The sequence below is a fragment of the Phragmites australis genome, chromosome 3 (assembly GCF_958298935.1).
Source record: "Phragmites australis chromosome 3, lpPhrAust1.1, whole genome shotgun sequence".
Taxonomy (NCBI): domain Eukaryota; kingdom Viridiplantae; phylum Streptophyta; class Magnoliopsida; order Poales; family Poaceae; genus Phragmites; species Phragmites australis.
The window spans coordinates 8226584-8286770 of record NC_084923.1 but is presented as its reverse complement, the minus strand read 5'-3'; the positions used below and the strand labels follow the sequence as shown (position 1 = coordinate 8286770).

The 60187-nt window shown below is 44.0% G+C and overlaps 4 protein-coding genes across 11 annotated transcripts; 3 read left to right on the top strand and 1 right to left on the bottom strand.

Moving 5' to 3' along the window:
- The first annotated feature begins 5327 nt into the window (after nucleotides 1-5327).
- On the top strand, nucleotides 5328-15188 carry LOC133911943 (peroxisomal nicotinamide adenine dinucleotide carrier-like). 2 transcript variants are annotated; one of them, XM_062354443.1, is made up of 14 exons: nucleotides 5328-5534; nucleotides 5569-5599; nucleotides 5675-5765; nucleotides 5868-5960; nucleotides 6046-6120; nucleotides 6204-6334; nucleotides 6630-6684; nucleotides 7592-7747; nucleotides 8240-8308; nucleotides 8381-8488; nucleotides 9587-9655; nucleotides 10192-10246; nucleotides 10456-10698; nucleotides 15083-15188. In XM_062354443.1, exons 3-13 carry the CDS (start codon nucleotides 5685-5687, stop codon nucleotides 10650-10652), a joined length of 1089 nt encoding a protein of 362 aa, XP_062210427.1. In that variant the 5' UTR covers nucleotides 5328-5534; nucleotides 5569-5599; nucleotides 5675-5684; the 3' UTR covers nucleotides 10653-10698; nucleotides 15083-15188. The 2 variants fall into 2 exon arrangements, with proteins under 2 accessions (XP_062210427.1, XP_062210426.1); XM_062354442.1 differs by having other exon boundaries at nucleotides 5329-5599.
- Nucleotides 15189-28552: 13364 nt separating this feature from the next.
- Nucleotides 28553-37397, top strand: LOC133911942 (cyclin-SDS-like). Of its 2 annotated transcripts, XM_062354441.1 has the most exons (9): nucleotides 30087-30369; nucleotides 30722-30938; nucleotides 31117-32267; nucleotides 32381-32551; nucleotides 33901-34067; nucleotides 34939-35067; nucleotides 35162-35342; nucleotides 35707-35751; nucleotides 35889-37397. In XM_062354441.1, the coding sequence occupies exons 3-9, from the start codon at nucleotides 31614-31616 to the stop codon at nucleotides 35919-35921; spliced, it is 1380 nt and encodes a 459-aa protein (XP_062210425.1). In that variant the 5' UTR covers nucleotides 30087-30369; nucleotides 30722-30938; nucleotides 31117-31613; the 3' UTR covers nucleotides 35922-37397. The 2 variants fall into 2 exon arrangements, 1 of the variants encoding a protein (XP_062210425.1); XR_009908740.1 differs by lacking the exons at nucleotides 32381-32551; nucleotides 33901-34067; nucleotides 34939-35067; ... (1 more) ...; nucleotides 35707-35751; nucleotides 35889-37397 and having other exon boundaries at nucleotides 28553-30369; nucleotides 31117-31606.
- An 11141-nt stretch (nucleotides 37398-48538) lies between these two features.
- Nucleotides 48539-49907, top strand: LOC133911941 (mitogen-activated protein kinase kinase 9-like). Its single transcript, XM_062354440.1, has one exon. The coding sequence runs from the start codon at nucleotides 48709-48711 to the stop codon at nucleotides 49708-49710; it is 1002 nt and encodes a 333-aa protein (XP_062210424.1). The 5' UTR covers nucleotides 48539-48708; the 3' UTR covers nucleotides 49711-49907.
- Nucleotides 49908-56037: 6130 nt separating this feature from the next.
- LOC133911940 (heat stress transcription factor A-9-like) lies at nucleotides 56038-59812 on the bottom strand. 6 transcript variants are annotated; one of them, XR_009908737.1, is made up of 4 exons: nucleotides 59292-59812; nucleotides 57494-58395; nucleotides 56724-56786; nucleotides 56038-56413 (listed from the first exon to the last, which is right to left on the bottom strand). XR_009908737.1 is itself a non-coding variant. In XM_062354437.1 (4 exons), exons 1-3 carry the CDS (start codon nucleotides 59607-59609, stop codon nucleotides 56764-56766), a joined length of 1227 nt encoding a protein of 408 aa, XP_062210421.1. In that variant the 5' UTR covers nucleotides 59610-59812; the 3' UTR covers nucleotides 56038-56413; nucleotides 56724-56763. The 6 variants fall into 6 exon arrangements, 3 of the variants coding, with proteins under 3 accessions (XP_062210421.1, XP_062210423.1, XP_062210420.1); XR_009908739.1 differs by having other exon boundaries at nucleotides 56038-56354; XR_009908738.1 differs by having other exon boundaries at nucleotides 56038-56345.
- Between the last annotated feature and the right edge of the window lie 375 nt (nucleotides 59813-60187).

Below are 60187 nucleotides of genomic sequence, written 5' to 3'. Positions count from 1 at the left end.
AATTATTGTAATTTATCTAAAAACTAAATTTAAACTCGAATCAACGGGGACTTTGAACAGAAATACTCGTCAACTTTGAACTGCAAAATAGATTTGGACTAAAAAGATCAATTTGTAAGTATGACATTTAAAAACAATATTTTCCAACTTTGAAATGTTAAATTACTGAGATTTTTTTCCTTTTCCGTGCTTCTATGGCTTCAGGGTAGGAAGGCAAGGGAGAAAACAAAGGTGTTGTTTGATACAGCTTAATTCTGCAGAGTTTTTATGAGAAGCTGACTTTTTTTAAAAGCTGCTGCCTCGAGAAGCTGCTGTCTGGAAAAGCTACTATTTGGCTTCCTAATTCTTTGTAGAGAGATTGTATGTGCTAAGTGTAAAATAACATATATGTCTTTAAAGCTGATAATGACTTGTTTTTTTTCCTGAATAAGCGTAGAAGATAGTTTTTGAATTGATTTTTGACAGTTTAAGATGTATCATGAGAATATGTAATAAGTGGAAACCATGAAAATGTTGTAATAACTGGAAACAAATTGCCGCATTAATAATTCACAAATTGAAGAACTAACGAAAGGTGTGCGCATGAGTGGCTCGAGATGGTTCCCCCCTCAACGATAAGAAAATCATTCAAGATCAGAAAATCCTTGTGCCTAACAGGTATGGTTTATATACAACTTCTATAATAGCATTTAGAAATAAAATATGGTCAATAATCAATCAGACTAGCAACACACCCGAGTATCACTTCTTTGTATACAGCATAACGAATCTTTTTTATCAACATTTCTTTCCTTTCGCTTTTTCACTGAACCTGATGAGTGAAGCAACCCTTTTTCCAGGAATGTCTCTCCTTCGAAATATACCATCATGACCCTATAGAAATGCTAATAACAAATTATAAAAGAATAACTGGTTACTAATATAGTGATTGTGAGAAGTGAGAACAGAAACACAAATTCTGATGCTTACAAGCCACAATCATAATAGCAGCCATCACCATTAATCAGAAAACAAGTCAACCTGCTCATTAGAGTTCAAGCCATTGCACTAACAAGCTCAGCAGGCATCACCGGCAGGGTATATGCAATTACGTACATTCCAAAGTGGCATAAAGAAACATAAAATACTTGTCACGTGTACAAACAATAGTTATGCTACCAAAGCGACAGCAATAGAATTACGTAAAGCACCCATATCAGTTTCATCTCCTAAAGCACTCCCATCATCTATGGTAGCTTGGGTACCATGAGCTCCATCGTCATGAACGTAGTTTTCAAAATCAGCATCATATATGGCACTATCTCGAATGAAATTGTGAAGAGCCATTACTGCAATTATGATTTTAGATTGCTTCTCTATTGGATAGCTAGGCAAGTTTAAAAGAATACGTCACTTCATCTTTAAAACTCCAAAGCAACACTCGATCATATTTCAAAGGGATGAATGTGCATAGTTAAAGACTTCCTTGGATCCCACAGGGTAGCAACCATGTTGCCAATCAGAAACATGATACCTTTGTCTCTTGTAAGATGCTAGAAATCCTTTTTTGTTAGGATATCCTGAATCAACGAGATAATGTTTTCCTGTTTAACAAAGTGTTAATTCAATGCATGATATACAAGTGTTCATAAGAACAGATCCCGGTAAGTAATATACCTTCTCGGGGATATGGAAATTGTTGCTTGTATGTTACCAAAGTATCCAGTAATATACGAGTGTCATGAATATATCCTGGTCAACCGGTGACAATAAATGTGAACCTCATATCAAAGTCACAAACCGTCATGACATTTTGCAAAGCATATCCATGTCGGCCAAAGTATTTAGGTTGTTCACTTAAGGGCACAGTCACAAGTTTATGTTTTCCATCAATTGCACCAAAACAATCCTTCAAATGAGGCCAAAACCTAGGTTCTCGGAGCCTAGAATGCACTATTGCGAACTGAGGATCTTTAGGCTTTATTATGTTAACAACCATTCGATTGATACTATCTAGTACATCAGCAAACTTTCTACTGACAGTTTTCAATGAATGCACAAACTTGTTCTTTACTTGTTTAAACGATTCAGGTGCACTACATGCCCATAAAAGCATTCCTAAGGCTTCCTTGCTACAAAGTTCTCTACTAGATTGCAAGCCATAGTTATTTACCAATGTACCATTTGTACAACTAATAGCTTCAAACATTATCCTTAACTCTTCCTCATACTCAAGTGGTGCAGTATTAAAAGTGATATAGACTGGCATTGCCTAAAAATGCAGAGTACAATATAAATTTCAACATGGAAAAACATATTACTTATAGAGATAACATATTCATCAACTGACCTCATTTTGCTCAGCCCACCACTCGTCACTAGCTGTAATGCATCATGTCACAGGATCTCTCCCCCAAACTAGTGGTTCTATTGTTTAAAGTCTTTCATTGGGTATAAGTTTTCTTTAAGGCATCTCACCTATTCTTCATTTGCCCTTAGGTATATGACCTCTTGGTTCATTCCTGAAACTTCCTTATAAGGTTTGCATACCCTAAAATATTCAAACAATGTTGAGGCCTATTGTGTACATTCACTTATTCTACACAAATTTTATTGAACACCTTGGCAGCAAATGGATCCCACTTAGTAATGCACTTCGCAGGCTTTCCTATCTATGATTTGCATTTGAACATTACATCACGAATAACTTATGAGCCACATGAGTATCAATTTCATTCATTCCATTAGTAGCAATGCAAAAAATAGCAAAAATGGGTAAATGAGTATCAATTTCATTCATTCCATCAATCAATCCATACAACAACAATAGCTAAATTGAACTTCCATACAGTAGCTAAATCGAACTTCCATACACAAATCAAGCATTTTTTATAAGCAAAGGGGGAAAGGAGGAATGGAGTACTTTGAGTGCGGTGGCGATGGTTCTGACGAAGCTCGTAGGGGAGGTGCTTGGCTGTGGATAGGGGCAGAGACAGGCTGTGGATAGGGGCGGCAGCCGGATGTGGATAAGGGCGGCGGCTTGGCTATGGACAGGGGTGGCGGATGCCTATGGATAGGAGTTGGCTCCTTGGACGGAAGGGGCGGCGACATCTGCTCCGGACGGCGCGCTCGCTGGATCGATGGCAAAGCAGGTGAAGGGTACTGGATGGTCGTGCGCCCATGCGGATGAGAGGTGGCGGTGCAATCCAGGCTGGCAGCATAGTCTGATGTGGCGGTGCTCTAACCCTATAAATCGTCCAGGTGAGAGCGACAGAGGAGAGCTCAGGAGAGGGGCGAGCACAAGCAAAGAAGTTGGGGAAAGGCTATTTATGCCGTGGCAGTTGGTGGGTAATTTTTTGCCAACTTTAGGGGTAATTTTATAACCCCAGCCATCTCCCCGCTTCTGCATTTTAGTGCAATTGAGGGTGGCTGTGAGAATCATGTCCACTAGCAACCACAGAGAATTGGCCTGTTTGGGACCACTCACTGCTTTTTTTGTCGAGAATCGCCTCATAAGTGGCCCCAAACAGGGCCAAAACCGGATCAACTTGCATTTGCACATATTCGTTTTTTTGTGTGGGGGGAGGGGGTTGGGGGCTGGTTGCAAGGTAAAGACGAAATATGTTGAGGTGGCATAAATCAGGATGTTTCTCTAAGCTCTACACAGTAGGAGTCACGTGTGATTGTCCAGTAGAAAACTTTTGCAATGAGTATTCAAACATCAATAATTTTGCTCAAATTTTGACTAAGATCCATAAGTTTTTTCTTTACAAGCAATCGACACATTAAGCATAAGAAAACGTAGAAACACTAAAATAAAAGATTGATTCATCAGTGGTGAGGGCTTGTCGTATGAGGAAAAGATGAGAAGTGGGGGAACAAATGAGGATGCATTCTCGACTCTACATAATGGGAGTCACGTGCAGGCGCTCACTGGAAAACTTTGTAAAGTATCCAAAAATGAATTGTTTTGCTCAAATTTTGATCGAGACTTGTAAAGTTTTTCTTTTGCAATCAATACGTTAAGCACAAGCAAAAAACGCCTGAACAAAAGATTGATCTATTAGTTCATGATTGTTGAAAGATGATATTGTTGTCAACAACACATCTTGAAGGCTATTTAGTCCTCCTAAGACACGCCATTTTTTATTTTTTCTATTTCTTGTCATTTCAAAATAAAAACACATGTACGACATAATAAATTACATGATTGGAAAGTCAGGGACGCTTTGTTAAAAACTTGAGACGCTTTGTGAAAAAACTCGAGAGGGATTTGAAACTCAACACGTGAGTGGATAAACCAACTCTCCAAGTACAATTTAAGGATTAGTTGTTTTTTTATTGTGATTCTAATAATCTAGATTATGATTCTTATAATCTAGAATCTAAATTGTATAATATAAAATAAACAACACTAGGTTATTATAATCTCCCACCTCCTGTCCTCAGTTCCTCATCTCCCTTCTCTCTCTCAGTCACCCTGTATCCTTTCTGAGGCATCTTATGTGTGGCGACGTAACCACCTTCTCGTCACCTTGTGCACCTTCTCGTCACCTACGTCGACGTCATACAAGTGGGCAACTACTCAACCGCGAACTTGATCGAGGCGCACGCGATCCTCGCCACAATCTCGACCACGACTGGGATCGGTCGCGTCTCCTCCGTATCATCTGCGTCGTCCTCTTTGAACTCGCCGTCACGCCTCCTCTACATCCTTCCTACCCTTGTCCCTCTCCTCCCTCACCTTCTCTCCTCTACCCTCTCCACCGCCTCCCTCTTCTCCCGCCTCGCCGTCGCGGGCCTCATCGCGTCCTCGTTGATTGCCATGCTCGCCGCATCACTCCACGCACATGTTCCCACCCACCGTTATCTACCTTCGCCTCCTCCTTGCCCCAACCTCTCTGCTCCTCACCCTCTTCTCCCCGCTTCTCTTCCTCTCCTTCCTCCTCGCCCTCTGCAAGGTTGCGTCTACCGCGGCGCACGACATCGCCAACCCTAACCCCAGTTTTGATGCCGGCAACCCCTGCAAGCACAAGAACCAACATGAGCACCAGCTAGCCACCCCGTGAGCTGCGTCATGCGATGGCTTGGGAAGCATCAGCAGGAAGGGAGAGAGCGAAATATTATGTTTATAATAGCAATGATGGTTAAATATACGTCATAATTCATAATTTAGAAGTAACATTTTGTTATATTATGAATTATGATATAATCTATCTTCAAATTGTAAAATCTAAATTGTAGAATCGCTATATATTTTCAATTCTAATTTTAAAATTAAAATGCTAAAATTATAATAAAAAACAAACAGCCCCTGCACCTGCCATTTTCCTCCCCTAATCCCGCGAAGGAAAGGGAAACGTGAAAAATCGCGGAACTCACACCCTGCTCCACCCACTAGGGAGTAGGGACTGCACGAGCAACCCTCCTCCCTCTTGTTCGGCGGCTCCCAGTTCGATCCCTCCTACCTCCCTCCGGCCAGCAGTCCAACTCCGCACGACGAGCACAGGCGGCCCCGCCTCGGCACCGTGTCCCTCTCGCACCGGCGGCGCGGCGCGCGCCTCCGCCGCCTGGGCTGCCCTGCCCGGCTCAACCGAACGAAGTCGTAGCAACTAACAAGGTGACTGGCTCGATTGGCTTGTGCTCGTGGTAGCAATTCGACACTTGCTGCTTGTTAATGACGTTGGGTTGTCAGGCGGGGGAGCATGTCGAGCGCGGTAGTGAACGGCCTGGCCGGCGCCGGCGGCGGCATCATCGCCCAGATCATCACCTACCCCCTACAAACCGTACCGCCCTCTCCTCTCCGCCGCCCCTCTCGCTCTAATTAACTCCAGTCTTCCACAATTTGGCAAACACTTGCGCTGCCTGATGACTGATGGCTCAAACAGGTGAACACCCGGCAGCAGACGGAGAGGTCGGCGAAGAAGAGGAAGCCCGGGAGCGGCGCCACCGACATCTCCACCCTCTTCCAGATGCTCCAGGTGATTCCCCGCGGGCTTGTGGTCTGTTCGATGTAGCAGCTGCTAGTGCCCCCTAATGACCATGTGTGGAGTCAAGTTACTGTAGCTGATCCAAACGGAAGGATGGGGTGGGTTGTACAGCGGCCTGAAGCCCTCTCTCATCGGCACTGCTGCGTCGCAGGTCAACTCCAGGAGTCTCTAATCTAAGTGAGTTTCGGTAACTACAGAACAGTTTCTTTAGACGTATCCTTCTTATGCTTGCAGGGAATCTATTACTACTTCTACCAGCTTCTCAAGAATAAGGTGGAAGATGTAGCAGTTGCTCGTGGTAAGAAGGGCCTTGGGGATGGTACTGTTGGGATGCTCTCCTGGCTTGGTATTGCAGCTGTTGCTGGGTAAGTCATCTACTCGCACTGCAATCACTTGTTGCATTAAATGTTGGAACAAAAGGAAATGGATGCATGGGCTGGTCAATTATCTTATGTGTGGACCTGGGATGTCACTGGACGACCAAACTAATAGGGTTTGTTAAAGTGTGTAATTTTGTGATAATATATGTGCAGGGTTTGTATATTTTATGAGAAGGACCAAAAAGTGTAATTTTTTATAGTTTATACCATTTAAGTGTAGTTCTCTGAAATTTACTCTTGATCTTGAGGCATGCTCATGCTCACTTTTCCTTCGCTGCAGGTCAATCAATGTTCTTCTTACCAATCCAATATGGGTTCTTGTGACACGGATGCAGGTAAACTAGGTTAATTAATTTCTTGTTTTCGAAAATAACAGAACTGCTAAAGTTAACTAAAGAAGAGAATTATAAACAAGGTTAGTGAGTTCTACTGTCTGAAAACCACCATCATTGATTCTGTCAGGGAATGCTTAGATTAGTGTTATGGTTACATCCTACTATACTTGCGCAATGTTGTGTTGCCATCTGCTGTTTAGAGATGAAGTTGTATGAGCGACCAGGCAAAGAACTTACATTTCATTGTCTCCAAAAGTTTCCATGATATTTTTATGGGTGAGGAGAATTGAGGAACTGAAATGGTCTTCTCTATTAGGCAGCCTCAGGAATATTTCTGAAGTTTTTACGCAGGACCCATATTGCAAAACTTTGATAAGATGAGCTTACAATATTGTTTGCATACTTTTATATATGCTACAATCTCATTTTACTATCAGGCTTCAAGCCTTAAACTACTCCACTGAATAAGATCCTTACTAAGTCATAATTATTATTTTTAGAGAAAAAACTAAGTTACTAGTCCTTATGACCTAGCTAGATGGTTGCTATTCCTTCTGTTTACATCTTCCCAAAGTATTTCCATACTTCCTAGTTCCTACAGCGGGCCCCATGTACCATATGGATTATGGAAAGGCTTTTGATTTGCCTGTGACTATAACTGCTACATTTGCATGGCTCAGCGTCCCATTGTCTTGCAATCAGAGAACTATGGTACATTGGTACGTGATGCGAAAGCGGTGTTAACTGATAGATAAATATTACTTGTATATTTGTTGAAACATCATGTGGCTTGTTGTTACGAGGCTTGTACCAAAAATGCAAGGGCTAAATAAACTGCAATATGCTTCTACATTACTCATAATAAAAATTGCAGCAAATCAGTAAATTACCTTTGGCTTTCTTTCAGACACATACACAAGCAGAAAGGAAGATCTTGGAGTCTAAGAGGGAGCTTTTGCTGAGAGAAGTATCTAGGGCAAATTCATTGGAGGTTTCAATTCTGAAGGATAGGTTGGTTAAATTGGAGTCTGAAAAACCTCGTCCATATGGTACACTTCAAGCGGTTAGCACTCATTACTTTCCTCAAGTTGCCAATCCTTTATTCTTAACTTTTATGTTAAATTTTCATATTGAAAATTATTGATAAAGAAATGAAAAGGGCAGTGGCTGAATGGTTCAGATCTTTCTTTTTTTTTCCCTAAAAAAAAGAACTGAGAAGTACACATGCCAGTGTCACAGTTGTTTGCCTTAATCTTCAAATGACTTAACTATTAGGTCAAGAAATATTATATAAGTTTGTTTGCTTAATAATTAGGCTATAGAGAATACAAATATTCGTGTTCCTGAACTGGAGTATCTTCTCAAATTCTTATTGGTAGGGTTAATTCGTTAACCCTACAAAATTATAATCTTCATTTGCAAATAATTGCATGTAAATATACTGAACAGTAACTGTAACTGGCGTCAGAAGTTCTGATTTTTTTTCTAATTTGCTTTTAACTTCACAAATAAAGTTATCACACATATTTTACTGATTTTTATCGGTATTAGACAGATCGGGGAGGTCTATCGTGAATCAGGCATAAGAGGATTTTGGAAAGGACTTGTTCCAACATTAATCATGGTTAGTTATTTGTTTTTGAAATTTATCGATATGTACGCAAGTCCACAGCTACTGAAACATGTAAATTCTCAGGTATGTAATCCATCAATTCAGTTTATGATCTATGAAACATTGGCAAAGCGTCTCCAGTCAAAGCGTTCTGGAAAGCAACTACCTAAAAAGAACCTCACTGCTATGGAGGTATAATTTTTTCACATTTAGGTCCTGTAATAAGCTTTTCTTTCTAAAATGATGCATTTGCCTGCCTTTGTGAACGTATGATTGTTTGTACTCTTTGATCACCTTACATGTTTATCTTCCAGAAACTTCATTGTTCTATGTTGTTATAATGCTATATTATTCAAGTGTTTTGAAGCAGGTGCTGGAGGTGGGTGTAAAATTTGTCAATCAATAGTTCAACATTAGATGTTTCACGCAAAACTAGTTGTTGTTACCTTCAGACCAGTTGACTGCAATCGTTTTATTGTTTTTGATGGGTTGTCACAATCTGCTATTGCAATTGATTATGTTTTGGGTTGTTCTTCAGTGGTCCTTTTTATGAAAAGTTTGCGAATCTTAATCTTGAAGAGGAGTAGTTAATTGTAGCAAGGGCAAATTTATCTACATGATACAGTTAGTTTGTTACCCAAAATGTCTCTTCCATCTCTTCCGATCCACATGATTCTGTTTGACCTGAAGAAAAGAACGTATATCGTCTGTGGAAGATCTGGCTGTTACAGAAAACGCCTGGGTTTAGCACTGTAGGATGCGTCAATACGATATTTTGTTTGGCGGCAGCGCCAGCGGCCAGCTAACAGAGACCATCGAGATTTAATTACTACATTAATGGAGAGCATGATGTGCTTACTCAGTACCGCTGCTCTTAATTACGACGAATACTAATTTCTTTATATGATCATACACCATGTACTTGCAACAAGCAATACGAATTCACTGCAATTATAGCCTTTGATATACTTGTCAAGTTATACCAATTAATATACGAAAATGCAGATTTACCCATAGTTATTAGTAACAACTTTTGCTTTAAGATTCACAAACTTTTGTATAAGAGAACTACTGGAGCAAGCCACGTTCTTTCTGTACATTTCTACAAACACAAGAAAGAAAAAAAATCAACTTCATGACTTATCTATCCCATTCCGCTGTCCAGATCTTATATTTGCTTTGTTAGTACTCCAGATTCAAAGTTTAAATAGGAATATGAATGTACAAGCTCATGGTAATTTTCATACATATATTTATATGGCCCTTCTCAGAACTTTCCTCCTTGAGCAGGTTTTCTTATTGGGTGCAATAGCAAAACTGGGAGCTACTGTTGTCACTTATCCATTGCTAGTTGTGAAGGTACATTTTATTGAGGGATTGGTTATAACTTTGACCCCTTATTCTGTTCAAAGTTTTTACTCCAGACTACTATCGTACTTTATGTTTAAACGCATTGTTCCGAAAATGAGGTATGAAGTAGCCTATTCAAAGCTCAGAAAAAACCTTATGCACATGCCATTTGTGAAATTCCCATAACAGATTTCATTCGATTGTACTATTACTGTTAAGTAGTCTGATGCAATACTTTTATTCATAAAAAATTCTTTAAAACTGATGCTTCCACCAAAGGAACTATTAAGTCTCCTGCGCCAAAAGTTCTACTTTATCTTTGGATTCTTATCTAATGATCCAGGACAATTGCAACCTTCCAAATAGGAACTAGCCAATCCATGGGGTAATCATACTTTCACTCAAATGGACTGGTATTAGATCTGCTTTAGATGCACCTAGTTACATGCATTAATGGCACAAATCCATCACCCTGGGTGAAGGGTTTAATTTTGCAACAACTGTGATGCCTTTTTTGTTTGATCATTACATCTTAACTATTGCAGTCTAGGTTGCAAGCAAAACAAGAAATTGGCAGGAATGTGATGTCCAGATACACAGGTATCTTTCTCCACTATGCAACTAAACTAGTAACAAATTGTTGATATATTTTCTTCAAGAACAAATTGTTGATATCCTTTTGTCGAGACGAATTGTTGATATTTTCTGAGCCATTGTGCTTTGATAATATATGCGATATCTTGCTTCCTCATTTTGTCACATATATCTAATCATGTTGCTGATAACGTTACACTGACTATGTTTGTTAGGTACAATAGATGCGATAATAAAGATGGTGCGCTACGAAGGATTGCAAGGATTTTACAAAGGAATGGGTACAAAGATTGTACAAAGTGTCTTTGCCGCCTCAGTTCTCTTTATGGTAAAAGAGGAGTTGGTTAAGTTAGCAGTGCTTTTAGTTGCCAGGAGTAGGACTATGCTTATTACTACGTCCAAGAAACCGTAGGTGCAATCCACGACCAATTATTTTTGCTTCAATTTGTAATATATATGTTATGATCGGAAATACTTATAGTAGGCGCAGACGGGAGGCGGCAGGAAATCAAAGTAGTATCTAAGTTATCATATTTATATTTAAATAAATAAGCATAGTTAGATTGAGAGAAGGCAATATAATCAGATAAGGTAGGATTAGTTGAGATTGAGTTAGGAGATTGAATTGTAATAGGATTAGAATATGTTCAGCTAAGACTCTATCTAATGAGCAGCCAATATATGAAAGAGGCAAGGAATAGATTAATCTAATTCTCACCTCAAGTTCTCTGCTATCTCATTTCTGTTCCCAATCAGCCGACGCCTTGGCGTCTTCATCTTCTTCATCACGCGCAGGAAGTCGGCAAGAGACAGACCGGCCACCTCTCACTCATATCCTCTTCGGTCGCTGTCGCAAGGACGTGACAACTTGGTATCAGAGACACCACCATCCATGGACTTCGGGGCCGATCACGATCAGTTCAAGAAACTCCTTGCCGAACAGTAGGAGCTGATGCGCAATGAGTTTCAAACAAGCGTCACCAACATCCAGTCCACCCTGACCGATGTCACCACGGCATTAACAGGTGTGATGAACCGGCTGACGCGATTGGAACAGGTGAAGGGCGTGGAAGTATCAGGCATCGCGGACGAGTTAGCCAATGGCTCCCGATTAGATGGCACCGAACCACCAACGATCATGAGGAGGCAGCAGACGAACCACGCATCTCCCTTTACGCCGTGGCGGGTGTCCAGTCCGTAGGCACCGTCCGTCTACGGGTCACTTTGGGCGGTCAAGCGCTGCTGGCACTGGTGGATTCAGGATCTTCTCACAACTTTATATGCGATAAGGTGACAATACGTCTGGGGCTGCATCTCCAAATTGTGCGCACGGGATTGTGCATGACCGTGGCCAACAGTGATCAGCTCTGTGCCACAGGTGTTTGCCAATCCCTATCAATTGGCATTGGACAGGAGGTGTTTCAGCTGGATTGTTTTGTAGTGCCTCTTGGAGGCTATGATTTGATCCTTGGAACACGTTGGTTGCGCTCCCTTGGGCCAATATTGTGGGATTTCAACAAGCTAACAATATCTTGCGTTCTCAACGGTCAGCGGGTAACTTGGCGAGGGGTGCCCGGAACGAAGCCTACTATTTTCACTATTCATCAGGAGGGCAGTATTATGGAGCATTTACTTACAGAGTTCGCAACTTTGTTCAATGAACCATCTGGTTTACCGCCGGCGCGCATACATGATCACCGCATTCACCTCTACGATGGAGCAATGCCGGTTGCGGTGCGACCATATAGATACCCTCAGCTCCAGAAGGATGAGCTGGAACGCCAGTGTGCCGATATGCTCGGTCAAGGCCTTATACGCCTCAGTACTTCGGCCTTTTCTTCACCAGTTCTTTTGGTTAAGAAACGCGATGGTTCATGGCGTTTTTGTGTCGATTATAGGGCCCTCAATGCCATAACAATCAAGGATAAATTTCCTATCCCAGTGGTTGAGGAATTGTTGGACGAACTTCGTGGAGCATGTAATTTCACCAAATTGGATCTTCGCAGTGGCTATCATCAAGTTCGCATGCATGTAGCTGATGTGGAAAAGACAGCATTCCGAACTCATCAAGGTCATTACGAATTTTTGGTAATGCTGTTTGGTCTAACGAACGCACCGGCAACATTTCAAGCACTCATAAATGACATCCTTTGCCGGTATCTTCGTCGGTTTGTTCTTGTCTTTTTTGACGATATCTTAATTTATAGCTGTTCATGGGCTGATCATTTGCGCCATGTCCGAGTGGTCCTGGAGACATTGCGCCAACACAATCTGTTTCTCAAGAAATCTAAGTGCCTTTTTGGGGTTTCATCGGTTTCTTATTTGGGGCATGTCGTGACTGTGGACGGCGTAGCTATGGAAAGTCAGAAGGTTCATGCCGTGAAAGAATGGCCCGAACCAAAGTCGATCCGTGCGCTCCGTGGTTTTTTGGGCCTGGCCGGTTATTATCGACGTTTTATTCAGAATTACGGCAACATTGTAGCTCCTCTTACGCAACTTCTGAAGAAAGACCGGTTTGCTTGGACAGAGGTAGCCTCTAAGGCGTTTATCGCGCTAAAAAGTGCGCTGTCTTCAGCCCTAGTACTACAATTACCAGATTTCCGTCGCACTTTTATAGTTGAATGCGATGCTTCAGGTTCCGGCATTGGTGCCGTATTACATCAAGCATCTGGCCCAGTGGCGTTTTTCAGCAATGCTTTGATGCCACGACACGCAGGATTAGCAGCTTATGAGCGTGAACTCATCGGGTTGGCACATGCTATCAGACATTGGCGACCTTATCTTTGGGGTCGACACTTTATAGTAAAAACAGATCATTATAGTTTGAAATTCCTTCTTGATCAGCGGCTTTCGACAATCCCTCAACATCGTTGGATAAGTAAATTGTTGGGATTTGATTTTGAGGTGGAATATAAACTTGGTGCTACCAATACAGTGGCTGATGCATTTTCTCGCCGTGATGCTGAAACTCTGGTGGCAAATGCTATATCATCACCTACATTCGTATTATGGGATGATCTTCGGCAAGAATTAGAGGCTGACACAGAATTACATCATCTCCGTGAAGATGTTCTTGCTGGCAAGAAAGGACCGGCTTGGGAAGTCTGTGATGGATTGGTCACCATTGGTCGTCGTATTTTTGTACCGGCTCACTCTTCCTTAATTTTGCAACTGTTGGAACAAGCTCATTCTATAGGCCATGAAGGCGTTCAGCGGACTCTTCATCGTCTTCGTGCGGATTTTCAGATTCCAGGGGACAAGAATCTAGTGCAAAATTTTGTAAGGGATTGTCCAGTGTGTCAAAGAAACAAAACTGATCATCTTCATCCAGCTGGATTACTGCAGTCCTTGCCGGTTCCATCACAGATATGGAGTGATATAGCCATGGACTTCGTGGAAGGACTGCTGAAGATCAACAACAAATCTGTTATTCTTACGGTGATTGATCGGTTTTCCAAATACGCTCATTTTATTTCATTGGGTCATCCTTACACAACAATTTCAGTGGCTAAGGCATTCTTTGATGAGGTAGTACGCTTGCATGGGTTTCTGGAGTCGATTGTTAGTGATCGTGATCCTATTGTCACAAGCAATTTGTGGAAAGAGCTCTTTCGTCTCTCAGGTACTCGTTTACATATGAGCTCTGCATTTCATCCGCAGAGTGACGGTCAATCAGAAGCTGCAAATAAAGTAATCATCATGTATCTTCACTGTTTGACGGGGGATCGGCCAAAACAATGGCTTTGATGGTTGCCTTAGGCTGAGTATTGTTACAATACAGCATATCATTGCAGCCTTCATGACACTCCATTTCAAATTGTGTATGGTCATTCTCCTACTCTCCGTGCATATGATAAGGGCGAAGCTAGAGTACCGGCTGTGGAGCAATCCTTACTGGAATGGGATGAGTTCCTGGCTGATGTTAGGGAACGGCTTCTCCAGGCACAAGAGCATGCTAAACAATATTATGATGCCAAACACACAGATGTAGCATTTGGTGTTGGAGATTGGGTATGGTTGAAGCTTCTTCATCGGCCTGCTGCTTTAATACAGGCGTCAAAAGGAAAGCTTACCCCACGTTTCTATGGTCCCTTTCAGGTATTAGCTCGTATTGGTGATGTGGCCTATCGCATTCGACTGCCAGAAGGAGCAAAAATCCATGATATGTTTCATGTGGGCGTCCTTAAAAAATTTTATGGCCAACCACCGCAAGACGTCCCTCAGTTGCCACCAATACTTAATGGTCGAGCATTGCCTACACCAGCTCTAATTGTTCGCAGTTGCCTTGCTAGAGGAATTTGGAAGGTTTTGGTCCGATGGCAAGGTCAGGATGCTTCCAATGCAACTTGGGAAGATGTGGAGTCGTTTAAGCAGCGCTATCCAAATTTTCAGCTCGAGGACGAGCTGTTTCCGAAGGAGGGGAGAGATGTTATGATCGGAAATACTTATAGTAGGCGCAGACAGCAGGCGGCAGGAAATCAAAGTAGTATCTAAGTTACCATATTTATATTTAAATAAATAAGCATAGTTATATTGAGAGAAGACAATATAATCAGATAAGGTAGGATTAGTTGAGATTGAGTTAGGAGACCGAATTGTAATAGGATTAGAATATGTTCGGCTGGGACTCTATTTAATGAGCAGCCAAGACATGAAAGAGGCAAGGAATAGATTAATCTAATTCTCACATCAAGTTCTTTGCTATCTCATCTATGCTTCCAATCAGCCGATGCCTTGGCGTCTTCATCTTCTTCACCACTGGCAGGAAGCCGGCAAGCGACAGACCGGCCACCTCTCACTCATATCCTCTTCGGTCGCTGTCGCAAGGACGTGACAATATAGGATCCCATTATTCATATCTTGTTCGAAATCAATCTTACCCCTTTTTTTTCTTTGCATCAACTTGTAAATCTACGGGATCCCATTATCCATATCCTGTCCGCTATCAGTCTTATATTCTTTACTAGAAAACCCCCTAAATTCTCTAAAAAATTACTATCTCCCCTCTTGTCGGTAGCCTCCTTTCCCCTCCATAAATCTGTAGTCCAGATTCCTAGTCCTGCCAGAACAAATGCGAAGTCAGCGCTACCTTATAGAGATCTATTGACACCAGAGTTTGTTCACTCATAGTTGCTATCAGTACCACTCGTTGATTAGTTTCTTCTTTGTTATACCCTATCCATAGCTGAATAATTTTATGTGAATCAGGGAGAAATAATATGGAAGTTATTACATGTGGGTTTAATTGGCAGTGCTCTATTTGTTTTAGAGCCTCTGCAAGTTATGGAAATAATTTAATGTTGAATGTACTGTGTGTATTGCACCTGCCAACTGAGTGAATTACGAGTCTGGAAAAAACGAAGCACAATGGCAATAGTTTATTATCTTTTTTCTGCAAGGCTCGGGAGGAACGTTAACTGCTGGTGCATTCCTTCGAAAATTCTCAAGAGAATTCAGAGCATTCACGAACAGTAGGAATTTTTTGTAATAAAAACACAAGCTCTAGTTTTTACCTTTTTTATTTTTCACAACCCTATATGTACGTTTTGCTTAAAAAATACTGTGTGTATGAGAAATAAAATCTTAAAAGCTAACAGCTCATGCATAAATGGAACTTCTTAAAGCGGATGTAAGCAATACCGATTGTTCAAATGCATCCACCATATAACATTACTCTAGAAAGAGAAGGCAAGTGAAACCATAATCCCAAATAAGTAACCTTTCTTTATCTAGGACCATATGTTTAGCGCCTTAACGCATCCCGGCACTTCTACCGTCTTTCTCTATGACTTTGATTTGTAAAGAAACTTGTACTGCTCATTCTGTCTAGTAATTGCTTATAGCAGACCAAAGACCGGATTACTTAAATTTACAGATCTAGGCACGGCAACTGGTGAAAACCGGCAGGTTATCAGTATTATTTCGGTCTATTCAATTTAGCAATTATTATTTTGTTGTTCAGACACATTGTTTCTTCAAAATATTATGTTTGTTTGGTATTTCGTAAGCAATAACAATAAGAAAGCATCAAAATAGTTATGCAAATCAGCCAATACCAGCTTGTAACATGTTTACCGGCCAGTACGATTGGTAACCGGCCGGTTACCACCTTTTATTTCATTCTCTGCTCTCAGATACTATAGTTACAACTCAGTTAGTACTAGTATATAACATATCAATTTTTAACATGGGCTACACAAAAACATTGTAAAACTGAACTTTTCCTGAATAGGCCACTAGTTTTTAGTCCTAGTGCCCGAGACATTTCTTGCACAACCACATTATCAAACAAATAGCACATGAAAATCGTAGCAATAGGTTCACCTAAATCGATATCAGTTCACACTACAACAAGTTCAATAATAACAATAACAAAAGGCAGTACAACCATAGTGTTGGGTCAAACCTGGCCATCATGGCTAGATTTAGCAACTCCCTGATTCAAGCCTAATTATTCAGCTCTCTTGAGCAACACATTAGAAGAACAGCAACCTCAGTGGCCCTCCACCTGCTTGCGCACCAGCCTGCGAAACGAGCCATATTCTGAAGGCTGTCGATTCACCACCGACAGTGCGTCAGATGACTCCGGGGGGTTTCCATGGTCAGTTGTAGGTACATGGTGCTGATCAGCCGCCGATGCTGCATCTGCCAACATATTTGCTTGAATGCTCCTATATTGACACTTAACCTCAGGCCCTGAGAAGTAAGCCCGTGACACATTTACTTTGCCCTGAAAAGAAAGGGAAATTGAGAGCTATACCTATGAACATTCATACTACAACTACACAAGAGAGAACAATAGTATTTTCTCTTTACTCGCAAATATATTATTGTCGTTCTTTTAATGCAAAAGATGATGTAACAAGTTAAACTTTATTTAGATGGAACTCATGGAACATGCTAAAGTTGCAATTAAAGAGAAAACAAGGACTTGTGTATGATTCTAACTTGCAAATTAATTAAGTAAACTTAGATGATAATAACAATGCTAGCTAAGAATGAAGAGAGTAACCTTGCATATAAGTGAACATAATAGGTTGGATGCATTGCAAAGCCAACAGTGACAGGTCAAGTAACCAGGTGCCCTAGCTTGAGGTCTAAACAATGGGATCTTTTCATGGGCCTTAGATGCACTCTTTTTCAGCTATTGATAACATACGTCTGCATGTACAAGTGTAAATTTGGAAAGTACACTAAGTTTGACAAGCTTAAGGTGGACATACGTCCATATTCTATGATCATGTGACGCACACACATGTGGTATGCTTATGTCGTGGTATATATGATGTGACTATGTCGTGTATAAGATATGTGTTCTTGATTGTACTCTCAGTTACAACAAAAATATTGTCATGATCATTATTTATGCACATATACATGTACCCTTGTCACATCAATATTCAGTTCCTATATGTCCTTGGTAAGGATGACAGACCGGTAGACGTAGTGGCGGACCTTGAGGAGGCGGTGATCGGGCTCGTCGTGTGTGCAGTGGAGGCAGAAAACTTTGTAGCACTAGAGGCAGAACATGCAGTCCTCTCCGCCATGTTCTCATCTGTGTGCCCCTTGCACAGCTCCCAGAACCTGGTCCTCTGTAGCACCTGCAGCTATTCTGGGAGCTCCGCCGCCGCCACTGGGTCGTCCTCCAGCAGCGGCAGTAGGCACTCGCAATTGGCCGGCTCCCCAACCATGATTTCCTTTCCCTTGATCATTTACACCACAAAGATGAACGATTATCATAGGTTAGCTAGCTAGATTTAGAATCCAGAAGATTTCCTTTGTTAACTACTAGGTGACGGTTAATTTGGTATGATATGGAGTAACAACATCACAGTAGAATCAAGAGCCCATGTACAATTCTGTTGCAAGCGCTAGAGAAATGCATGGGTAACTGAATTGTGTACTTCGAAGCATATGAAGGCACATTGACTGAACTAAATCACATAGTTTACATATCTCTTTCAATCCACAAGCTTAAATAATGAATTGGCAAGCTGTCATGCTGCGAAGGATCATGGCCGTGGGCATATAAATTTACCTACCATGCAATAATCTAACGGCTATCCCATGCTAGGTTCCGTGTGCTCCTCCCACCAATGGCGAGAGAGTTGGTGAAGGAGCTAGGCTTATCTCGGCACAATACGTTGCCACCACTCTCTACTCATTGACACTATATTACAATACAATTGGTCATTCGTACCAGATCATCAATGCATGTAAGGTCAGAACTAGCATTGATGCGATTATCATTGTTGATTCGTAAGAAAATCAATATCAATGTTGATTTTAAAAAATAACAGGTATTGATAAGTTATTATCAGTATCGATTCATACTAAAAACCGATACTAATACTATCAGTGCTGGTTTTTAATTTGAACTGGTACTATTGAGAGAAGCGGATCCAAAAATTTTATTGAATCACTTTCTAGCTCACCTCACATCCACGGCTCGGTTCTGTCCACCTTATCTCCCCGCACATTCGATCTCGGCCCTCTCTGCCTCACCTCTTCCCCCCTCTCTCTACCTTATATCCTCCCTTATCGCCGTCCTCCTCCTCCTCCCCCCACTAGCCTCCTCCTATTCCCCCACCAGCCTTTCTCTCTCTCCCTCATCCCCTCACCGGCCTCCTCCTCACGGCCTCCCCCATCGACCAGCAACTCCGCCCCTTGCGAGATCCACGACGGCATCCATCGGATCCGGCCATGGATCTCGCTAGGGTTGGAGATCCACGACGGGATCCACAATGGTGAGTGGCAGGATCCATGATGGTGAGCGGCGGGATCCACGGTGGTGAGCGGTGGAATCCATGGTAGTGAGCATCGTGGATCCATAGCAGGGTCCACGAAGATCCTTCATACCCCGCTTGTGGTTTCTGTGGTGGCGGCAGCCTTCGTGCCTTGTGATTTCTTTGTGTAGGACAGAGCAAGGCTCCATCAGCGAGCTAAGCGGTCGCAACGGCGGCGGCAGACGATCTAGCTCAATCGAGCCAGCTCGTTTACTCCTTTTTTTTTCTCTCGAAAACTACTTTCAGTACTGGTTGTACAACTGGTAATGATTATAAGTAATTTTCAATACTGACCGATCTGCTGGTTGGAAAGCCGACACTGAATGACCCTTTTGAGCCGTCATTAAAAGACCTTTCTGTTGTAGTGTTGGGACCCATCTATATTGCTATTTTGGCAGTGCTAAACATTTTAAATGAGCTTCGGACAGCTCACAATGATGTAATGTGATTCTAGATAGCCTCTTATTGTTGAATCTACGGTTAAACAATTGCCCTACAGGATCTAAAACATTTGGATGAACATTTGTATCTCCCAAAACACAGATCTTGAACTAAACTCAACTTAAAATTTCGCAACAATAAATTGAATGGCTTATTCGAGATTTTGCTTAGAAAAGCCGTGTGGACAACTGGAAGCATCTATGTAACAGTTCTAACGTTTTTCGATTTGGAAATCCTTATTACCGAAAAGCCAAGCATGCACATACTCAAGAGTGTCCCCCACACACTAAATGACACAACATTTGGTAGCACACGGAACATATGCTTGATACAAACGCCGCCAAAAAGAATCAGGTCTTGAACTAAATTAATCTATCTTAAAATATGGCCACAATAAATCAGTTGGCTTAATCGAGAATTGGCTGAGAAAAACTACATGAAAAACTAGAAATACCTAAGTCGTAACAGTTTTCGGTTCAGAAACCCTCATCACTCGAAAGTGATGCATGCTCATACTCGGGAGTGCATAAGAAACTCTAAATAGCCCAAACATTTAGCGGCACAAATATGTACTCATGACTGACATGTATGCCCCTCAAAGAATCAGCTCTTGAACTAGACACAAGTTAAAATTTTAGCCATGATAAATCGGGAGATTTCCTAAAATTTGGATGGAAAAAGTCTCGCTTCGAGGAAGCACGAGCTAATTAACAGGTTTGAAAACCTTATTACGATAAAGCCATGCACGAACTTAAGAGTGCATAAGGAATATTCAAGTCCGATCTACTACCTACACTACAACAAACTACTTCATTTCAGATGGTTTCGTCTGCCGTAAAGTGTCTTAATAATCCTTTCAATGACTAATGGTTTCTTCACCATATGTGATTATGAATATCTTAGACAGTTAAATGAGCCGGTTAAAACCATATATGTGACGTCAGATATCACGGACAATTACTGTAAAAAGCCGTCGGTTTTATGTTCATATTGCATACGATTCTTCGCAAAAAACAGATGCTTTACATCATATATCACAAACTATTAACTCATTTTCACAGTCGATTCAAGTATAAAACCGACCAGCGACGTCGTGGTGAAGACTCTTTTCGACCAGAGAACCATCTTGGTCGGAGCCAACACTGGCCATAGTGTAGTGGTCGAAGCCTACCCTCCTTGTGTCTTCTTGCGAAGGAAGTTGAAGAATTTATCGAGATTAGAATCCAGAGAATCATGAATGGTATTGCGGGTTAATGGGGGAGTTGGTGGGATGTATGCTTTAAGATTTGAGCTGTCCATGGTCCAGTTTGATGAGCCTAGATATCTGTTCATAGGATTTTTCTTCCACCTCTTTGCTGTGTCAACGTTTTTTCCGCGTGCAGCTCGTATTTGTTGCTGAAGAAACTTTGTACGGGGAAGCCAAGACAGAACGTGCGGCTGAGGCGGCACCGCTGTCGCAGGCTTGATGTCTCGAGGTGGTGGAGAGATGTCTTATTATCCTCGTTAGAGGGGAATATGATATGCCCTGCATTAATGGTTTGAGTTGAAATAGGTTTTTTGAGCCGGGTTGGTAGCCAGGTTTGCTTTGTTTTAGATAGCAATTGAGTTGGATTGAGTTTATTAGGAAAGCAGGTTAGGTAGGATTAGAATGGGTTCTTTATTTGAATAAATTTCTTCTGTCACTAGAAATAAAAATTCATTTAATTTCTTGATGTGTCAATAACAGATGGATCTAATGATAAATAAGAAATTAGATGAATTTTCAATAGCAGATAAAAAATTCTCTCTCTATTTTTGTGTTCATACAGCTTGAACAAGGTTGAATGGGTCCATATTTGGATCGTCGTCCAATCCTTGTCCTATCTTACAGTCGCATGAGAAAGTAAATTTTATAGAATCTCATGAGATCCTATTTATGACATCTATCTTGTGATTTAATGGCTGGGCTGACGAATAGAGAGAATGGACACGTGTCATCATAGTGGAGAGGATCTTTCATAAGACAAGGTCTTATAGAATTTACTTCCGTCGCATGAGACAGCAGCGCTACCAGTAGGTAGCGCGACGCTGCCAAGGTCGAGCGGATTGGGGCGCTGCATCGCCGTTCGAGTCTTCTCCAACCTCTCCACCAAAAATAACTTTTCAACAAATCAAAATCATAGATTTTTAGAAAAGCCAAAATAAAAGGCTAACAAACATGCACTTAGGTAGTTGGGCTGGCATCCGGATTGAGCAGGAAATTGGAATCCATCCCTGAGGTTCAGTTTAGGTAGGTTCAAGTGGAAATATTTGGCGGGTTAGATTGGATTGGTTTCTTATTTATATATTTTATTTATTGGTGGGTTATATAGGTTTGGATTTATATATACATGAATGCTTAATAACCTGATTAAGGATTTTGGGCTGTCACAGCTCGGCAATATGTCTTTGCCTTTTTTTTCAAAGGGACACCTAGTTTTGCATTTTTTTTATTTTTGAAATATACAAATATAAAAATCAAAATGTAACTCCACATCTACTTGTGAAGTTTACCATTTGATTCTAGGTAGCTACGATAATTGAGTTGTGCAGGTGGCGACAGTGGTGGCATCAGCTTCATGGTCGGGTTGCACCAGCGGCAATGTTGATGCATATGGAGATCTCTCCGGAGCAGTCAATTACAAAGAAGCTCTATTTGCAATGTATGACAGAGTTCACAGAGCATTCTAGGTAGGTGTCAAACAACGTTCACACACTATTGACCCCGACCTGGTAGAACACAATCTTCATGGACCTCACGAGCATGGCCATGGCCACGCACTCTTGATCGTCGGTGTCAGGAAGCACAGAGAGCACAATCTCATTGAAGAACACATGCATCATCTTGTCTAGCATGATGGCACTTGCACCAACCACATTACCGTAGTCATCATCGGGATGGAGCACCCACCGGGTGTCCATTTTAGACACGTGTATCGAGGAGGACACCGTCGTGACATGCATGTCGCCCAACGAGAGGTCAATGCAGGTGCTAGTGAAGGAGTTCAGTATTGTCACGGACGCAGACTCGTCCCTCAGAGCCAACCACCCACACGACGAGCTGCACGACACCTTGCCGCACATGTCTAATAGTGATAAAGAGAACACCTCGTTCTTTGAGACATTGTAGAAGGTGACGATGTCAAAGTTAGGGTCGAGCGAAAGCAGTAGGAGTGGTGCGAAGATTGCAAATGGCACGACATCGTGCCACATAGCGCAGATGGATCAGAAGGAGGCCACGTTGTGGCCGAAGGAGAGATGCTCCCCTATGGGCTCGAGAAGCTCGATGGGAGGCTAGAGCTTCAATCCAGTCTCGATCTTCTCAAAGGATGTTGTTAAGCCATCATGGATTTCCAGTCAAGTTAATGATTGACCCCTACAAATTAGGAGCTCTAAATGAACGGGAAAAGTGCACATAAGTGGAAATATCACTATCACTATCAAATATAATACTATAGTCAGAATAAACCTCACTCAAATTTTATGTTTCAAGAAATCTCAGTTAATTTACCAAATAATCTGTTGATTTTCCATATATCAAACTATAGTAGGTTTAGATAATTACTTCAGTTGTCCTATGGACAACATAGAAATGGTAAAATAATCACATATATGTTATTTTACAAGTCATGCATAATATGAGATCATATATTAAAAGAATTGATTGCTAGTGGATGATTCACCAAAGCAACCATTGATGGTTGATACAATTTGTGATGTTCTCCCATGTAATGTATTATTAAAGTTCACATAAATATGTTTAACCAAAATAAAATTATCTGATCATAAAACTGGATTATGATCAATACGCCATATGCGAGTAATACACTGATCAATAGAAAGTATAGGTAAAATGGGTTACCTTCTCATTAAGAATTGTTATGTCAATTTTAATTTACATGGGTAAAAAAAAGTTTAGAAAAAACATTGCCAAGCAAAAAGTTCATGATATCATTATCTTTAAACCAATGAACCATATTTTTTAAAACAAACAGAAGACCACTCTATACAATTGAACCATAATGCTCCCCTAAATGGCATCATCAACCAAGAATTGGTGCACATGATGAGGATGTCGCATACCTTGCTTATTTGCAGAGCAAGTCGCTGCTAGCAATCGATCATGGGCCAAGGGATGGGGATGATTACGGTAGCACTGGCTCATACGATATATCAACATGTAAGTTGTTCCTTTCATGATAATATAGTTAACATCTAGGAATTGACCATTATCAAATAGCTTTATTTTTTAGCCCTAGGAAATGACAATTGCTTAATTTTGGATGCACCTGTCATTAAAATCGCCAATGTATCAATACTTCTATGCCACCAAGAATCTTCCTGGTAAAATGAATGCACATGTACAAGCATTACTAAAAGAAATTGGTGAAAAAATTCATAGAGCTTGGTTCTGTAAACAAAATTAAATAAACAACATTCAAGCATTCTGCCCAACACATTTCAACTAAAATATTAGCAAAGTGTCTATTTGTAAACAGATTGTACAACTTAATTAGCTAAACCTAATCATGAATTCAATTATCCATGAACCAAAGAGGGATGAATTAGAAATACACATGCTCTTGTCATTCAAGCATTATGTCGAACACGTTCTAGTCAATAAACACATATACATGTTTAGTTAGAGATGAGGACAAATTCTAGGTACATTGAGGCGAGCGTGATGTGGAACTTTGTTGCATCGACCAATTCAGATGAAGGGAGGGTGTGAGGAGCAGAGTGACCATGGACAACTGCAATCTCGCCATCGGTGCCAACGAACACATGCCCCTTGAGTTGTATTGTTCGGTAGCTATCGGCCGATGGTGGCAGGAACAGGAAGACAATGCGCCGCGTTGGGATGCCGCTCTAAGAGGGTGTAGCATCTAGACTCCTAGGTAAGTGGTAAGTGTTTTGATGATTAACGATAATCATACAATTGTGACTAACAAGTTTGTTTTGAAGGAAAATTAAAAAATTAGTTCACAATATTATTGGGTGATCTTGACCCCTTAAGTGAATGGTTAAGCGATCAAAGGATATGCACGTCAAAATTAAGGACCTTCTAGTTCTAAGTGCCATAAGGAGATGAAAGGCACTTAGAGTAGTATATGGTTTCTTTATTTGTTCTTTGATCTTACTATAAAGAGGGGCTAAGAGTAGTAGTTTGATCTAGTTGAGTCTAGATTTGGTTGGATGCACACTTATGAAATTCTAACACTAGGTAGCTCAGAGAAGCCCATGGATGAGTTGAAAAGAAGTTAGAACTTAAATAAGTTTGAATTGGATGAGTTTTGGAAAACTTCTATATGTTGGATGGTTGAGTGCTTGAAGAGTTGTACATGCTGAAAGATTTGTTCAGAAGCAGGACTTCAAGGTTGAACACGCCAGATGGTCTGACAGTGAGGTGTTGTACACACCAGAGTATTTTTCAGAAGAAGAAGTTCAAAGTTGTACATGCTGGATGGTCCAACATACACATTAGAGGCTAGGTCGGAGTAAAGCACAGAGGAATTTTTTGTTCACTAGAAAATAGACTTATACACATCGAATGGTCCGACACATATTGGAGGCGTTGCCGGAGTAAAGTTCGTTGGGATTTCCTTTGGTTAACTAGAAGATGAAAGCATACACGCCGGATGGTCCGACGCTTGTATCGGATAGGATAATTCACTGGAGGATTTAGTGGCAGTAACGACTAGTTTTGGGTGGACGATTCACATCGGATGGTACGGTGCTTGAAGCTTGTGCACATCAGATCATTCAACATTTATAAAAAATATGGGTGGTTAGGCAACAGCTAGTTTTGGACCTCTAGCCTATAAATACCCTCTCATTTCATCTCTTGGAGATAACCTTGCAGTGCAGAAGAGTAGAAACACTTAATGTGTGATCGAGAGGGAAGAGAGTGCACTAGAGTGATTTTCAAAGTTATTAATTGAAGATTAATGATATCATTAGTGCAATGAGAGTAGCAAGTGTGCATATAGCTGTAGTCTAGGCTTGATTTGGATCAAATAAAGCTATCGACTTGTTACTCTTGGTGGTTGATAACAACTAGCCAGTCTTGGTGATTAGAGGTGTCTTGTGAGTTTTTGGAGTTCTTATGGGAGTCCCAAGTGGAAGCCTTGTGCTTGATTTGAAGCCTACCAACCCGGAGACGGAGAAGTGGCTATCACTAGTGAACACTTGAGTCTTGATGAACTGAGAAGAGTCTTGGTAACTCAAGGAGAGTCTTAGTGACTCAAGGAGGAGTGATGTCCTTAGTGGATGCTCTAACGATGATTAGTAGGGAGTGCCAATTCCTCGATACCTTGGGAAAAGCCCAATTAACCCCCCTCTTGGGTCATTCGATCCTTTCAGAAGGGGAAGGAGCTGAGTGAGGCGATGATGGGTTGGTGTGGCCATGAAGAATGGTGTTCTGGGACCTTAAGGGACACACGTGACTATGCACACGTGACGATGCAGAGGAGGTCGCTCGTCGCTAGTTTGGATCAGGGGAGGGGAGGAGGTAGGTGTAAAGGGGATAAAAAGGTGTCCATAGTGATATGAGGAGGGTATGGTGCAGGTATGCGGGAACTAATTGATTCATTGACTGAAGTTTCCAAATTGACAATGCGTGCATGAAGAAATCTTGAAGAGTATGGTTTTCTAAATTGATGGACTAATTGATTAGGTGGGGAGATGATCATGTGTGATTCTAAATTATGTAATAGGAAATTGACCATGTCTAGAGGGGATTAGGGGAAAATATTGCAGGATCTTTTTTTGGAAGGAAATTAACAACCGGGATGAATGGGAGCAAATTTTAGGTAGCAAATCAATGATTTCTCAACTGAGTGAGGGAATGATGGAGGGACAATGTAATCTCAGCCATTGAATTTAGATATGAGGATTCAGATAGTACCATGGATGCTTGTTTGGGTGGACATAGGATTTCGAACGATTGATGACAACTCATTATTGGCTATTGGATTGAATGAAACACCATCAAACGAATCTTGACTGTTAGATTTGTTAGATGTTGACAGACCTGAGGGTGATGGTTGTTCCGTGGATATATTTTTAGGGTGTGCATATGATTATTTTAACCCGTGCTTTTATAGTTTAGATATGATTTCAAGAAGAAATATAGCTACCTACACTACCATATTTAGTGTTTTGCTACATTTTTTCAAGACCCGATTTTGTGTTGAGAAGACAAACTAATTTCCTTGCAAAAAAAAAGAGAGGCAACCTAATTTAATTAGCTATTAAAGACGTACACTTTAGAAATGGGGTAGTGACATTTAGAACGTTTTCTAAATACCCGTGCACAAGTTTAAAACTACAAACAACAAAGAGCGGAGGGAGAATCATTCTTGAAACTGTGAATGACACTATAACGCAGTGGCAAATCTCCAGGAAGGAGCCGAGCTGACTAGGGCTTGATCCCCCGTCCTGCATAAAAAAAGGCTTTGCTCAAGGGTGGAGTCAACTTATTTATGGCCTCCAATGAAAATCTAGATAGTGACAAAAATTAGGCCTTTTTTAAAAGAAATCATTCTTGAAACTGAGGCTAATCTGCTAGCCATGGTGGTGTAAAACCATAAGAAAAAAGTCCATTTTACCTCTCTCAACTATTGCCTGAGTCCATTTCCCCCCTCAATTACAAAACCAGATATTTTACTCCCCTCAACAATCAATAATGGTTCTAATTCCTCCCTAACCCCGATTTGGGGTGGTTTTGGCCGATGTGGACGAAGTGACGTGGCAAACTTACCATGTTAGCACTCAAATAAGATCCCCTCCATGCGTGCGGGTGAGGGCAAGTGCCACACACCCCCTCCATGCCCTTGCCTTCGAGCCGAGTCACACGAGCACTCAATCACCCTCCTACTAGCGCTTGTGAACCGTCATATCGCCATTGTCTCTCCGCTGTCGTGTTGCCCAGAGAAACCAAGTGCACCTAATTCATGGGCCGACGCCAAACCTTCTCCAAATAGCCCCTCACACTATCCATGCTACCCCCTTCTATTCTCCTCAAGAAACCAAGACGCAAGAGCTCGTGGTTCGCCCGGAATAGGAGCTTCTTCTCTGACGCAGGTGGGCTCACAACCGTGCCATTTCCTCCTTGGTGAGTCTCTGTCAAAACCGAGATGTCACCATGTTCCTTGTACCTCACCGATTCCACTTTGCCATTCATGCGAGGACTGGGACCAGACGTAAATCGACCACACCTTCTTCCTCGGCTCTAGCAGCCACCGCGTGAAGTAACCTAGCCACCTCAGTGAAGCTCCAGCCAATCCCTTGCACCAACACCATCTCCTACCCTCATCGAGCATTTCCCCTCTGCCAATCGCAGGAGACCGAGACTGGGAGACCACCGTCGCCATTGAGCTCTTTACACTGCCGCACCTTACCAAAGGTCCTCGGTCTCTCTCGTCTACAACCAAAGGTACGGTGAGAACACTAGAAGCTCGTAGATGCTCAAGTCGCCCTCATTCAGGGGAGATCGTTGTTCCCTATGCGCCGTTGCGAAGCCCTAGCCGCTGCCTCTGCCTTGCATGTCGTAGACTGCCCCCAAGCACCCTGCAGCAGCCCGAACCCCACAGACGGGACTGCACAGGCCCCGCACAGCTACCCTAGCTCTTGCCCGAGCAAGCCAAAGCGCCACCCGCCGCTAGCGAGGTCATGCGCGTGACGACCACGCCTTCCCCTGCCTCGGGTCGCTGATAGGTGGGCCCGGTTTTTTGGGTAGGGACTAATTTTTAAAAAAATCGAGTCTGAGGATTTTATTTGAGCGCCGACATGGCAAGTTGGCCACATCACAATGTCCACATTGGTCAAAACCAACTTGAATCGGTGTTAGAGATGAATTATAACTGGTATTGATTATTGATGAAGGTAAAATATCTTATTTATGATCGAGGAGAAAAATAGACCCGGACAATAGTTGAGAGAGGCTAAATGAATTTTTTTTCAAACCAGAAACCCTGCCAAAACAGGGCCGTAAAACTGATTCATTTTTGGTTGGCCTGTTTTCGTAAGTCGAGCTGGACTATTGATCTCAGTGGGCTGACTCCGTCCACTCAATGGAAATGCCGCTACACGGCAAGGCGGCAGCTAGCCCAAACCGGCCACCGCCTCTCCCCTTCTCCGCCGTCTCCGTCGGAATCACCACCGAATGCCACCACGCGCGTCGCTCCTCCTCCTCCGCCACCGCCTCTCCACCCACCCGCCCCACCGCGACCACCCCAAACTCGCCGCCCTTCTCGCCGTCCTCACCACGCCGCCTACGCCCTCCACGCCGCTCCCACACGCGCTCTCCCGCGCCTTCCCGTCCCCATCCGACGCCTTCCCGCTCCGCACGCTGCCCCACCTCCTCCCGCTGCTCCCCTCCCCACTCCTCTCCCTCCGCTTCCTCCTATGGCGCCTGTCGCTCTCCTCTCCGCTGCCCTCTCCGCATGCTCTCTCCTCACTGGCCACTTCGCTCCCCGACCTCCCTTCCTCCGTGCCCCTCCACCTCTCCTCCTCCCCACAACCCCTTCCCCTGCCGCAGTACGCCCTCCTCCTCAGCATCTCCGCTCACGCCGGCCTCTTCGCCGCGTCCCTCGCCGTCCTGCGCCACATGCGGTCCTTCGGCCTCGTCCCCGACGCTGCCTGCTTCCACCACGCCCTCCGCGCGGCGGGCTCCACCGGCGATGTCTCCACCGTTCTTGAGATCATGTCTGGTTCTGGCGCCTCTCCTACCGTCCCCCTAATCGTAACCGCGGTGCATAAGCTGGCGTCCGCGGGGGACTTCGAGGACGCCCGCCGGCTGATCGACAAAATGCCGGAGTTCGGGTGCGTGCCCAATGCGGTGGTTTACACGGCGATGCTAGACGGGATGTGCGGTTTCGGGGACGTTGATGCCGCCCTAAGGCTGGTGGAGGAGATGGAGAGCGTGAGGTTGGGTGCAAACTGTGTACCCAACGTGGTGACCTATACGTGTTTGGTGAAATGCCTCTGTTGGAAGGGGAGGCTGGGGGAGGCGCTTGGCGTGTTGGACAGGATGGCAGAGAGGTCGGTGACGCCGAACCGGGTTTTTGTGCGGACACTGGTTGAAGGGGTTTGCGCGGAGCGGAGGGTTGCCGACGCTTATGATGTTGTGGAGCGTGTGGTTGGTGATGGGAGCATCTCCAGCGGTCAGTGCTACAATGTTCTACTGGTTTGCCTGTGGAGGGTTGGCATGGCAGCGGAAGCTGAAGGACTGGCCCAGAGGATGATGAAGAAAGGTGTGCAGCTGACTCCTCTCGCCGGCAGTTCGATGGTGAGGGAGCTATGTCGGAGGAAGAGGTTGTTGGATGCTTGCTACTGGTTGGGAGTGATGGATGAGAATGGGGTGCTGTGCGACTCTGATGTCTATGGTGCTTTGTTGCTTGTGTTGTGTGAGGAAGGGCGTGTTCTTGAGGCCTCCACGTTCGGGAGGAAAGTTGTTGAGAGGGGGATACACATAGAAGCGTCTTGTGCTGACCGTTTGGTGGAGTTGCTGAAGCAATATGGCGATGAGGAGCTAGCATCACATATATTAGAATTGAGAAGGTGCCCTGAAGAGTTGTCGATTTAAGCAATAAGTGATTCCTCCCAACCCTCGTAGATGATGAAATCATGTTTAGTCGTGTGCCAATGGTGCTTCACTGTCTTGTTAGGAATTTGCTTGGGAACAGATTCAGCAAAATGGCTTTTGCAGTCAAAATGCTATATGTCAGTATAGATTATTGTTGAATACAGCATATGGAACGGTTTGTTCAATCAGAGTGCGGCTGAACTACTTGCTTCCTTCGATTGATTTTGCTGAAGAACATGGTTCTGATCCAGAGGAAACTTGATGTCATGTAAATTACCATGGTGATCACTTCTCAGGTACATCACCTTGTCTCCCAGGCTGGTATGCTTGGACAAGTGCTGTGCCTGTCAGTCGAACATCTTAGATTTGTTACATGTACTTGTAATCCTAGCGAATTCTGTACCATATCTATAAACTTTTACATGATACATGCCGATAAGTTGTCCAATAAGCACCTACTATGATCATATCACTCTGTTTTTGCCGCCCCCTTTTTTTTTCTGAAGAAACAGAACAGAGCGCATACTTCCTCCATTCCTTGTGATTTGTTTATATTAAGCAGTCTTCACAGAAATTTAGCTCAAATTATTTTTTAAGAACATTTGGTTGTTCATCTAAACTAACATTCTGCTGTTCTCGGTGCGAAAGAAGTATAGCTTAAATGGAGCGAGGAGGCGAAGCGGATAAGCCAGCTGATGCGTACGGGAGCGAGGAAGGCGGCGCCGGTCTGCAACTCGAGGCTTGCATTCAGGTGTCTGTTATGGTAGGCGAGCAACCAAGCATACAACAGGGTGGCTACTTACGGAGGTAGCGCCGCCACCGCGGTGAACGTCGGTGCCATATCAGTCACAACTCAATAGCAAAGGTAGTCGGTGAGGATCCGTGTTTGCAAGTTCAGTGTAACGTCGAGTATTCGAACTTCATAGGCTAGCGCTCAAAGTTCAGTACCATGCAGACTTGCAACTGGAATATACCTGTTGCTGTGATCTGTCGACGGCAACACATGTGGTCACCGACTCTAAAGAAGAGTGATGATGTTTCAGGAGATCTCTGTCAGAGCCACTGGGATCAGAGTTGCTTGCCTCTCGCAACTCGACTTCGAGCAGATCACAAGGCGAACCACGGCAGGAGGAGACAACCTGGCATCTGCTCAGCCTCTGCAACAGCCGGGTATTTGCAACGGAGGCAACCGCCCGCCCCGCCGGTCGCCTGACAGGCTGACGCGGCCGTTGCTCCGGGAAGGCAGTTCGCTTGTACAACGCAAATGTTCCTGCTCCGTCCGGGACCCGCAGAGATACACCACGAATCTATCCCCGCTGCAGGTGGGCCCACTGGAGTGGAGTAAGTACAACGGGTGTTACGAGCCCGTGGGAATTCAAAACAACGGATCCGCCTGGGCCACACTCTTCCGTCATCTTCTTCTCCAAGCCCTAACAGCCTCACTGCTATATAAGCAAGCCAACACCTAGCCGTAGCAACCCACACACGAACAGACACATTCCGCAGGCACGCGCACACGTACACACACACGGATCGCACCATGCCTCCCACCATGCTCGCGTCGGTGCCCACGAGGCCGCGCTCCAACCCCTTCCGCCGGCGGAGAGGGGTGGCTCCACCGCTCCCCAGTCAGATCGCGGCGGCGGGGGCGGGGAAGCGGCCCGCTGAGTCGTCGACCTCGGCCTCCTCCTGCTTCCACAGCGAGGTCATCTCCACCTCCTCCACCTCCCTCGCCGCAGCTCACCGCCCGGAGAAGAGGCCTCGGCGTCAGGACGCGGACGCGGACGCGGACGAGGCGCGGCCTGCCGGGTCCGAGTGCTCGGAGGTGATCGGCGGTGCGAGGGTGCGCCCCGCCGAGGTCAAGGCCTCCGGGTCATCGTGCCTCGGTTCCGTGCTCGAGTCCGACCTCGCCTGCCCCGAGCAGCTAGCCGACGAGGCCGAGGCGACCGAGTACTCCACGGCGTGCGACGAGCTGACGCCGGAGGAGCCCGAGGATGAGGTGCTCAGTGGTCCCTGCCGCTGCGCCGATTACTCCCTCAGCCCCCTGCTCGACTCCCCCTTGACCGACGACGATGACGAGGACGTCGCGCCCTCCGCGACCTTCTCCATCTTCCTCGCCTTCGCCAACCAGTTCGTCCCCTGCGTGCACCCCAAAGCGCGCGCCGTCACCGATGCCGCTCTCGACCTACTTCCGGTGAGCGGGTTTCATGAGATTTCTCTCAAATTTTCTGGGAATTGGGTTTGATTGCGTGGGTTGGTGTGGTGTATTTGATCTAGTAGATCGTTTGGTCGGAATGCTTGTGTCAGGAGAAGAGGTTCGAGGATTTGGACGACGAGGAGAGCTACGAGCGCTTCCGGCGGCGCGAGCGACGCGAGGCGGTTGCGCGCGACTACACTGAGGTATATAGCTCCATGCCTGGATGTTACGGCCGTCTCGTCGTGGAGCAACGTGTCGTCATGGTGAACTGGATCATCGAGGTAAGTGTATACTAGTACAACACTCTGTATTGTGCTCGTATAGTGCGAACACCACTTTGCCTGGGGTTATGCATCGCACGCGTAACCAAATTTGTTGCGTCGAAAGAGCCGTACGGGCTTATGCTTTATGAGTTGAAACTTGCATTATGCTGGTATTTTACTGATAACAGATGAATCTAGATTTTGGGTTTGTTGTCTGTCACGGAGAGCTCCTGATGTATGCATTGACCCACTTGTGGGCTGGACCGCGGGCCGTTGGTGGTGTCTAACCGTGTGACCAAGCAATACAAAAGGGAACAGATAGCAGCAGTGCTAGCCATGGACGAACAGAATAGGCAATGGCTTCATCTTCCTCCCCCGTGCTGCCTCCTCCCCAATCCTGATTCTTCTGATTCCCACCCTGTGCTTCTTCCCAGTCTAATGCTACTCCCATCCTTGATTCTGTTTCTCTCATTTGTATCCCCAACCCCAAGCACTTGTAGTTAGGATTGGAGTTGGAGTAACACTTGTGTGTTTGTGAGCTGATTTGTGGATTGGTAATCGGGTTTGTAACATTGCCTGACTTATTGGCCTAGAATGTGTACCAGTGCTCTGCAAACACTGTACCTGCTTGATTGCAAAGGAGCGGTGTATGATGAACTGATGGTCGTGCATTATGCGGGTATTGTACTGGTAACATTCGCTGATGAGTAGATTGCAGAATAGCAGTATTATTTACATAGCCCTCCTTGCTAGTACTTGCTTTGTGAGTTTGATCACTTATTTTGGCGACCAACTCATCCAAGTCCCAGAGATCAGTGATAGGATGTTTGAGTAGGTGTTTGTGTTGACATGGGTTGTTTGAAAACGAAGAGAGAAACAGCTTATTCAGTTGCACCGTAAAATTTATCTTTAGTTACCATTTGGTATCTGAAACACCGTTTCATTGGCACATTGCTTCCATCTGGAACCCCATTTCACTGGCAAATTGCTTCGATGTCTGGGACTAGCAATTAGGAGGATTTCATCATCATTTTCTATGTGCAATTTTCGGAGTGCATTATCTGTAGTTCTGTATATGCACTTTATTTCATATCCTTTCCCGGCAAATATAAGTTTTTCGATGCACTTGATAAATGTATTGATACCTCAGAGAACTACTGAAAAATACTGTCATCACTGTGTTTTCATCTGAAGGTTTCAATTGCCATAAAGCGTGTTAATCAAAAAGAAAATTACCGTGAAGTATTACAATGTTGTGGTCCTTGTACAAAACTAGAACAATCTTAGTACTGAAAAGCAGGACATGCACATTTTTTATCCTTCACTTCTAAATCTGCAAAGAATGACTCTTTCCCATGCAATGCTAGCATTCGCATGTGATGAAGCTGCAGCCGGCGACAGTGTTCATGGGGATTGGATTGATGGACCGCTTCTTGAGGCATGGCTACGTAAAGGGCATGAGGAACCTGCAGTTACTAGGCATTGCCTGCATCACCCTGGCCACCCGCATTGAAGAGAACCAACCCTACAATTGGTAATGTTCTCCGTTGTATGACAATTGTAGTGTGGAGACATTCTATTTCAGCATGCTTTGTGAATGGTTTGTTTCTTGCTGGGCCATATAGTTCCCTCTTATGCTCAATTTAAGTAAAAAATACTTATGTAAGCTGTTGATGTTCTATTGTCAGATTGTCTCAATTGAAATCTAGACTCTTAAAAACTTAGCAGCAACTGATGTATAATTAAATGGCATGGCACCCAAATGAGCTCCTACTTTTCATTTGTATTGGCCATGGACATTCCCTCGGATGATTGAAATACAAGCTGCAAGATTGATGTGTATGCTTTTCCATTTGCATCGCTACCTCGCTGAAATATGACTCGGGTCTTTGACAGGAGTTGGCATCGGTCAATCAGATGGTTCGAGTTGGTAGAAAAATTTCACCGTTTAACCATGTTATGATTCTCGAACATATGAACATGTTACAGTTATGGCATTTCTAGCTGTTGTTTGTCCGTTTCAATGCTTTTGTTGAAGGAAAGTCCCTTTCAATACTCAGCACTCTATTCATTACATTTAGAAGTGTTCACAGGGTGAGCATTTTAGGAATTGAGTTTCTTTTTTTAGGCAAATATTAAGTTTCCTGATTGTATTACCTATGGGAAAAGAATTAAGCATACTAGCTAGCATCTTTGACTTGAATTGAAAATAATCTTTGGATGGTTTGATATGCACTATAGCGACTTGCTTTTGCAAGACAAGTCAGAGAAGTATCTTGAGCTGAAATTGAACTGAAGTATGTTCTATGGGTTTGCCTGTGGGTCAACATTTGTTTTCTATTCCTTATTTCTGTTAAGCTTAATGTCCAACATTAATCTCGTTGTTTGATTTTGATCCCTTTCAGCGTCCTTCAGAAGAATTTTAGAGTTGGGTTCAATACTTACAGCCGAAGTGAGGTCGTTGCCATGGAGTGGCTGGTCCAGGAGGTCCTTAACTTTCAGTGCTTTGTCACAACAACACACCATTTCCTCTGGTACCGCGAATTTCCTGCTTTCTTATGTGTCTCAGGTTGTCAGCTGAACAAAGGGGATAGCAAGCTAACAGTTCAGTCTATTTCATTCTTGTAGGTTCTATCTGAAGGCTGCCAAAGCGGATGGCAAAGTAGAGGATATGGCAAAAAACCTGGCGTTGCTGTCACTTCTGGACCATAAGCAGCTCTCCTTCTGGCCCTCAACTGTTGCAGCCGCTGTGGTAGCCCTTGCTTGCCTTGCCACAGACAATGAGTCATCATGCCACTTGGTTATGGAGGTGAACACCTGGCTCCTCCATGTCTAGCTATGAATTTCCATTATGGCCCTGTTTGGCTCAGCCCAAAACCCAGCCCATTCACGTGGATGGGCTGGGATTTCGGCCGAGTTAAATGGACTCTACATCTGTTATTGTTTAAACGTCGATCGGTATAAACCAAAGTTTGAATGGTGGCCTTCATAAGCTCTGCTCAGTTAGTTCTAATTAGGTATAAACCATGCTGCTGCTCTCATCCTAGATTCTAGTCAGATAGCAAACGCCTGGAAATGCCAAACTAGCTCTCCGTATACTGATTCCAATTTTACATGTGCTGATTCTGGCTAGACTGGAAATGCCTAACGGCTAGCTCTTCACATATATGCAGACCCACATGAGGACGAAGGACGACGATCTGCCTGAATGCCTAATGGTTCGTTTTCTCCCTCACATCCTGATACCGGGGACCAGGAACCATTCTCGTCGTAGTTTGCAGCATTTGACAGAACTGAGCTTTTATCGCGCTATGACATCTAACATTCTCTACCCTGTGCAATCTTTCTCATGCAGAGTCTCGAGTGGCTGATCAGCTACACGTCGTGATACCCAGGTTCCAGGTGATGACATTGATCCAATTTTGCTGATTCCCAGTAAACACCGCCAAGTACAGTCGCTGAGGTATGTGGATATGTAGGCGATACGTGTATCTTAGCATTGACAGATTCTTTCTGCACATGCCATTATTTCGCCCAGCAGGGTAGATAAAAGCCAACTCAGCGTGAAACGTAGCTTGTGATTGTGCGACTTTCTAGTAAGGAGCAACACAGCCACGAAATTTTGGTATTGAGCTGTCGGCCTCAAGGGATAAACCATGCTGCTGAACTGTTGCAGTGGGCTTTCTTGTCTTTACATCGTTTCTTCTCTGTTTTAGGGAGAACCAAGGCTGGGTGCTGTTGCATTCTTCAGCTGATCCATTTGTTTAGCCGATGTCTTGTTGATACTTCGCTTCAAAAAAAAGAGTCTTGTTTATAACTGATGTACGGCTGAAATTTGTTCTCGATCTTGCGATCCTGGAAGATGCTCACCTATCAGGGTGGAGCAAAATGCTATCCTCAAAGCTGTCAGGTGTCTGCTAAACTGGAGATCACAAAGAATAAAGTTTCAGTAAACTGCAGATCCCAGAGGGCACCAACTCTCGTTGCTCAATCACAAGTTCACAACCCTGCACATTCGAATCCACAACTCTGATAATCTTTTCGCAAGTGGTACCACTACCAGGAAAGCAGCCCGGGTCTTTGTATGGGGGAAGGAAGTCTCTAGTCGAGTCGGATAACTCGGAAGGAAGCCGGAAGCGGTCGGTTTCACGTGTTGGTCCTGTGTCCTGTGTGACCTGTGGGGCTCGGGAGTCCGGACCCGGGATCGTTAAAGCTCCAACTTGCACGCCTTAAACGAGGAAAAGGAAAGGAAGGCATGTCATTTTCTGCCTTCATTCCATCAGGTTGTGCATTCATGCATGTGCCCCGGGTGTTTGGGGTGCTCAACGAAGCAAAAGGTATTAAGCGTACATCTACCCTTTCGCCCCACTTGCGTTTTTGGGAAGCCGTCTGCCTTTTTTAGCTCAGGATTGGAAATTATGACAATGGATATAGGGTTGGCTGTTGCCACCTTAGGGAAAAATGGCGAAAGGAGATGGTGACTATCGACCAACATGTGAGGAGTTCAGTTCCTCTGATATACTGCATCATTATTGCACATCTGCCGACACGTGTAAAGCTCCACATATTAGCGGAGGTATAATATGTCAGAGGATCTCATCCTTATGGAGGAGCTTGGCCTCAAATTTGGAAGGAGCCCCTTTTCTAAAGAAAAAAATTGGAAGGGGTCATCTATCGAAGATATATGAAGTGGGTGATTTATAGGTGGCTACTTTGACGTTTAAACAGTAAAATAACTTATGTATTAATATTGTGTCCTTTTTTCCTAGAGGATTGCACAATTGTAGATGGGGCACCTCACCCAATACCCTTGTTGGTGCCCAATTTGACCATGTATGATGAATGAGAAAAAATCTTGTTTGCTATCGAATGATAAGGTAATGTCCTCTATGTTATTGAAAAACTGTGTTCCCTTCACTGCACTACTTCAAATTTTGCATCACTTAAGCGCCATTGCCGTCCATTTAGCCCCAGATGCTGTAAAGTAGTAGTAGAAAGAGAGAATTCTTTGTGAGCCACTGAATATTAGTGGAATCCTTGATTTGCTACTCAAAAACTTCTCATCCCTTCCTTGCTACTGTTTATTTTTTTCCATCCCGTTTTTGCTACTTTCGTCACGTCTATTAGCTCGGAATGCCATTTGTGCAAGGAGACATGTCAACATTTTGAGAACATGGCTGTTTTTCCCTCAAGTTCTAGCGCATCTATTATTAATAATAAGATTTGGTATTTATAGTGGTCATTACAGTGATGATTGATTTAATGGGCGACCAGCAATTAGTACATCTAATGATGAACAGTGATCCGACTACTATGAATAGTGCTTTGACCACAGTGAACAGTACTCTAACCACAGTAAATAGCACTCGGTCAGATAAACAGTACTCCGACCTATGAATAGTACTCCGTGACCACGACCAGACTATGATCAGTGGTCACGACCAATGAGACGATCAATGACCACGATTTGTTTCAATAGTTGGTCTCCGGACAGCTGGAATAGCTAGTCGTATTCAAGTACATGGATACATCAAGCATGTAATCGAATCCAAGAAGGCTGAGCGGCAACAAAAGATACTTGGGTAGATATATGGGAGTTTACGTGGTCGATTAGAAAATATATGTTAGTTATAGAAAGTTAGGAGATTAAAAGGCATAGCCGAATCATATCTATAAGTCTTATTCGGTTTGAATTAGAAGTCCTGATCTCTTATGGCTAAAACCTGCCGCCCTTTTAAATATGAGAGGACTATGACCGATTGAAAAAATAAATCAATCGATCAAATCAATCTACTTTACCTTTTGTCTTTCACCTAGCTCCTATAGTCTCGTTCTCTTGTCCAGTCCATATTGCTACATGTTCTTGATCTCAATAAACAGGGACAAGTCGCCGACCATCCGCACTCCGACGGGGTCCCAACGACGTGGGTGACATGAAGGTCCAACGACGTAGTGCCATGACCGGGGTATCATGGGTTCATAGAATGTCCAAATGCATGAAATCGTTGAGCGGATCCGAGGTATAGGATATAGGCAAGGTGCTTTAAGGTGGTGCCAGGATGGATTGGATGGCGACGTGACTCATATGCGACGTGCAGAAGCCAGAAGAATCAATGGCAATAGCGCTACTCATATGCGACTCATATTTTAAATCATTAAAAATTGAAAATAAATATGCTCATAACTATAGGTAATTCATTAAAGATAAAAAAAAATAGTAATACATAGCAATAGTGCTAGCTTATGCTATTGCTAATTCATTATTAAAAAACAAAAATTAATATGCTCAATAATAAAAACATTTTCCACCATAAACTACAAATTGAAGCTTCCATAACAAAAGTGAGGTATAATTACATCTAAAATAAATTCATATATAATAATAAATACAATTTAGCTACTTTATCTTAACGATCCGCCCTTCATTATGCTCACGGTGTACATAGGGAGGTTCGTCGGTGCCTTCTATGGGACCTAGGTCAACGTCTTCTCTGAATGGAGGTAGTGTGTCGAATTGAATGTAGTCTTCCTCGTCAGCAATATTTTTCACTCTGATAATCCTTCTTTTTCCTTGAAGAACCACGTGACACTCCTCTTTGTTAGCTGAGTCTGGGTCCTTTACATAGAAGACTTACATAACATCATTCGCAAGTACGAATGGTTCTTCTCTGTATCCAATGAGTTTTTGGTAAACTATAGCCATACCGTACTTATCGATCTTCACACCCCCTAGGAGTCTGACTCATTAGCACCGAAAAAGAGGACCTTTAACACTCCATAGTTGAGCTCCTGGATCTCCTCTACGAATCCATAGTAGGTCTCCTTATTTTCATTGCAGTCGTAGGCATTTATATTGACACTGCTATTTTAGTTGACGCTCTTATTATCCTGAGCTCTCATATAAAATGTATAGCCATTTATGTTATATCCTTGGAATGTGAGGATTGTAGTTGACGGTCCGTGAGCCAACACAGTCAACTGAGCACACTCTATCTGCTTATATATCATCTATCTACGTAACAAGACGCCAAAATGATCTTGGTGCTCTCACGCGATCCAAACATCAGACTTCCCTAGGTTTTTGGTGCGTAGCATCTTCTGGTGTTCTTCGACATATGGATCTATTACAACTGATTGTTGCAGAACCGCGAAATATACTTGCGTGAATGAAACGGAGTCGTTTGTGTGGAATGAGTTTGTACCTATCGTCCTTTTCCCATATAGCCTACCCACATGGCAAGATACAGGCACACCCATTAATTTGAGATTCATGTAGTCGATACATAAATCAATGACCTCATCTATTCCTCTGCCCTCAGCCATGCAGCCCTTCAGCCGATTTCGGTTACGAACGTATTTATTCAGAACTGTCATGAACCTCTCAAAAGAGTACATCTAATGCAGAAACACGGGCTAAGAATCTGTATCTCTTTCACAATGTGAACAATGAGATACACCATGATATCAAAAAATGATGGAGGCAACAACGCCTCAAGTTGGGATAGAGTCTCGACCACGTCTTCCTATAGCTTATCTAACTTGATCGGATCGATGGCCTTCTGTAGTATCGCGTTGAAGAACGAACACAGTTTATGATTGGGTTTCGAACCTTCGATGGTATAATACCTCTAATTAAAATTGGAAGCATCTGTGTCATCATCACATGACAATCATGAGATTTTATGCCAGTTAATTTCAAATCTTTCATGTTTACTAGTCTCTTTATGTTGGCAGAGTGACCAAATGGAACTTTGATTTATACAAGCACTTGCATATTGCAATTTTCTCCGCCGAAGCTCAGATAGCTAGCGGGACTAAGATATTTTTTGCCTTGTTTCATAGCTTCGGGATATAGATCATGTCTTAGTTTCAAACATTTTAGGTCCTTTCATGCTTGGAGTGTATCTTTGTTTTTCCAGGTAGTCTAGTAACGTACCAATCAAGCTATCACACACATTCTTCTCTATATCCATGACATCGATTACGTGTCGAACCACCAAATCCGGCCAATAAGTTAAGTCATAAAAAATAGATTTCTTTTTGAACATAGGAGCTCTAAGATTACACTTTCGAACTGGTGTACTTCCGCGTCTGTCGGTGAATCAGGAACCGGGGGTCCCCGAATCCCGAGGCCAGGCCAGCAATCCGCCACGTGACGCCACCCCGCGGGGTCGCCTCTGCAAGGAAAAAAAGATTAAGTCCTGGGAGAGGGCGCTCGGGGCCACAGTCAGTGGTCTCCGAGTACCCAGGTTCCCCGATGATCTGCGAAGTCTAAGTGCCGGAAAGAAAGTGCTCGTGGAGGTATATGGTGACCCCTGAGCACCCGAGTCCCCCGACGACCAGGAAAGCTAAGTACCGGGAGAAGTGTGCCCGGGGCCACGAGCGGTGGCCCCCGGGCACCCAAGTATCCCGAGGACCCACTAAAGGAAGTTCCGGGAGAGAGTGCTCGGGGCTGCGTGCAGCGGCCCCCGAGCACTCGGTCCCCCGAGGATCCGTACAAGCATGCCCAGGAGAGAGTGCTCGGGGAGGTGAACAGTAGCCCCTGAGCACTCGGTTCCCCGAGGACCGAGGAAGGGCGTTCTCGGAAGAGAGTGCTCGGAGAGATGAACAGTGACCCCCGAGCACTCGATTTCCCGACGACCCAAGAAGCCCCTCCGTCAGTGGCCCCCACAGGGGCTACTAATGAGGTGTCAGCCAGTCAAAGGCCCGAGGCCGCATTTAAGAGCGCGCGTGGCCTGTCACCTCCAACTGCTCCCGCCACGCTCAGTGTCAGTTCCTGCCACATTCTGGCAGAACGGCGTGGGGATATTAAATGCACGGGTCCCATCCCGTGCCATCCGGCACGTCTCGGGATAACATCATGAGGGCCAAGGCGTTCCATCTGTCGCGCTGCTGTGGCAGGAGAACAAGACAGGGCGGGCACACCGGGCCGCTCTGCGGCTGCCCGGTGGGCCCTCTCTATGGCGCCCGTTGCTAGTGTATTTATGGTGACGGATGACCGGGCGCGGGGCACATTTTCCACCCCCGGTCACTTCGCACAGAGGCTATGATGACGCTCTTTCCATTTATGGTGCCTTGGAACTCGTGCCCTCCCATTCGGGGTACACTACTGCCGGCGGGTATTTAAGGCAGTCTGGCAGCACGGACAAAGACAGGTGGCTCTAGCTCAGGAAAAGCTGAAGCAGTTAAGGAAGTAGAGAAGATCGAGAAGCCCAAGAGCACCCAAAGCCAACAGATACACACAGACTGAAGAACAAGGAGCCCCAGACTCTATGATAGACAAACATTCTTGTAACCAGCAATATCCTTGAGGGACATTCTCAGGGCATTTATAGTATCCATACAGAAGTAGGGTGTTACGCCTCCGTGCTGTCCGAACCTGTCTAAACCCCAGTGCATTTACTTCGTTTCGCACTAGATCATTCCACCCCGCCAGCCATCGTATTTATACCCATTTATTTCTTCGGCAAACATATTCAGGATCATCCCCCTGTCGAATCTCTAAAAAGGGGTCCCTCAGGATCCCTGCGACAGGAGTTAACCCTCCGACAGCGTCCCTTTCCAGGGATAACCCTAAGTCATTTTACAATCTAATATACATGTCTCCTAGTGTGATTCTTAGGAGGTCATCGAGTCTCAACTTTCCCATCAAAATCTCTCATGTTACTGCGGTACGGGTGATCCTTGCGAAGAAATTTAAGATAACCTAGGTACATCATTTTTTGGCTATTCTTCAGCCACAAGCTCTCTGTTTCATCCAAACAATGCATGCATACACAATAGCCTTTGAAGTCTGGCCTGATAGGTTGCCAAGGGCTAGCCAATTCTGGATTGTTATGAATAGCATTACACGTAGGGTGAAGTTCTCTCGTTTATATGCATCACATACCTACACACCATTATTCTGCAGTATTACAAGATCTTCTATTAATGGTTTCAGGTAAACATTGATATCGTTGCTAGATTGGCTCGATCATGGTATCAGCAATGGCATCATAATTTACTTCCACTTCATACATAACCAAGAAGGAAGGTTGTAGATACATAGAGCCACATGCCAAGTACTATGACTATTGCACATGTTGTCGAATGGATTAATCCCATCCATACTCAATCAAGATCTTATATTCCTCACATATTCTGCAAAGAGCTCCTTGTATTTCCTATCAATATTTCTCCACTGCGTAAAATTAGTAGGGTACATTAAGAACTTTTCATACATGTGGAGTACTCATAAGGGGGAAGCAGAACCGAGTCAAGATGATATGGGTCGGTCCCTCTTCTTGCGCCAAAGATCTTGTCTCGGCATTCCATCGTCCTTGCGCTCCTCAGGTTTCCATCGCATCAGTTAGACATGACTTTTGTTCGCAAATAAATATTCCAAACGGGAGACTATAGGAAAATACCACATCACCTTGATGGGAGGCCTTTTATTCTTTCCTTCACCATTGATATCATCACGGTCAAGCTTGTAACGTGATGCACCACAGACGAGACACGCTTTCAAGTCTGCATGCTCTCTGTGATACAATATGCAAAAGTTTAGACATGCACGTATTTTCTGCACTTCTAACTCTAATGGATACATAACCTACTTGTCCTGGTACATGTTTTTTGGCCGCATATTTCTCTTTGGAAGCAATTTTTACAAGAACAATAACAACTCTATAAAACTTGTATCAGACCACTCATTACTTGTCTTCAATTGTAGCAGTGAAAACACGGTATGCAACTTTATGTACTCCTTCTCACAGCCCAAGAACAATGGTATTTTAGAGTCATCTACCATACATTAGAACTTTTGAGAGTCTCTTTTATTGGTGAAGTTCCCATCCCCATCACGCAACATCTGCTCCAAATCATCGGCGTCGGTCAACATCTCCTCTAGATCATTATTGACCAATGTATCTCCGGCAGGCGGTATATCGGGGTATTCGTCAGCCGACAAATCGGTTCACAAGTCTTCGTCTTCTCTGTCAATGTATTATCCTCAGTCCAACGAGTATAGTCAGGCATAAAGCCCCTGGCATCAAGTGAGATTGTATCTGTTGAGTGATAGAAAACTGCTTATTGTTCTCACAATCGAAGCATGGAGAACACATGTATTGAGACTGAGTATTTGACTTGTGTGCCGTAGCTTGTACCAGAAAACAATCCACGTTGTTCTGGTACTCTGTGCTCACACGGCTCGCATCGTACATACATCTTCTGTCCATCTACAATTATATCATTATTATAAATCTAAATTCATAATATCCAGAAGATTTTGCGATCACCAACAAATAAATTATCTCATCATCTCCTACCGGCAATTGGTCTCGGGTTGGAGGAGTCGCCTTTTGCATGCTTTTGCAGTCGCTTCCGATGACTCATTAAGAAACATGAAAAATAAATACGCTCATACATAAAGTTTCTATATTAGAGTTTACTAATTAAATAAAATATTAAAAATATAATTGGATCTTGCTACATACCTAAATATTATGGTGAAATTTTATAATTCATTAAAAACAAAATAAGGGATGAGATCAACTTTTGTTTTTAAGGTGACATTTTGAGTTAAAATGCTAAATAGGATTTAACTTGGGGATTTCAAATTACTTGAGTTTAAGAGGCTCCTGCAAGCTTACTCGTTGTTTGTGAAAAATCTAGGGTTCACTTGCCAAAAAATTAAGAAAAGATAAATGAGCAAATGGAGATGAAAGAAGGAATTTTATTTGGATAGCTAGAGAGAGCTCATCTAGACTTTCTTCTTGACTAAAAATGAGCTTGAGTGATTGGAAAATCAAAGGGGAGAAAGAATAAAGTGGGTGTTGCCATGTGAGAGTTTGTGAGGGGGAGAGAAAGTTCTGATCGAACTGTCTATTAGCTCGAGATTAGAGAAAGTAGGGAATGGGGTATCACTGTTGGCTTATTTAACTAGTTGGCGGTGCTGTTATGCTAGTTGGTGGATTAAGCAAGCAATGATGAGGGAGTAGGGCATCACTGCTGGCTCAATCTATCGATCGACAGTGATGACACTTATCACTGCTGGTTCGTAAACTATGATAACTAATTTTTCCCACGCGGTTTACAAACTGATAGTGATATTATATCACTATCGGTTCATTAGAACCGGTAGTAATAGATCGATATATAAACTTAATTTTATAATAGTGGGCTTTATTCAGAAAAAAAATAATGTGATCTACTCTGCAGCCACTTAAACATGATAAAAAAAATCACTCTATTGCCACAAGTCATGTCCATTTCTTCGTCAACTGTAGCAGCAAATTGCTTCCGTATTACAAAAGTAGCACATTTTAAGAAATTTTAGTTTGAATTTTACACAGTATTTTTAGGTGAATACAGTTAAAATGGGTTGATTATGAATTATAGAGCGTGCACAAAAATCGACATATTTTTTGTGTGACTTTTTTTAGCTCTCGGGTACTGTTCATAATGAGCTGAACAGTACAGCGGGGTAGTGTCGGAAGTCGATGACATATCAGTAACTAAAATATTTATTCAATGGTATAGAAGTAAATAGAATTTATTCGATAGTGAATTGTAGAATCGGTGATTATTGGACAGTGAATTGTAGAATTAAATCTGCGTTGCGGTAAGGTAGTGATAATCAGGCTGGCGTGCAACTGCAGTAAAGTCGGTTATAGTGCGGCGTGAAGGGGGAATGGGGAAAAGCTATTTAAGGCACAAAGTGACATTCCGTTTTAAAAAACAATTTGGTTTATAGGGTCCTTAAAAATTGGTTATGATTGTGTGACTGATACAGGGTCAAAAATGAAAAGGATAAGCAAAGAATGGAAGAATGTAGCTCGGTAGTTCTTGGACTGGACTTTGCCTCCGTGTTTGTGCGGCGGGCTAGATCAAAAGTCCAGCGAAATGGCGAGATTCTTCGAGTACGAACTCCGCAACCTGACAAGTGCATTCCATTTCGTACATTGTTTAGTTTGCGAATTTGCTAATCATTTGTATCTAATGGTCCTGATCCCTTAAACGCAATGCACTTTTTATATAGTTGGATCCCCTTTCAGCGGCTGCTGTGAGCTCAAGTAACCTCCAAAGTTGATACACCCAAATCTAATAGTAGCACAAGGGGATCATGACGTTAGCGTAGCTGACACCGTGGGTCTATGACTCCATTTCTAATGGCACGAGTCCAGAAAACCAACTCCAATGGGAAGATGGAATGCACTGCAACCCATAGCACTACGCCCGGGCCTGAAATGCTATTAATATCTTCATTTTTAAATAGATCTTATTTTAAAATTTTGATTTTGTTTTTAAATACATGTTGATTTAGGTTTTTAAAGGGTGTTTTACTAAATACATATATTAAAGATTATTGAAAAGTGAAGTTTAAATTAATAAGTGTGATAGATTAACGACTTATGTGCTATTGATTAAATATGAGAGAAATAAAAAAAATAAATATATAATGTATGAAGGAATTTGTTATAATATATTTTGTATGCCAACCGTTACAACAATATTTAAAAGAGAACAAAATTAATATCAAATAGGAGTACTCAGCACCAGCGAGCAGTGAGCACCGGAGCGACAGTTAACGCAGCTGCGCGCGCGCGAGCACGCACGCACGAGGAAGGCCGAAGCGAAGGCGGTAGGAACCTGGCGGCGGTTGGGGAAAATGAGAAGCGGGGGAGAAGAAGGATCCACCCAACCGCCTGCGTTGTCCCGTGCGGGCGGATTCCACTCCATCACGTGTTACCTCTCCTCCTCGATCGGGTTGGTTGAAGCACTTGGCAAGGTATCGTTTTTTCTATATTCCTCCGCAAAAAGGTTGAGCGAGATCGGGACAAGTGAAAAGTTGCGCCTAAAGTAAACCGGAGCCGAGAGGGACGTGCAACTTATCACGAACAAGGCGTGCGTCATGGGGATTTGTTTATGGGTATGGGCTGGCAACGGGGAAAAGAGAGGTGATAATGACAGCGATTTGGCGAAAAGAAAATGCTAATAAGAGGGAAGAGTGTGATCAGCTTGCTTCGTAGCGTGGGATTCAACAATGCTCCAGTTTAGTTATCCAGCAAAAATTAGATCGAATCTTCACTATTTTTAAATATTACTTGTAAGGAAAACTTTTGACTCAAAATCTTGGAGAAACGCATCTAATCTTTCTTGGTCCAGCAGAATCTCACCCGTGAAGTCTTTCAGAAAGAAAATAATCCAAAACCCGTCAAACGCATGCCCTAAACGGCCAAATCCCACTTTGCAATTGGACAATAGTTCAGTTATCCAAAGAAATTTTAGAAGAAAAAAACTAAAAAGGTTTTATGGAGGAGCTAGATGAGCAACCTTTTTCCCACAAAGCATTCTTCGTACCCACGCAGCTTGCATTGCATGCTCCAGTTCAGATCTCAAACGAGCAAAAATCTATCAGCGCGACCGGTTTCCAACAGTCAACTCGCCGATTCGAAAGAAAGAATCAGGCAACTTGGCCTGTGCTCCTGTGGCAGCAAAGCAAAAATAAAAGAAAAAAACGCACGCTGTGTGACCTGTGAGGCTGTGACGGCACAGCGTCACGCAACCAATGGAAGCACCGTGCGTTGCTCCGCTCGCCAGATCCAGGCGATGCGACGAAGGCGCGCGCGCGCGCTCGATGGCTGTCGTGGAAACGTGGAGGTGGAGCAACTTGGGCGGGCCCGACCCCAGCGCATCCCAATCGTGCGTGCGTGCGTGCGCGAGCGAGGTGTTAGAAAGTTCTTCCCCTCTTCCTTCCATCGGCGGTTTCACCCGTACGCCTCCACCGCGCCCGCACGTTTTCTCGCCCGATTTCGTCCAGGGGAGCATCTCACGGGTGCGCTCACCTCCGCGGCTCCGTTCACCTGCGGAGACGGCGGCTGCGCTGGTCGGGTTCGTGCCTGCCGCCTGGAACGGACCGGCCGGGCACGAGAAAACGGAAAGAAACCTAACTTTGGTTGCCGTGATTACGAGGAGGCTGTTCGTTCCTGGTATGCGCTAATGTGGCACGTGATTGCGAATTAGGAGCGGAGTGGCTAAAGGATAAGTACTAAATCAGAATGCAACTGTCTAAACTGTTTCGTAATCATAGCCATTGTGATGTTTATATATAGTTAAGGCTTATATTTTAAAAAATATATAAGATGCATGGGTAGATTGAGCCGATTTTCGTGCATCCAGAGGTCCAAATTGAATCTCAATGAGTAAGTGTCAATATTTTCTCTTATTTACCATGAAATTGTAGATTTCATTATGGTGCCAGTAGTTAATTTTTTCCCCTTCCTCCTACTTCCGTTAATCTATTTGTTCAACTAATCATTAATATTAGAAGTCTTGCAACTCTTTTTGAAGAAATGACCACCTTTCACTTGGAGTACACCGAAGTTGTCATTGCCTAACATGTCTTCTTCCTATCCAAGGGAGGATCCACAATACAATTACCAGGGTTTTATAGCCTCAGTGGTATTTTGTAAAAACCCTTGTAACAATATTCACCGCTATAATATATAACTACTACTTAACTTGATACTATCATGACATAGTAGCAACACAGTAGCATGCATTGTCGTGGTTTTTCTAGATCAGACATGAGATCTCTCTTTAGCTACATGTGCTAAATTGAGGTAATATGAAGGAATCACCATCTCACCTTATAAGTAGTTTGACGTTGATCCAAGTGTCTAGGATGATTTTTAGAAAATAAGTTGGTTTCAAACACTTTAAAAATAGATAAATTGCAATTTATTTAAACGGCCAGCTCAATTCAAACATAGATTGATCTTCGAGCTACATTTTTAACCATCACAATATCCCACTCAGATACTGAATACGTATTTCCTGTAAAATAGACCCTCGATGAAAACGAGGCAATCCAGTGCCATAAAAGAAACCACTAAAACGCATGCCTGCTGCAAGGTGGTGACAAACCGCAGACTGCGGGCAGCGTGGCGCATAGCACGGCATAACATAGCAGATAGCACACAGGAGATGAGTGATAGAGATCCAACCGAAATCACTCACCGGCGGTGCATCCACCGCACTCCACTCTCACCCGCCCGTCTCCGTCTCCAACTCCCACTCCATATATACACTCCACCTCCCGCTCGTTAGTTGCTTACCTCCTCACCTCGCCCAACCCCATCGGGCTCTCGGTGTCTCCTACTCCCCACCTCGCCCGCCTCGACTGCAAGAAACCGATGGCCCTCGTCCGCCAGCGCCGCCAGCTGTCGCATCTCACCCTCCCGCTCGACCACTTCGCCCTGTGCCTGCCGCCGCAGCCGCAGCCGCAGCCCGCCGCCGTGCCGTCCACCTCCGATTCCCGCCTCTCCGACTACGAGAGGGTCTCCGTTCTTGGACACGGCAACGGCGGAACAGTATACAAGGCGCGCCTCCGCCGGTCGGGGCAGCCGCTCGCGCTCAAGCTCTTCGCGGCCGGGGACCCTTCCGCGGCGCGGGAGACCGAGATACTCATGCTCGCTGCAGACGCGCCGCACGTCGTGCGCCTCCACGCCGTGGTCCCGTCCGCGTCGGCCGCCGCTGGGGAGGGGCCCGCGGCGCTAGCGCTGGAGCTCATGGCCGGGGGCTCCCTCGCAGGCTTGCTCCGTCGGCTGGGCCGCCCGATGGGGGAGCGCCCCATTGCCGCCGTGGCGCGGCAGGCGCTCCTCGGTCTCTCGGCGCTCCACGCGCTGCGCATCGTGCACCGCGACCTGAAGCCGTCGAACCTGCTCCTAGGCACCGCCGGCGAGGTCAAGATCGCTGACTTCGGAGCGGGCAAGGTGCTGCGGCGGCGGCTTGACCCCTGCGCGTCCTACGTCGGCACGGCGGCGTACATGTCCCCGGAGCGGTTCGACCCGGAGGCGTACTCCGGCGACTACGACCCCTACGCCGCCGACGTGTGGAGCCTCGGGGTGGCCATCCTGGAGCTGTACCTGGGCCACTTCCCGCTCCTGCCCGAGGGGCAGCGCCCGGACTGGGCCGCGCTCATGTGCGCCATCTGCTTCGGCGAGGCGCCGGAGCCGCCGGCCGCGGCGTCGGAGGAGTTCCGGGACTTCGTGGCTCGGTGCCTCGAGAAGAAGGCCGGGCGGCGCGCTTCCGTGGCCGAGCTGCTGGAGCACCCGTTCGTCGCCGAGCGGGACGCGGCCGGCGCGCAGCAAGCACTCGCCGCGCTCGTCGCGGAGGCGGAGCTGGACGACCTGTAGCCAAACTGCCCGCCGGTCATTAATTAACTAGGGAGATTTAGGAGAGCCAGAACGAGCTGATGTGTACATAAGTCACACCACGTGGACGAATAACCTGTCATACGTGGTGTTTTTCCTTTGACCTTTTGGTCATGCGAGTGTTCCTTCGTTTTTTAGCTCATTTCGCAAATTGCAAGAGGCAAATTTTGTGAAATTCAGTGGCTGCGTGAATTGTCAAGCTGCTCATTTTAAGCGATGCTGCGGAAATTTTCTACACGCATGGACATACATAAAATTTCCCACTAAAAAAAGACCCTAAAATTTCCATGATCGTTTTGCTCCCAACTCTTACCTATCGAAAATTAAGGCCACTACACCTAAAAAATGTCATTATTTACCAAAGCTTTGTTGAAAGGAAATACTAGTTGTTTCTCAGCTGTAAAGTGTACATTTTTTGTGCTTAAAATTAATGGCGATGAATGAATTAGTTTCTGCTGGGGTTGTTGCATTTGGGCGTCATCATTGGCGAAGGTGTGATTATGTGCGTACTACAGAACAGTTGAGATGACTTTTTTTAAAAGCTACCATATGAACGATTATATTAAAAAGAGTGACAGAGTAGTATAAGAATATCTATATTTAAGTTTACAAGCCATTAAGCCGAGCCCAATGCCGAAAATGAAAAAAAAGGAAATACGATATACAACCTGAGAGTTAGGCGAATAATTATGAATTTTCTTGACTGCTATAAAAGCTGTTAAAACAGGAGCACCCCACCATACCCTAGGACATTGCCTCCTTTTGTATCATGTACAGCAGTCCGTCGATGACTCATGTCACCATGCGTTGGGCATACACTTGGGCTATAACGAGTTGTGAGCAATGGCATAAATAAAAGGTGAAAAATAACAGAAGGCATAATCATCACGGAAACGAGCTAGCAAACAAAAAGGGTACTAATAACTACTTAACCGGCTGTGCTGACAACGTAGTTCGAACGGGATCCAAATCCCCCGAGATAAACAGTGTTTTGTGAGATGAGATATAGGGATTTGTAATCATTTACTGTATCGCTTGGTATTGTAGCTAAAATTAGTGTATGCAAGATACATATCGTTACTGTGTTAGTATTATATCACCAAATTTGATACGTCTATATTAGATCCAACGATCCCAACGATTTGACTTTTGAGTAAGAGGATGCCAATCCATTGGAACTGCCGACCAGAAGTACAATTGGGGTTTTGAGTGGGTGCGACGGGGAAAGAAATTCTGTGAGATCGGGTCTCACAAAAAGACCCTCATCTCTGCGTGACACGTGTCCTGTACTTCTCTCATATATATTCAATCAGACCGTTGGATCCAGAACGAACGGCGTAGATCAGGGTCTCACGGAGGCTTTTTTGCAGAGGATCCCATATAATTTTCTTCCGTGCGACGGCACATTGTTCGTACTTATTCCACTTGGTAGGAACGCGCAAAATGATGCATGATCTTCTAGGTTATTCTAGAGCATATGCGATGGAAATGCCATAGTACACAGTTCATCTTATGCCTATATGTGCATTTTTCGGATGCTGTTCTTTTTACTGTCGCCTTGATTCACATGAATGAATTTCACATTGTGCCCTGCATTGAGACAGGTGAGTCTTCCTGCCGCATTACCTGCTTGCTTCTTATCAAAGTTGGGATCGGCTCCACGGAATTAAACCGAGCAATTTTTTTTAAGGGTATATTGTACACAACCGAAGTATATCTTACTCATACCGCATATACACATACATATATAAGTCCCTTACATACGCTAAGAGAGACTAGAGGTCACTAGATCTTAATACGAGAAATATATAGTACCACTGAACGTGCATACGTGTATATGTAACTTACTTAGATATAATCCAAGAGAGAAACACACCTAAGAAACAAATTCTAAACGCAGGCGAGCACCTACGTCAAGGGAAGCTTGAATGCAATTAAACCGAACATTGGCAATGCGCTTACACGCACAAAGTTTGTTATATGGTGTATGATATACCAACCAGTAGAACGAAAGGTCTATTGTTTGCATCACATTCCTTTGAAAGCAATGTCAAATTCCATACAACCATGCACATAGCTCGGGCGATACACATGCGCCTTTTGACTCCAGTTTCCAGTCACGGCTCTGCGTTGTCGCTCTCGGCCACGGACGAACAGTCGGGAAGGCACGTACGTATCGCCACTGCAGATCGAACGAAGCGGATGGATGGATGGATAGATACTCACTTTGTCATAAATACTTATCCCTTTTGATTTTTTATGTTTTTTAATGTGTAACGTTGGTCATGATTTTCTCCATCAGTCACGCTCTGTGTTGTCGCTCTCGGCCAAGGAAGAACGACAGTCGGGAAGCCACGCAGGGGCGAAGATACATGGAGAAATTGGAGAGCAGAGGTGCGGATGTATCTATATAAAAATCAAAAATCAATGCTAATCTCTAAAATTTTATCTCTAGCATACCCTCACGATTTAAACTTTTACATCCATAGCAGACCGCTGAAACCATGTTAGGTAAGATCCTCCACACTCCTCCATTTCACTCTAGTTTTGCCACTGAAGCCACGTATGCATCGCTACTGCAGATCAAACGAAGCAGATGGATATATAGATACTCACTTTGCTCGTAAATGTATCGCTTTTGATTTTTTAGTCTTTGACATGCAATATTAATCATAATTTTTTATTAGAATATATTAATAATATCTAATAAAAATAATATTATAAATATATTTTTTAAGACAAAATTTACACGTGTGATTTTTTTATATTTTCAAACTAAATATCTCTTACTATCTAAAGCCTGTCGGGTTCTCTCGCTCCTCATTGGTTGGTTCTTCCCAACGTCCGATTGCGAAGGAACGGTTAGATGAGCTGGGCTGATGCGTGGCGCTCGGAAGCTTCCCGATCGAGCTTGCTATCATCTAGAAGCTTCATGTGAAATAACGCTTGGACTGGTTCCCACGACAAGAGTCTTCTTCGTTGATCCCCGCCTTTTCCTGATCCACCATCGCACCAAATCGATATCGATTGTCCTCTCCACAAACGAAAACTAGCACACCAGCTCGAGATCAACAAGACCAAAGATAGTAAATCTTCTTCCTGGTATCTTTTATTTGTAGATCCGCCGCCACTTGCTTCCTCCCCTCTGCACCATTCTCTTTTGAGGTGCTTCCTCCCTCCTCTCACACTTCTCTGATGAGTACAACCCCAGCGGCCGGGAAATCGCCATTGCTGTCCACCTCCGCCTGCACCACAACAGCGCCGCAATAGCATGCCTCGCGTCGAGTTCTCCCAGGACGTGCTGTCATGGCTCTCCTCTGATCTGAAAAAAATAGCCCCCTCCCCCGCCCTCTAATCCCCCACCACTATCGGCACGGTTCGCCTCCGCTTGGCGTGCTGCCGAGGTTGGGATTGCTACTGGAGATTTAATTCGGTTCTTCAATCCGCGACCCTCTGGTTTAAGGGGGCGGTGCACCGATTTGTGATGGTAGTAGCCCGACGAAGACAACGCAGAGTGGCTCACGGCAGCCACCTCCGGCTCCAACCCCATCACAAAGCAGCAGTACCTTACATCCAGCGTTGCGCTTTGGTTCGCGGTGGAGAAACCAGCGAAGCAGACTCGACTCTGACGTCGCCAACAGTTGTGACGAAGCAGCGGTGGCCACACCCTTCGCCTCGGTCTCCTTCGCCCTTTGTGGTGGCATGACCTGTGCCGAACGGCCAGAACTGCCAGTGGAATCATCGGGAGATGGTTCGGAAGGGAAAAGGAACCAACCTGACGGCTTCTTCTGCAGCAATTAGGGTGTATTTAGTTCGGACGAGTTTTTTTAAGCAGAATTGTATAAGCAGATTTAATGTAGCCATATTTATTAAAAATAATATTTGATTAGTTATATCTGGTTGAATAAATTGAGTTAGTTTTTCTTAATTGAATTTAATCGTATAAGCCGATGTTAAGAGTTGAGATTATAATTAGTTATTTGTAAAAAATAATTTTTAATATTGACAACTGGACCCAGCTACGGAGCAAAATTGGAATCAAGCTTCACTCTATGTAACAGAATGAGATCGTATATTTGTATTCATTAGATCATACTGCAACAGTAAACATAAACAACTTAAATAAACATATTTTCGAAATTTTACATATTTATTGAGCCAGAATGACGAGATATCGGACAAAACACACCTAAACTGTGCAGGGCTGGCCGAGATTTGGGTGTTTCCCGGAAGCGGAAGGCGGGCCTCGGTTGCCGCTCTGTCGTACGGGTTTGCGCTTGCTTTCTTCCTCTGCCGTAGCGCCAGTAGATGCAGTACAATACAGTGGATGACTCGACGCGTGGTAAGGGTAGTGGAAAACTCTGAGATCTGTTTGATCTTTCTTTGCCAGTTCGGCGTGCTCTTTCCGGACTGAATGATTATCGCCCATCCAATAGCCCAAGATAACGTACGTGGCCGCAGTACATCCGGACTCAGCGCTTCTTTATTTAGTGTTTGGTTAGATAATAAGATGAGATGAGATAATTTGACTCATATATTCGATGTTACGATGATTTTATTTATATATGTAGACGTTTATTTAGTGAGTGGAATGTAATGAGTTTATTTTAGTCTCTCAAATCTATCGTCAGTGTCACATTCGAGATGTAATGACTACGTTTCGATATTTTTTAGAACAACTTCATTCTAAATCTTTAAAGAATATTTCTAATTTCAAACCATCTCATCTCACTAATCTTTATTCAAACACCGCTCCATCTCCTCCTATCCTATGAACTAAACACTAGTTAAAGAATGGGCAAGGATTAGCACCAGTGTGGGCCACTGGAGTGGGACGTCGGTCAGTGACGACGATGAGTAGGGTGTGATTGTAAAACAACGAATACCGGTGAGATCACTGCCTGCTCCTGCTCCGCCTGTTGCTCTCACGCTGCTGGCCCCCTGGCTCGTGCCCTTCTTTCGATTTCTGGGCTCTGTAGCGAGCAATTCACGTCCCCGGCAAGCCGATCACCGATGCACCGCAGTGCTTGGGCCTTGGGCCAACCCGCCGGGCGAGCGCGACACAGCCGAGCAGCCGAGTCCTCAAAGCCTCGCGCACCAACGGTGCAACGGGGACGCTGCTTAGCTCGTCAAGTCGTTGCCCTGGAGCCAAATTGCCTGGCCGGATGCTTGCTGGAGAGTGGAGACACGCCAGGTGCTTTGTTTGGTTACGAGCTGCCTGACTCAGGCGACCAAAAACGGATGCTCGACTCCGGCGCTAACAGCTGCCTGCATTTACGCACTCGAGTGTTCTTTGCTAATAACAATCAATGCTCGGACTACACTATTCTCCATACTCACCGGACCAATTAGCCTTCAGCCTTTAGCACACGCAGCTCCCGCGCTCTTCTTTTTTTTTTTTTTTGGTCGAAAGAAGACTATTAACAAGCGTACAACCACCACACAACCATTTCAGTATCGAGTATGCCGTTGTTTATTTGTATTGGGGTGCAGTTAAAAAAACTTCTTATCGGGATATTTGTGGTAGATTGTTTTTCTTATTCTTTTGCCATCGGATGTATTTGTGATTACTAGATACCTCTTTTAAGGATAAATTAGTGGGCAGATAGACATAACATGTGGGATGAGTTCATAATAAATTTATCTTTTATTGGATAAATTATGTGTTTTTCTTTGTTACTATTGTGTGTATTAACACTTTACAATCTCAATCTCACACCACTAATCAAACAGATATATCACAAACGTAACTTTTTTTTAAACAATCATGGGCTCCAACCAATAGTAACAAAGAAAAAAAACATCAAAATCCCAATCTACTCTCAGGCATAACTTTTTCTTAAGCAATCATAACCAAACAAGCCGTAGTTGCGGCTAGGCGAAACACGGTTTGGTGGTTTGCCAGGCTGCCGGTGAGATGACGGTTAGTTGGTAAGGTGAGATGCCAGGTCTGCGAATTCGCCCTGGGACTTCCCAGTAAAAATTGTGCGGGTGGCGGCGGAGTGTTTTTTTTACGTGCTTCCTCGTGGCGCGGTCTTCATTGAAGACGTGAGGGGTGTAGGACGGAGGCTTGAACCCGGAGGGGCTCGGCTCCATACTAGTCCGCTGCGGCCGAAGTGTTTCCGAGAAAGAAAGCTTGCTACATGATAGCGAGCACGGTTGAATATAAATTTGATCATATCTTCGTATACACAGATTTAGGAGAGCAGCGAACATGTCTCCCGAAGCCTGGACATAAGCCGCACCGATGCAGCCTGCAAGGTCCCTATACAAAAGGAAGGATAAAACGAATGTAGGGAAGAGCTCATCGTACGTAACGAACCATGTAATTGCTCATGTACATGTACAAATCCAATACAACAGTATATACAGCAAATGATGGACGCTAACTTCCGTTAACGAAGGACAGAGAGTTGTGCAAAAAAAAATCCCTATCCTACTGCCTTGAACGCGTGAAAAAGGCAAAAAGAAAAAGGACAGATCCTGTATAGTCAAGCATGTGTTATTGTCTTTTTAGAGTATTAGTATACTTCCTGAGCACATCTACCGTCTTCAGGTCGCCAATGGTAGCCCACGTGGCTAACCTCGCCAGTCTCAGGACTCCGTTCATCACAAAGCTGCAGAAACTGAAACCGCATCAGTAGGTGGAACCACATTGCTACGCTGGTAAAGGAACCATAAAGTCCTACAACCAAACAAACATTTTTAAAAAAGATAAGAAAATAAGGGAAAGAAAAACGATGAAAATGAATGTAAAGAACTTGATACGCCCATATCAAAATGTGTGTTTGTTGCCAACTTCTCTTCAGAGAAAAACATTGAGATACGGAAAGGTTAAGTAGCAGCTGTAGAATTATGATCTAGACGAAAGGCAGCAGCTATTGTAGTGGAATCAAATACAGGTGATGCTGTATTATGTTTGATTTAGCAAACTCACAGTAAAATTAAAAAAAAAACAGAGTAGAAAAGGCTTTTTCATGGTAAACCATCCCTACCAATGTAATGTTACTGGACAGGGTGCTCCTGGACAATCGCTCATGCTTCGGTTATGACATCAGCTGAAACAAAAGAACTAAATTTGTTAGAACACTGGATGGAACAGGACAAGACACAAAAAAACAAAGCATGGGATAATAGAATATAATCAATACCACAAACGAATAGATTTCAAAACAGAATTTGCCATGGTTATCCCTAGGCTAAACTATAAAACATTTTCCTGTAATTCAAGACTGGCTAGATAGTTTGGACCAAAATAAATTAAATTTTGCACATTTCCTTCTCATTTCTTCTGTAACTATTGACTTATGTATACTATTATTTACAAAATAAGATATTTCCTCCCGTTTCTCATAAAAACAACAAATAGCTTTGTTTTGTGTGCCTGTGTGATGAAACTTGTCCCTGGACCATATGTCTGGCTGTAACAGGAATTGTGACTTCTCAATTATTGGATTTAGAAAAATAGCTACTTGCCTAGTACTGTTTCTTCCACATAAAAGGAAAAAACATGGCACTGTGGCAAGCAGCCAACCAGCAACAGAAATGTGACCCGGAATGTCTTTGTCTTTGCAAAATCTCAGCACAACTGACCACCAAACACAACCTGATCTGCTGTGCACATACATGTATAGTTTGGTATTTGCCTTCAAACATGAACAATTGGGCATAGCAAATCGACAGCTAAGTAAAATAACATATGGCTAAGTAAAATAACATATGCATGTCTTGTATAAAAAAAGAACAGAATGAGACGATGCCATACAGCAATTAGTAAATACCATATTGCGGATTTGTGCAGTCCTGTAGTGCTTCCATTTGACAGTCCTGCTCTAATCCATAATCTTGAATAGTTAAAGGAGGGTCCACTTGACAGTTATGTTGTGTTTCCATCTGACCGGCCTGCCCTGGCTGTTGAAGTATGTATTCCAGGTCCATACCAAATAGATCCATGTCATCCAATTCATGTAGAGCAGAGGTGTCAGAAAATAGGTCCCCAGCTGAACTGAGAGTATCAACATTGTTTGAAGTTGTTTCTATATCCATGGGCATGGCAAGTGCAGGGCTTGAAACTGCCTGTGCAGGGGTCGAACAAAAAGCCCCATTTACTGATATTACTTGATTAGAGGTTTCAGGAACAGGACAATACTGAATAATTTGTGTGCCTCCATCAGAAGTCTCCTGATCAGCTACCGGACCCTGTTCCAGAGCATGGAACCTCCTTTTCCTGTTTCCGTCATCATTCCACCAGTTACTTCTGCGCTGCTGCTGCTGCACCAACTGATTGAGGAAATTTGGATTCTGGACAACTATTGCCAAAAGTGCCATCATCTGCTGTTGGTTCTGTTCCATCACACGAAGGCGTTGAATTAAACTCTGCACTTCAAGGCTAGATGATTGCTGGTACTGCCGGAGATCAACAAGCTGCTGCATAAGAAGAGCTTTGTCCCTCTTAAGGGTTTCAACCTCCTTTTCGAGGCCTCCATATTTTCCAATTTCGATGTTTTCAGTGCCAGGAGCAGTTTTGACAGGCACTTGCTGCAGATCACTAGGTGCATCCTGAGAGGATTTCTTCTTTCTCTTGATGGTCTTCAGAAGATGTTTTTGGTCCTTAACAAATCCTTCATTGGCCCACTCCCATCTATCAGGATCAACTTTATGAAATCCCTGATTGCAACAAAGGAACAAAACTAGAATCACCTCACAGCAAAATTTAAGATTCAACATGAAATTACGATATAGAAAACATCCAGATGAAATGATAGTAAATTTTATGCAGAGGATGCTTCAACATAATATAACTAAGTTAGTAATGCCTCTATTTGAGCTTCCATGATTATAGTGTTCCAGCTACATGCTTCATGCGCAAGTTTCAATAAATATAAGGAGACAGAAGTAGCAAACACGCTGTCACAGAAGAAGATATTGACTTAAGCCACTCACTGAGCAAAAGTCAGTACATCAAACAACATGGAACTGGATAAACAACTTATAGTAACCATCAAAATAGCAATATACTGAATCACAATTTAATACAAGCGTACAGTTTGATGCAGCAAACAGTAAGCAAGAGTTTCATCCAATAGAGCATCAGGCTAGGATGCTGGTAAGTAGTAAGGCATCATTCTTTCTACGGTTATGAAGTTCAATAGACATAGCCTATAATTGGGGAAATGACCAAATGGCGAAATGCATCCTTACTCTGCTAATAAAAGGATCACTTCCAACAGAGCTCTAGAAGGCAACAAAACACTTGAATTGGTTACACAGGGAACTACAGACCGAAACTAACTCCGAAATGGCACAAGTAACCCAAGTCATATATAATCTCAACACAAGCACCAAATTGAACGCACCAAAATTGACATCAAGAGAAAATGCAGAAGCTACACGCAATCCGAGCAGACTCGCATGTTCGATCGGAAGCTACTCCAAACAAGCAGTTGCAAATTCGAAAACAAAACTCTCTAGCTAGCCGCTTTAATCGCATCCAATCCGCACAGAACCACATTGAATTCGTGCATAGGAATAAACAAGGGGTCGCAAGGATCAGGGAATCTCACGTAGGTGTTGAGCTGGCGTATGAAGCTGGTAAAGTGGTTGTGCTTGAAGTGCCGCGGCAGCAGGTCGCGTTCGAAGGCGTGCGAGTCCCAGATCACGAAGCTGCCGCCGCCAGCGCCCCAGGAGATGACCGCGTCGGTCGCCGGGTCGGAGACCATGTCGTAGACCTTGGTCAGGAAAGGCGCCACGTCCGCCGGCCTCGGCACCACCCCGGCAGGCGCCGGCGACGCTGCCGACCCCTTCCCCGCCGGCGGGGCGCCGACATCGCCGGGCTCCTCGCCGGCGGCGGGATGCTGGGGCGACCGCTTCTTAGAGCCCATGGGGACGGCGCGAAAACCCTAGGATTATGGAGCGGCTTCGAGATCGAGGCGGCGGCGGCGCGGCGCGACGAGACGGGTCGAGAACTCGAGACGAGGCGACGGGGGGGATTTTCGTTGGGTTGGTTTAAAGATTTGTTGATGATTTGTACGGCTCTACGCTCGGCCGTGTTGCCTTCTGGGATAAGAAAGAAAAATGTAGTAGACGAGGATATTTATATGTTGGTTAGGTCACGGAAGGCGCGTGGCCGGGGAATACTTTATGCGTTCGCATCTATTTCCTCTTCACACACTGACTCGCGGGGCCATCTATGTGGGTTTGGTATGTCAGTGATAGTCCAAGAGTATGACGAATTCTCTCCGAGGTAATTATACCGTATTTTGCGGGGTCCGCTTCCTGTCAGTGATAGACGTGTCCGGTGGTGCGGTTTAAGTAGGTTGGGAATTCCATACTTAACTCATCGGCCAATGACACGTGGGGCAAACTGAAATAATCTGATCCGTGGGTCCCACGAGTCGCGTTGAATTCGTCGGCCGAGCAGGGAGATTTTTTTAAACAATATTAATTTATTGAAAATTTG

Excerpts from the sequence above, each read along its gene's own strand:
- LOC133911943 (XM_062354443.1), top strand. The coding sequence starts at position 5,685 with ATGTCGAGCGCGGTAGTGAACGGCCTGGCCGGCGCCGGCGGCGGCATC. Across the intron at positions 6,121-6,203 it reads TCGGCACTGCTGCGTCGCAG|GGAATCTATTACTACTTCTA; the intron begins GTCAACTCCAGG and ends TTATGCTTGCAG. Across the intron at positions 8,489-9,586 it reads AGAACCTCACTGCTATGGAG|GTTTTCTTATTGGGTGCAAT; the intron begins GTATAATTTTTT and ends CTCCTTGAGCAG.
- LOC133911942 (XM_062354441.1), top strand. The coding sequence starts at position 31,614 with ATGCCTCCCACCATGCTCGCGTCGGTGCCCACGAGGCCGCGCTCCAAC. Across the intron at positions 32,552-33,900 it reads TGGTGAACTGGATCATCGAG|CATTCGCATGTGATGAAGCT; the intron begins GTAAGTGTATAC and ends ATGCAATGCTAG. Across the intron at positions 35,752-35,888 it reads ATCTGCCTGAATGCCTAATG|AGTCTCGAGTGGCTGATCAG; the intron begins GTTCGTTTTCTC and ends TTTCTCATGCAG.
- LOC133911941 (XM_062354440.1), top strand. The coding sequence starts at position 48,709 with ATGGCCCTCGTCCGCCAGCGCCGCCAGCTGTCGCATCTCACCCTCCCG.
- LOC133911940 (XM_062354437.1), bottom strand. The coding sequence starts at position 59,609 with ATGGGCTCTAAGAAGCGGTCGCCCCAGCATCCCGCCGCCGGCGAGGAG. Across the intron at positions 58,396-59,291 it reads TACGCCAGCTCAACACCTAC|GGATTTCATAAAGTTGATCC; the intron begins GTGAGATTCCCT and ends TGTTGCAATCAG. Across the intron at positions 56,787-57,509 it reads CTGCACAAATCCGCAATATG|CTGATGTCATAACCGAAGCA; the intron begins GTATTTACTAAT and ends CTTTTGTTTCAG.